This window comes from Quercus robur, chromosome 6 (assembly GCF_932294415.1).
Source record: "Quercus robur chromosome 6, dhQueRobu3.1, whole genome shotgun sequence".
NCBI classification, from domain to species: domain Eukaryota; kingdom Viridiplantae; phylum Streptophyta; class Magnoliopsida; order Fagales; family Fagaceae; genus Quercus; species Quercus robur.
The window spans coordinates 15,939,511-15,999,477 of NC_065539.1; the positions used below are offsets into that span (position 1 = coordinate 15,939,511).

The 59,967-nt window shown below is 34.4% G+C and overlaps 2 protein-coding genes across 2 annotated transcripts; one reads left to right on the top strand and one right to left on the bottom strand.

The window, feature by feature from the left end:
• Window positions 1–7,939: 7,939 nt before the first annotated feature.
• Window positions 7,940–13,979, top strand: LOC126732981 (malate dehydrogenase, glyoxysomal-like). The gene is made up of 9 exons (XM_050436078.1): window positions 7,940–8,288; window positions 8,386–8,601; window positions 9,192–9,506; window positions 10,138–10,227; window positions 10,335–10,418; window positions 13,123–13,158; window positions 13,285–13,374; window positions 13,488–13,582; window positions 13,661–13,979. The coding sequence occupies exons 1-9, from the start codon at window positions 8,211–8,213 to the stop codon at window positions 13,731–13,733; spliced, it is 1,077 nt and encodes a 358-aa protein (XP_050292035.1). The 5' UTR covers window positions 7,940–8,210; the 3' UTR covers window positions 13,734–13,979.
• A 12,654-nt stretch (window positions 13,980–26,633) lies between these two features.
• On the bottom strand, window positions 26,634–30,447 carry LOC126732982 (leucine-rich repeat receptor-like serine/threonine-protein kinase BAM1). Its single transcript, XM_050436079.1, has 2 exons — window positions 27,729–30,447; window positions 26,634–27,325 (listed from the first exon to the last, which is right to left on the bottom strand). The coding sequence occupies exons 1-2, from the start codon at window positions 30,319–30,321 to the stop codon at window positions 26,865–26,867; spliced, it is 3,054 nt and encodes a 1,017-aa protein (XP_050292036.1). The 5' UTR covers window positions 30,322–30,447; the 3' UTR covers window positions 26,634–26,864.
• Between the last annotated feature and the right edge of the window lie 29,520 nt (window positions 30,448–59,967).

Below are 59,967 nucleotides of genomic sequence, written 5' to 3' on the forward strand. Positions count from 1 at the left end.
TAAATGTTCAATTCATATTAATTGATTTGTAAATTAGTCTACATCATATGACAAGTTTTCATTAACCTATTTACAACAAATGGATATGAACTAATTAAAACTTAATAATGTAGAAAGGTCTTAAAAATTGGAGAAATGATATGTCCACAATATTTTCACAATATTTTTACAACAAATTCTAAGTAGCAGGTTATTACTGATTGTTATTGTTGGGGCAAACAAGTAATTTTAGTGTTAGGTTCAAATTTAAACCAATAACAACTAACCACCTATGATTTGTTGTGAAAATATTATGAACGTAGCACATCTCTAAAAATTAAACTGAATCAAAAGCCTTTTCCATGCTTTGAGTTAATCATTTCTCACAAAATATATATGAAAATTTAAAACACTCTAAGAGTAAACACACACACACATAACATATAGTTTCTTTTAATTGTGTTTTGGTTTCATAATTTGGCTCTTCCAAGGAAATTTTTAATTATATGCCCCTGATTATTGACTTGATTTTAGAGTGGTTTAGGAATTAGGATGAATTGAGGCAATAATCTTGTCAAATAAAAAAGGAAATAATAATTTGGTGTTACATTAATCAACCTTTAGATTAAAAGAGGAAATAATTTAATTTAATTATAAATCACAAAACTCATCTGGGCCTCAAGAAAAATGAGACAGCCACGGAGCCACCCATATTCATCCTAGGTTGTGTCAATCATGTCAAATAAAAAAGGAAATAATAATTTTGTATATCATTAATCAACCTTTAGACTAAAAGAGAAAATGAAATAATTTAATTATCCTTCTCAAAAAATATATATATATATATATATATATAAATCATTAAAACCTGGGCCGCCTTAAAAAAAAAAAAAATTTGAGACAGCCACCAATAAGCTTCATAGGTTATGTCATCATCCTGTCCAAAATGATTTTAAATCATGCATGGAGAAGCATTACTTAATAGGGCAAATACCCAAATGTACTTAACTATTAATAATTTAATAACACATGTAGATAATTTGTTGTTTGGCCGGAGGGAATCCCGGGTACACTTAATTTCTCATGTTTTGTTGGAAACGACTATAAAATATTAACTATGAGTTGTGTGGGGCACAAGAATTTAAATAAGGTACCTGTGCCACTTGTCATATCCATGGCTGAGGAGTCCATTCTCGTGCTGAGGAGGCCACACGCTCGGACAGTAAGGCCACGTTAGCGGCACATTGCCAGAGGAGGTCCTACTGTTAAGAAAAAGTTTCGGAGAGGGAGTTAGCCCTGACATAATTGAAGGGATAGTGGCTGCCCCCACATTTAATGCATCCTACCAAACTTTCTAACTGCATTTATATACAGAAGACCCCTGAACAGTGCTGCCTTGGCCGCCGAATCTTACAAGGGGTTTACGAAGGTGTTTAATGGGACAAGCACTCAAGTGGTGGACTGGACAATCAACAAATGGAGGGTTAAGATCGCCTAAAGGGAGCTATATAATGTGAGAGACCCTCCAAGAAAGGAGGGCAGAAAATTTGTAGAGAACATTGTAGCATTAAGAACTGCAACTGTAATTAAATCTAAGAGAAATATATTCAATAATTACTCTCCCTAGACATTGCCGAGGAAGAATTTATGTGCACCACATTTGTCTATTCATTGTTTTTCCTTACTCTCTTACCATTTTTAGCCTATTGGGGGCGTTGTCCACTTCATTAAAACCTAACTTTTTAGTCTATTCTCTACAAATTTATTGTATTGGGCTCTTGGGTCTTAGTCCATTCATCTTTTGGACCTAACAACCAAAACCCACTCCTACAAGTTGCTAATATAATAATTAATTAATTAAAGTTTTAAACTAAGATACTAGCTCCTCGTTAGTCATTAGCACGTGTGAACTGCAGAGGCATATAATATGGATAAAGAAATCCAAAATAATACGAGAAATGTTGTATCCACAACATTTTCTCAACAAATCCTAAGTGGTAGGTTATTATTGAACATCATTGATGGGTAAAAAAGTAATTTCAGCAATGAGTTTAAATTATAACTAGTAATAATTTACCACATAAGATTTATTATGAAAGTGTTGTGAAAAAGTTGTGAGCGTAGAGTTTCAAATATTATGGGTCTTGTTAACAGTGGCCTTAGAGCATTTGTTAATGAGTCCTTCTAGAAAAGTTTTAATACCACTTTCTTAGGAGAGTTAAGCTAGCGTCCAATGCATTTAAGTGGAATGGACACGAATCCAATTTTGAATACGTGTCCAAATTCCAAAGTATCCCGTGTACCACTACATAGTTTGCACTGAACACAAATCATGTCCATTTATAATATATCTCTCTCTCTCTCTCTCTCTCTCTCTCTCTCTCTCTCTCTCTCTCAATGAAATTGTGGTCTGGTATAGGGGGTATGTGTAAATACAGCCTCAAAATGAGACAGCCCCCCTATTTTGACAACGAAGGAAGGGTGTTGTGCCTTTCACGTCAATGATTCTCTACTACATTCAAAAAAACCCATCAAAGCCTCTGCATATTTCTTTTTTATCCCAATAGCGACTTCTCCTCTTCTAGAATCCAAAATACTCGATTGCTCATATAAGTGTAGAATGAGAGGGCCGACAAAATAATATACATGCTATACGTCCGCTTCTTGTTACCCACCCAGCAACTTTAAGATTTCCATGAATTGAAATGACATAAAGAAACTTTGTTATTTTTTATATACATATTATTCTAACGTATGTAAGTTAAATTACTTTATTTGGATATTTTTTTAAGAGAGGAGAGGGAGGGATTTGGAGGGGTTTTAACTACTTCTAACCTATTATTTTTAATTCTCCCAAATTGAAAAGATTTGGAAAGAGAGTAGATTATAAAAATACTTGACCAAATGAATTATCAAATTTATCCTTATCTTATTAACAAAATTACAAACTATAAATAAGTTAATTATTCACCTTTTACTTAATTTGAAAAATATTCAAACAAGGTGGAGAATAACCATTTCCCTCTACTCTCATCTCCCTCCAAACTTCCAAACATAGCATAAAGTATATATATAAGGAACAAAATTTAGCTATGAAATTGGTTGTAGCGTCAAACTACAACTTTACTTAATATCTTTTTATTGGAAATGAATTTTTACAAATCCACTATTGGATTACATCTTCTTCTTATATCCCTTATGTTTGTTAAATTTCAAGAAAATTAAAAATCAATAGCTATGTCATCAATAAATTTTTTAAATTGCAAGTTTTTGTAATTTAAAATTATGCATAAAATATAAGTTTATAAATTATATAGTAAATAATATTCAATTGACACAAAATTTGACATGTGTATTAAAAGTATAAAGAACATACAATTCAACGGTTAGATTTTCAAAATATGTAGTAATATTTATTTTATTGAGTGAGTTTGTAGTAAGGCTACAACCAATTTTGTAGCTAAACTTTGTCTATATATAAATTAGAAATTCTCTATCTTGTCATTGATTGCATCCAAAAACTAACATGTACATTCCCTCCACAACAAGGTGAACCACACAGGGATGGAACCACATAGAAGCTTAGGGCTTGTTTGATAGCAACATATATATATAGATATATATATATATATATATATTATACAATAAAGAAATTCTACTCTAACTTAACTAATCTAAGTGTATATATGTGTGAATCTTCCTCTTGTAAACTTGAATAGCATCCCTTGCCCCCTATACCTCACAAGAACTTGTGGAGTGACCATCGCACCTAGGGTGTGTGATGGTTGATAGCAACATTTAAATCATAGCTTTCACTGTTAAATTGCTGAAAATGGTGGAGGAAAAAAACCATGTTTGGTATCAGCATGGTTTCCAAAGTTACTTGAAATTTTCAAAAGATATATGGTTGCCCACTTGCTCCCTTCAAACTTCTCAAGTATTAAAACTTAATTTATAAATTTTCTCCTAAATTTACTTAAAATTTTTAAAAGATGTAAGGTTGGCTCTCCAAACTCTTCTCATTTCTTGCATGTCTAAATTGGTTCAATTTTTATATTTATTACTATTTTAGCCCCCATTCTCAAAAGAATTCCCCCCCCCCCCCACCCCAGAACAGTAGTACCCCCACTAACACGATGAGGCCAAGCTCTTGTTCAATCTAATCGAATTTGTGTGTGAAGACATAGTTGATTCAAATAATGATGATTATGGTGGCCGCTTTAATGGAATTGATGGAGAAATCCGATACAGACGATGTTGATGATCATGTTCAAGCAATGATTTATATTTGGCTAAAGTATTTTTTTCATCCCTAAACTTTGCACAAAGTTTGGTTTTTTTCCTAAAACATTAAAAAAAAAAAAAAATTGTTTTTATGTCTAAAATTTTCCCACAAAATCAATATTATGAATGCCAAAATACAGCCCAATTCCTGCCTGAATTTGCTGCCCTGCTGCTGGGACACTCACTTTTCCTGCCCCATTTTCTTATCAAACTGCAAACAAATAAGTTCAAGAATATTTTTTTTCCATATTCATCAAACTTGGACATGAGTTTTCATGTATTGCCAATTTACCAAAGTGGAGATCTTTTTAGAGAAAGGGAATTGATAGTAGATTTGTAAGCTAGCTTCACTTTAGTCTTTGGCATGTTCTCTAAGATGCTAGACCCAAAAAAATAAAAACTGACAACCAGTCCCTTAAAAACTCGCACCTGTTGTACCAAAAATTGACTAAATTCCGGTTCTCTTTTACCGAAATGGTTCTACATCCTTATTCCTCATTCCTCATTCCCTTAAGGTTTAAATAACATCACACATGTCATATAATGATAACAAACTCTTGACCAGTTGGATTGAACGGTGAAAATGAGAGTCTTTTGGCAAAGTGAAGAGTGAAGACCTGTTGAGTGCATGTATAACTCACCAACAAATCAAAAACACTTTTAAAAAAAAAAAAAAAAACACTTAATTGTTCACTCATATTTCTCTTTAAATTTATTTTGGATAAGGGATTCGTTGTTAGAGCATCCAGAGCAGTAATGCTATTTTTTTAGCTATTTGGTACAACATAAATCCACTTTATTTATTTAACCTACTCATTTTACAAAACATCTAGCATCAAAGGATCTATTTTAGCTTTTAATACAATAAAATAATATAAATATCATAATAAAATAATATATCTACTACATTATTTTATTAATTTCTTTCTTTCTCTTTGTCTCTGTGCCATGTCTCTCTCCACTCTCCACTCTCAATTCTCACTTCTCTCCCTTCTTTTCATAGCAAGTCTCATCACCACTTTCTCCTTCCCACCCATCACCATCTCGAAACCTCCCTCACTAGCATCGAAGACGAACTCATCGAAGCTCTTGAGGATCTTGTCGTGGCTAAGGGCCTCTTGGGCCATTGAGAACACCGGCATTCTCCGATCGGGGTTGCGGGTTTGTGGGTTATGTTGTGGGATTGTGATCTTTCTCTCTACTCTAATCGATCTGTCATGGGTTTGTGATTTGTGATGTGGGTTTGTGTTTTGTGGTGGTTGCGGATTGTTGTTGCTTATAGCGGAGGTGATGTGGTGTGGATTACTCACCAAATCATTGGGTTAATTCGGTGGTGTGGGGCAGGGGAGTTGGGTTGGTGAGGAGTGGAGGAGTGGAGTGGGTTAATGCGATGAGCGTGGTTGACGATGGAGCGTGGGTCAATGGCGTGTAGATCGGCGTGGAGGAAGAGAGAAGCAGAGAGAGAGAGTGAGGAGAGAGACACGGAGAAAAATAGTAAAATAATCAAAAGCAGTGTGAATGCACTAATAATTTTTTTTTTTTTAAACCTTTCAACTACCGTGCACAGCCAAAAATAGATATTTTTTGGCTCCACTATTGTAGGGCATATTTTGGTGTTTGGTGGTGCTAAAAATAGCAAATATAACTATTTAGCACCACTGTTGTGGATGCTCTTAGGCTAATTTTTTAATCTAGTATCTTAAAATAACTTGCCAATATGAAGCTAGCTTATAATATTTCCTCTTTTATTTTATTTTTTTGAGGAAGTAATATTGTTTCCTCTTAAAATATAATTTTGAAATCAATTCAGATGTCCACTTTGGTAAGTTGGGAATATGTGAGAATCTTGGCCAGAGGGTTTGATCAATATGTAAAAAAAATTTCTTGGAACTTATGTGTCTGCAGCTTGATAAGACAACTAGCTAGCAAAAGTGAATCTCCGGGCAGTAAAGAAACCAACCAGTAGGGCAACAAATTTGAACACGAATTAGGCATTATTTTTGCATATATAGGGATGCTACTGCACAAAAGAAAATTCATAACATCTTTCACAACTGTTAAAATTGGTAAATTTTTATAGATTCTTATATGGATTCACTATTAACATTATTTTTTAACTTATTGTTAACAATTTACCACATTAATATGTGTGAATTTTGTTATGTCCATAGACTCTCATTTTCGCATTCATAATACCGGAATTTGTGGGCCTATTTTGGCATTCTTAATGTGTACTAAATTTGTGGGGCTTGGTATTTAGAGTGCCAAAATTTGTAGGGCCCATTTTGTCGCAAAAGTCCCCAATTTCAACTAGACAAATGCCAAAAAGTCCAACTATGAACTATGGCAACTTGTGGTTACCGACATTATTCATTCTCCTCAAATACCTAAATAACTTGGAGCCATAAAAAGAAAAAGAAAAAGATAAAAAAGAGATAGATCCCACCAATGAAATCCTCTAATTCCCTTTAATTTTTATTTAAACAGAAGATATGTGTTATTTAAATTCAAATAAATGTCATGTGTTGCACCTTCTGAAAAAATTAGAGGTGCCTCTCCTTAAAAAATTTATAGAAAAATTTTGACTCCAAATATATTTGCTTTTGTTTTTCTTGAATCCACTATATGGCAATTTTTTTTCCTTTTTTTTTTTTTTTGTTTAGAAGAGAATATGACAATTAAAGAGACCATTTGTTTAAATAAACAAGTGAATATTCTTACAAATCATTATGTAATGAATTAAAAAATATAACTCAAAACCGATTTGGAGCTAACTTTGTCCAAAATTTATATTTAAACAATATTTAGTCAAAGGACCAAATCTATCGTTTGGGCCAAACTTTCTTAAAGTCCTGCTCAATGGTATTGGGTTTGAAAAGTAGTATGGAACATTTGCACAAATTTGTTAAAAGGTGAGAGACTCTTTCCCCTTGCATTGGGCTTCTTATTTATGAATCTCCTCCTTGTATTCTCCCCGGTTGGGCCCATTTCATTCAAATTTACAAAAATGGGCCCTTACATCCCCAATCAGGATACCAAGAAGCCCATTAAAATGACCAATGGGCTTATTAAGACTCCATCGGGCTTTTCCACTTGGATCACTTCCTCTAACTTTTTTTTTGATAAGTCTTCCTCTAACTTACTATCTCATCCAGGTGTAATTATCTTCTTCTTCTTTATATATATATATATATATATATATATATTGTTTTTTTTAGATAGAATTGTTATCTTTATCTTTAAAACACACCCAAAAAAAAAAAAAAAAAAAAAAAAACCCTTCTAACATTGAGTGAACAGTCCTTTTTACCATATGAAATTTCAGTTACATCACACGAGTTCTGTCAAGTTAATTATTTAATGTTCGTAAATAAGGTAATAAACTTGCTTATTTGTTAGTAAAATTTGCTTTAAGTAATTATCACTTTTCTATTAAGATTAAAGAGAGCCATTATTTTTTTTAGAACAAGCGTAGATTTTATTTCTAAATAAAGTTCTTGGTCTTTCTAAAAAAAGAAACTTCTAGCCCGGACTGGACAGACCAAAAATAGAATTGTCTCCTTTTTTTAGTATATATAATTTAATATATATTTTTTTCATGGGAATTTATTTTTTTTTTTAAAGAGTAAAAATTTGATAATCGACCCTTCTAGCACGCCGCTTTTATTTATTTTTTGGTTTACAAATATTTGGATCTCCCGAGGGCATGATCACAGGAGGAAATTGGAGTTGTTACTTACAGTTACAGGATAAGATTAGATTCCACACTTCCCAATTTCTCAGCAAAATCTTTACGTCATCTCCATTCTTATTATTATTATTATTTAAAAAAAAATACTTATTTCAATAGTAAATTTATACATTAAAGGTCTCCGACACTCATTGACACCTTATTTCATCAGAAAAACAAGTTTGTTCGTCTATTTTGCTTCAATTAACTCAGAAAGATGGAGTCCATTTCTTCAGATGTGAAACAACGCCTTGCAAGAATCTCAGCTCATCTCAACCCTTCTCCTAATCTCCAGGTTTCCCTTTGATTTGAATCTCTTCCTAATTAACTATTGTTCAACTTTGCAAATTCTCTATGCTATATATTGATTGAATATGTTATCATAATATTAGGTGGAGGAGAATTGGGTTTTGAGAGGCGAGAATTGCCGGGCGAAAGGCGGGTCACCCGGATTCAAAGTGGCAATTTTGGGTGCTTCAGGTGGCATTGGGCAACCACTAGCCATGTTGATGAAGATGAATCCACTGGTTTCAGTTCTTCATCTCTATGATGTTGCCAATACTCCTGGTGTTACTGCTGATATCAGTCACATGGACACCTCTGCCGTTGTAAGTAGTTACTTCTTCCTTCTTCTTTTCTTTCTTTTTTTATTTATTGTATTTTAACTTATGGGTGAATTTGAATTTGGACCACCTTCAACTGTTTTGTCCTATATTTTGGTACACATTTGGTTTGTCATGTAATTGTTGTCGGGGTTACATCAAACTTTTTATTTGATAATTCGATATTTGAGGAGGGGGATTTGAATCCTGAACGTCTTCGTTGAAAACAACAAGATGTGCTAGTTGAGTTATAAGGCTTTTGGCAGAAGAAAATACCAAAGGGGGAAAAAATTTACAATGCACAAAAGGTTTTTAGGTGATTATCCAAAAAGAAAGGTCTTACCAATGCACAAAACTCCCACTTTTGTGGAGTTTTGGAGAGGTGATTGGTAAGCAACCTTACACCCAATTATTTTTTGGAGAGGTTGATTCCCGAACACGAATCCATGACCTTTTGTGTTTAGGTGATTATCCAAATAGAGGCCGGCAATTTTGATCAGGATAGTCAGTTTGCTTTTTATTTGAATCTTTGAACTTTGTTGGGTAATATTTTCAATGTGGTGAGGCGGGATTGACAAGTATCTTTAAATGTATAGGTGCGTGGGTTTTTGGGGCCGCAGCAGCTGGAGAACGCCCTTGTGGGGATGGACCTCGTAATCATTCCTGCTGGTGTTCCCCGTAAACCGGGAATGACAAGGGATGATCTGTTCAACATCAATGCCGGAATTGTTAAGACACTTTGTGAAGGAATTACCAAGTTCTGTCCAAATGCTATTGTCAACTTGATCAGTAATCCTGTTAACTCCACAGTTCCAATTGCAGCAGAAGTTTTCAAGAGAGCAGGCACCTTTGATCCAAAGCGACTTTTGGGTGTAACAATGCTTGATGTTGTTAGAGCTAATACTTTTGTGGTATGCACAGTCAATTTCAGTTTTTTTCTTGTGTTTCTTTATTTTTGGAAACTTGGAGTGTTATTGGTTATAATCCAATTTGACATTAGCAAGCATAAATATACTAGTTTATGGCTGATCACTCTGATTGTTATCCCAACTGTCCTTTTATTTTTCATTTTCATTGACCATTCATATATTATTTCTAAAGCACCTGTTAGTATAGGATTTAAGGCTTTTGTGAGTACCCCAAGAGGTGGAAGTCACTTCCTTTACTTTTGACCAGTGCTAAGAGAAAAAAGTGTGTGTGTGTGTGAGAGAGAGAGATGGTATTATGCCATTACATGGAAATGTTTTCCATGATAACAAATGTAATCCGATGGGATTATAACTGAAAAGAAGACTTCCAGTGATATTTGTGACTTGGAGGCAGGGCTTTTTTGGTCAGTTGCCTTTCATATTGTAATTTTTTTTTGTCTGTTTTCTTTTCTTCTTCTTTTTTTGTGGTGTGGTGTGGGGGGGGGGGGGGGGGGGTTGTGGGGGTTGTGGGGCAAAGGTGAGGGCTGTTGCAGGGGAGGTTAATGCAATAATCTATTTTTGTTTCTGAACCTAACTTAAAATTTTCCTTTATTTTCTTTTGGGTCTACTGCAGGCAGAAGTTTTAGGTCATGATCCCAGAGAAGTTGACGTTCCAGTGGTTGGCGGTCACGCAGGGGTTACAATTTTACCTCTTCTATCCCAGGTTGAAAAAAAGTTGTAGTCAAATGCTTGTGTTTAGATACCTGAAATAGTATGCTCTAGTGCAGCATGCAGATATTTCTTTCTTTCTTGACAATTGATTGTATACAGGTTAAACCTCCCTGCTCTTTCACTCCAAAAGAAATTGATCAACTGACAGATCGCATTCAAAATGGTGGAACAGAAGTTGTTGAGGTACAGAAATACATGTTTGGTTTGCTCTTAGGAATATATATTTTGTGCTGTATTTTTCTTTATTATGTGTACAATGGACTTCCATTAAAACATTTCACTTTTGTGAAATGATACTACGGCATGCCTTAGGGATGATTTTTTCTTATTGGTAAGTTATACACGCACATGGTGGGTCTTTAACCCATGAGCTTACGCTTCATCAAATTATTGTAGGATTGCCATTGGAGCCAGAGTTCATTGGCATAAATTTTTTAGTCTTTAGGAGATTAAATGACAAGGACCATATGATTCTCAGAACTGACATAGATCAACTTGTGTGCTTGTTTTGCCAATTACATGGTTGGCTATTACATGTAAGCCTTCTTGGTCTTATGAACATCAATTGAATTGGATCTCAGTCTCACAGACCTAGTTTTTTACTTGGATCAATTGATTTACACAGACCTTATAGGTGTTCTACAACACATCATAAGTTTGGAGAGTGGTAGACTGTTTTACATTCATGTGTAAATAACTACCTAAATAGGAAGTAGAGGGAAAAGAAAAGGCTTAACAATTATAAGATTAGGGGAAGAAGAAATAAATGAAGAAAAACTTACCTGCAACTACAACAGATACTTTCCTGAACCAGAAAGGCTTCCTGAATTTCTTGAGGCACACTAGCTTACTTCTACTTAAATTATGAGCGAAATGGGCTGACAAAGAAATCTTTGCTCTAGAATGTTTATGAAGCAATTGACTAGAATGCAAATTACACCCTCAAAGTTTCGATTCATTTTTTTTAGCTCCTTATATTTAAATTTTTATAATTTTAGTCCCTAATGTTTGGGATCATTTATTAATGTCGTTCTTTTTTTCTTTTTCTTTTTTCCTTCCTATTAATGACATGGCACTTAAATGCCAAAATAACGTAGTTTTAGCTTATTAAAACTATGCTGTTGGCCATAGGCAATCCACTTATGGGTGAAAAGTTTAGTGTTTTGACTTTTCCCCCCATTTTTACAGTTTCCTATACACACCACCATGGCTAGTTGCCTCTTGACCTATCACCCACCCAAAAACCTCCTCCATTGAGCTCTGCCCTACCACACTCACCCACCATAAATACCGCAATTGTTCATACCGATCAACCAAATTAAAACGGTGACCTAGACCCACAAAATGCTTCCTTCCATTCCCTCAACCTGAAATCCAAAATGTCAAGCCGCTTCTGTTCACAGCCATGGCCAAAACCCAACATCCTAAGTCACTTACAGATTCACAGTCCAAAAACCAATTGGATTGCCTCCTGCAATCAGTGGCCTAAACCACACCTAGATAAATCCTCAATCAAAGACCAATTACAACATATTATTTCACCTATGTCCTCAAAAAAGCATTATGCAGATTATCTGTCATTAAAAGAAAACCTTAACCCTAATTAAGTCTTTCTAATTTCAATTTTTACACCCACTGCAGCTATAAGAAAACCAACCCTAACTCCCTCAGTCCCAACCCAAACTCATCTTTTCCCCAACACCTAAACAAAACAAAAATGAAAGAGAGCCCAAATAGAGCCGAAGTTGAGTGAAAAAGTGGAGGGTGTCTTCTCTTGCTTCTGATAGCCATGAATAATAGCAGGACAAGTAGCAAATTGGGTTCTAGAAGAGCCCTTTACTAGTTAAAAAGTGGGACTTATATACGGAGACATTATGGACTAGCTCTTGTTTGGCGTATTGTATCACCATCACAGCTAGCTCTTGTTTGGAGTGTATATAGAATTTTAAATTTAGCTGATTATGAAGCCTGCAGAACTCACCTGCACAAGACTGCAAAACCTTAGACAACATGCTTGAAGAACCATACAATCATACATAAAGCCTGGAGCCATTATAATTTTCAATATTGGAAAACTGGTTTAAGCCAAGGAGAAAGTTCTGTGTGGATATATGGCTTGATGAAGGTAGATTCAGTGATCTATTATTGAGAATAAAGTTAGCAGCACTATCTAATCCAGAAGGGTATTATATTAGAGTCATATAGAATCATAGATAGAAGAATATGGCCTCATAGTATGTTTCTGGTGGCACAGCTTTCTACGAGTGCATCATCTGATCCAGTGCACTAGGGTTTTTTTTTTGGTAGGCATGGCTTTTTTCATTAGCGCATCACCTGATTCAGTGCGAGGATAAAGTAGCTTTAGGAGTCTATATTGCTAGATATGTAGCAAACTAATTTCCTGAAAATAGAGACAGTAGTTGGGACATATCTATATATTTCTTAGCTGCTACCTTGAAATTCACTGACCAGTTAGCAGATTTTATTTATTTATTATTCTTTTATTTATTTATTGAATGGGTGGGGGGATTTGAATCTTGAACGTTTCTATTGGAAATATCAAGAGGCACCAGTTGAGCTACAAGACTCTTGACAACTAGCTAGCTAATTCAATATAGTGTCATCTAATAGATGAGGCTGGTATTCACTGTATTATGACCCAAATGCTATGTTCTGGTTTAAAAATACTTGGGAATAATGGAGACAGTTTTGTTTCCTATTATAAAGTATTTTTGCATTTAGAACTTACTAAAGTAGCTTGATTGCTCTTCTTGCTCGAGTTTTGATTGATTATCTTTCCAGGACTCTTATCTAGTTTTGTTCTGTTGTCATTATGTTTTTCACAGTGAATTCTTATTTGACTCAGCACTGCTGACATTATTTGCAGGCAAAAGCTGGAGCTGGTTCTGCAACACTATCAATGGTTTAGTTGTTTTCTACCTTTTCTTAATAGTTGCTTTATCTATATCTATCATTTCCACATAATTTCCATGCCTTTAACGGTTGTACTCACTTTGAATATAACAAAATGTAATAAAAAAAAATGCAGGCATATGCTGCTGTTAAATTTGCAGACGCATGTCTAAGGGGCTTGAGAGGAGATTCCGGCATTGTTGAATGTGCATTTGTGGCTTCTCAGGTATATTCTTTGAGTCCCTTTTACTTTAGCATCTTTGAGTATCTTCTTCTTACTTTTAATTTTTACAGTTTCAAATTGTGTTTGTTTAAGAAATAATGCATTTCCTGTTCTAGGTGACCGAACTTCCTTTCTTTGCATCCAAGGTACGGCTTGGCCGTACAGGAGCCGAGGAAATATTTTCTCTGGGCCCTCTGAATGAGTATGAGAGGTCTGTACAAACAGAGCATAATTTAATTCCCTGTTCTATTTATATGATGAGTTCTAAACTAGGCAATATTATAAACAGGGCTGGCTTGGAGAAGGCAAAGAAAGAATTGGCGGCAAGCATTGAGAAGGGAGTCTCATTTGTCAGAAAATGAGAACAGCTGCAAATAACCTGGTTGTCCTGGATAATATTCCAATCCTTATGGATCATCATCTGTTTATTCAAGAACACAGTTCCTGAAAATAAGTTGTTGGATTTTTCTTATAAGTTATAGTTGTGCTAGATAGAAGTGCCTTGGAGCTGCCACAAAGAGGTTTCAATCACGCGGGTTGCTTGTTTGGGCTTAATTGAAATTCATGTAATAAATTAATAAATTAATAAATGGTTGTGTTTTTTAAAAGAGTCTGGTTAATGTGTGCTTTTAGAGCACATATTAAACTTTCTATTTTTGGAAACATTTTTTTGAAAATTGAAAAAACTGTCATTATTTTTTCAATTCTCAAAAAAAAAAAAATTCAAAAATGAAAATTAATGTGTATCTTAAGAGCACACATTAATAAAATCCTTTTTAAAATGTGAACTAATTTTTATTTTCAATTTAATTATACAGTAATTTATCTCTATCCAAGATGGAGTACAACCTGCTTTTTACTTGGCAGGATGTTTATTTTCTGAACATAAGAACATTGGAATTTGGAATCTACCAAGAGGAGAAACGAATATTGGAGCCTATTCCAAGATGAGTATTTTCTTATCTTGGGAATTGGATTTTCATCAGTTCTTTCAGTATACTACTATTTCCTTAAGAAACCGCCAATGCCTAGATTTCAGCAGTTCTTACTGTTAATGTGTCTATTTTAAATTTTTAATAGGGAAAAGGTAACTGATGCATCAGAGCGGGTACTCCCCATTATAATTTGATATATTTATATTTTTGAGATTTAATAAATGGTTGTTAATATGATTTATTTAAGTATTTTGAGAGTTAGTTTTGGTACAATTTGAATATTAGGCTTAATTATGTCTAATCATTTTATTGAATATTGAGTTTAAATAATATAACTTTTTTACTTATCAATAAACACTTAACACATCAGTAATTTGTAAAACATTTTATAACTTTAGCATTTTCCTTATTTTAAAGGCCATAAAAAAATTTAAAAAATCTAAAACAAAATACACAAGTTCAAAAAAATTAGCCCTACAACATAAATTACCAATAACAAAGTTAAAAAAATTTAAGCTCAATTAATCAATTTTACCTAAAATAAACAATCTGGCCCTTTAAAAAATTTTAAACAAAATAATTTTGTCCTTACTAGCAATAGATGCATGCTACCCAAAAAACAAACTCATCGGCTAAACAACAACAAAGCTGGAAGTTGAAGACACCACATGCAGCCAACAACAGAGCTATCCCTCTAACTCCAAATCCTGGCTCCCTCACTTAGGTTGAGTTGAAAAATTCATCAATTCCAACCCATACACCCTCTGATTACTTCTTTTTATCAATTGACATTCTAAGTCCTAGCTCCGTCACTTAGGTTTGGGTTAAAAAATTTATCAATTCCAACCCACTTCTTTTTATCAGTTCACATCCCAATATTTATTTTTGACATTGGGGGGAATTAAGAACTTGATTTTATTAATAAATGGATTAAATACACTTACAGTTAAGCTTGTGTCTTGACAACTTTCTACTCTGATGAGGCTGGGTTTGGTGATCCATAATCCTTTGATGTGGAAAAGCATGTGAGCACTACGGACCATTGCTAGATTGACTTTGGGCCATAACAGATCAAAAGTGTGGATTTCTACATTAAGGCCAATAACCTTTTCAAAGTCCTCAAAAGGCAAAGCTATTTGTTATTATTATTATTTTTTGAAAAGAGTATTTGCTATTTCTAGTCATCTTTCAATTTTAATACGTTTTCACCAACTGAATAATATGCCTACATGTGCTTTCATATATATATATATATATATATATATGGGTAACTCTATGTGCTTCTATATATATATATATATATACACGGATTGAGTTCAAGTTATACCTAGTGTAACTTTATATGCTTCTATATATGTATATGTGTATGTGTATATATATATATATATATTAAGTTCAAGTTACACCTGATGTAACTCTAAATAATGTTACAACACTCAATAACTTATTATAGAATTCATATTTTGAAATCTCACCATTGAAATACATGTTCTATATGTTCTTAACATTCATACCAATTTTCATGTCAATTGGATGTTATTTACCATTTGATCCATAAACTCATCTTTTATGCATTATTTTAAATTATAAAAACTTGAATTTAAACAATTGATTGATGACATGACTATTAATTTTTTATCACCTTGAAATTTTATAGGCATAAAGAATATATGAAGATAATGTAATCTAACAGTAGATTTATTAAAATTTGCATCTAATTAAAAAATATTGAATAATATAACATTGTTTAAAATTATATAAAATATAACTTAAACCTAGTTCTTTTTATATATATATATATATATATATGAGCGCATGCACCTTAAGAATCTTATAACTTAATTGATACTTCTCGGTAATTTCAACTAACACATCAATTTAAATTTCTCTTTCTTTTATTGTGATTGAATTTAAATCACTTTCTTTGATTGTGATTGAATGATATACACATACACGTGTTTATGCACCATACAAGAAGTGTGAGTGGAAGAAGGTGGCGGTAGTATCGTTAGTGTTGGTTGGTGAATAAATAAAGAAGAAATGATGGATAAAAATGTACTTGAATTATAAACTTTATTGACTCGTTATTGATACGGCAACTCATATCGGCATGAAATGAATACGTGCAGAAGCTGAACAATGATTATGAAGAATTGGCCGTGAAACATTACATAATTAAAGCAAGAGTTCCCCTTCTCATTTCCTGCCTTCTTGGCCCCCACCCTTTCTGCTCATCAATCGATGCACCCCACAAACTTCTTTATATGTCTGCATTTATAACAAAACCATTCATCCTTTCCTGTTCATCAAGCTGTCATCTCGCTCTCTCACTCTCAATTGACGTGTTTCACTTGAATGGTGAACAGTGTAAGATGTTTACTTTCCATTTTTATAATCAAGATAATAAGATGTGGTAACTCAAGGGTAATGTAGTTGTTTTGAGGTTTCATAGGATCTATAAAGTTGTTTTTTTTTTTTGAATGGATCTATAAAGTTGTTTAGATTTAAATCTTCTATTAACTATTTTTTAATAATCCCTACGGGATTTTTTTCAGTACGTGTGGAACGGTACTACTTACTTTGGAGATTAAATAAGTAATTAAGTATCGGTTTAGATTGCACTTATAAGTTAGTTTATTGTTTATTTTTATTATTATTTGTGAGTCTCATGTGAGTTATTTATTTATTTTAGTTTATTTTTGCTTAATTTTTTTTATTATTTGCAGATTCTATGTGAGTTAGTTAGTTATTTTATGTAACTTATATATTTATTTATGGTATTTTTAGCAAAAATATTTTAGGAGAAAATACAAAATAATTTTTTCTACAACTTACTCATGTGATAAGTCGTGAGTGATGAGTCAACAACTCCATCACTCACAATTTACAACGTAAGTAAGTTGTGATAAAAGATGTGTATCTAATATTACTCTATTTAAAAAAAAAATAGATAAATTATTCTAAACCAACCTTAATGCACACGTTCAAAAATATTATAATAATTAAATTTGGACAAAGATTAATTTTTGTAGTAATACTCTAAAATTTTAAGAGGGTAGGATTGAATATAAAATTAAGTAGTGGAAGAAAAAAACACTTTGCTCATTCTGTGCTAAAATTACTATAGAAACTTAGACCTAGCGCCTAAAGTTTAACATGGGCAAAAGTTTTTGATTTACTTTACAGCTTTCATTTGCTCCTGTGTCTCCTTTCACTTTTTTAATATGGTATTTAATATTCAAAAGTTACGAACATGTATGAAAGTTGAAAGGTAGAGTCACGTCCAACCTTTTTGCTTTTCCAACATCACCTCAAATGTCTCCCTGCCTTTGCATATTTTGCATTAAATGTGTTTTAATAAAACAAAAGTGGGGGTGATCTTCATTTCCATTTTTGTTTTTTTCTTGGGTGCATGTATATTCCGTGCAATAAAATTCGGGTTTGACGTGTGGAACAGTGTAAGTGTATATGCAGTGCTGGTGACTGGTGACTGGTATATGTCTGTTCTTTCTAAGGGAGATCATATTCATTGCTAGCTAGACAGCATGAATGAATATATATATATATATATATATATTTTTTTTTTTAATTTGTAATTAAAATGAATCCTTATATTAATAAATAAAGTAATAAAAGCATGTAGCTACAACTCTTTTTTGCCACAATTATAACATGAATTATTATAAAAATTGTGACTAAAGTTGTGGTTGTAGAAAAACTAATAACTTTATCTACACCATTATATAAAAGCGTCTCGTGAATGTTTATTGGTATAAATCACATCATCAATTAATTTGACATAGACATTTTAATATTCCACTCCTTGGGTATCCATAGTTCACTTGATGTAACCACGGGTATTAGAAGCAGATTTGAAACTCATTGTTGTCTTTACATTTAAGTTTGATGCCTTATCTTCCACAGTGTAGAGTGGAAACTTTGGCCTATTCTGTCTCATTCTTTTTTATCCTTTAACACTTTATCTTTGGTAAGCCTTTAAGAATATAATATCAGGACACTTTCAGGAAAAAAAGGCATTGCATTACTCGTGGTCTCTACGTTGCCGTTGGTCCTTGGTTGTAGTTGAAAAAAAAAAAGCAATAAAATGACAAAACGAGATTATATTCCTGCATCCACCTTCCACCTATTGGAAAAAAAAACAATATTGGGAGTTGTTGGACCATCATCCAATCACACTTTGACCAATCAGTGTCGGAAGATGTTTGAAAACTTTTTTTTATAGTTGTAAATGTTAAGGGTGAGTTTGGTTCAATTTTCTGAAATTATATTATTTGAAAAAACGGCTTTTTGTTATTGCTAATCACTTGATTTAATGTGGAAATGCAAAAAATCACGTTATACAGCCAAAAAAGCATGATTTGTAATTAAATTTTACCAAATGCATTTGCAAACGTAAATTCTTTTTGCCCAAAATATGATAACCAAACATGCACTTACAATTGAATAACGATGTGAAAAATTAAATAAAAAATAAAAAACAAAAATGAGAAGATGAAAAAAATCCTCGCCTAAATGCTCAATTTAGGTTCCAATATTATGTTAGTTACCAATAACCTCAAGGATCGAATTATGAAAAAAGTGGACTAACAATATATGGCAAACACAACCTTAACATGCTGAAGCAGTTGGCAATTCATAAAGGATTGAACCAACTTAAACGAAATTCAATGAATATAGTTTTCAGTGGGGATATGGCCTTTTGGATGTGGTTTTCTATAGCAAAAAAGAGGAAAGAATTGTTTGGTAAGTGCTTTTTGCTCTCCACCATGTGTAGATAGTTTTTGATCAATGAGGTGGGTTAGGCTTTAGATTGTTCACTAAATTCCTATATCAAAATAAAGTGTTGTAAGAATTGTATTTTAATTAAATTTGGTTTATATTAAATCGAGTCAAGAAGATGACTCATGGTTCAGAAGATTGGACCAAGAGAAAATATTCTCACTTGAGCCAATGTCTGACAAAAAGTTCACGAAATTCTCGCTCAACCTTCACTAAAACAAATTTTAAATGAAAGTTCATGAGACCTTTGCTCAACACTTATTTAACCGAGCTTGCATGAATAATTTAACAACTATAAGGTGTCTGTTCACCCAAAAAAAAAAAAAAAAAAAAAAAAAAACCCAACAACAACAACAACTTTAAGGTGTCTAAAATATTCAAAAGTCCTCTTTCTAGAGTGCTTTTATTTGTGAGACTTTTTCAAACTTTCTTTTGAGAGTTCCTTACTTTGAGCCTTAACCGTGGGATTTAAATGTGAGTGTAATAGTGTTGTTAATCCGAAGTGCATAAACTTAAACCTTTGTCACTGAAATTACTTATTTCAAAATCGATTGGTGCATCTTAAAGATATATGGATGTATCTTAGAAAGCCCATAGAGATGTTACTCTAAATATTCTAAAGGATTTTAATCTGAATTACATCGTAGATAATTGGTTAATGGATTGGCTCCAAATTATTGACATTTCAGTGTTCTCATATGTGACCATACAGAGTTTAAATTCCCGCTACCCTATTCTAAGGGACAACAAAAAGTCTCAAAGTTAATATCTCACGTCCTGTGTACAACTGTACCATTGAGCAAAATACTTATTCGTGACATGGACATAACATACTCTATCTTAAACCGCTGATCTAATTGCGTCCCAGCTCAAGCTCAACTTAAAAGGGGGTGAACTTTCGACTCATTAACTCCCTTTAGAGGTAAACTTGACTTTATTTTATAAAGGGAAAAAAATAAAAGCCAACCGATATGATATTCAAGATGGTAACATTACATTACCTCTCTTTCTTTCTTTTTTTTTTCCTTTTTCTTTCTTTCTTTCACTCTCTTTTTTGGCTTAAAAGATAGTAATATATCTTTAATACTACTTTTTACTTTTTCTTCTCTTTTTTCTTTTCTATGAGACAAGATATTATATATAAGTATCATGCAATATCATTATACAAGGTACTTTATTGAATCTAGAAATTTAGATGGCTTTTTTTGTCGAAAGCATTGAATGAAGTCAAAGAAAACAAGAGATGGCAACATTAAATTAGGGCTGTCATGTGGGGTGCGACATCAAGAATTATCCTACCTACATTGTGGACTTAACCCTTTCCCCTATAATTTTGTATTTATTGCTCAGACCAAATTCTCCGTCTAAATCTGTTCTTGAATTCTCTCCATATGATTTTCGTTTCATATACTATTAACATACCGAAAAAGTTAACATATACTGTTTTTTTTTTTAGAACTTTTTATATTTCTCATAAAAATAACATCAAAATTTTTCTAAAATGATCAATTAACAAATATCCTAAAGGTGCCCATTAACTAGACCCTAACATATAGCAACTATTAGTTTAGAACAACACAATTAGATCAATTTTGAACAGCCATTGGTTAAGTGAACAACACTAATATTGTGCAATAAAATGTCAATGCAGTAGAAAGATAACAACACAATATGGTGAACACAAGAAAACCAATAGAGAATCGTTCCAAAGTAAAAACCATGGGTAGGGTTTGACCTTACCAACCCCAAGGTAAAATAAATCCATTAACTAAATCAAATTTTGTACAAGATAGAATTATCTAACTCTAAATGCTACTACCATGGTTTTAAAACCAAACCAGACCGGCCGATCTGATCAGAAACCGAGTATCAATCCAGTCCGGTCAAAAACGCCCAAAATCGGTCAAAAATCGGATTAAATGGTTTTGCCTCCAATCTGGTTTTTAAAACCATGGCTACTACCTAGTAAATACTTACTGATGTTATCTAATGTAACTTCTAATCCAAGGACTCATTTAACTTCTTATTGATGTAGCTTTTGAGAGCAAGGAGCAGAAATCCTTGAGATCTACAATAAGAAAACTCTCCAATAGCTTTTTTCACATGCTCTAGGGGTTTCTTATATACCTTAGGCTGTATATGGGCTCAATTTATGTTTCAGGTATGCTGCATTTCGATCAATCCAAATAAGCTCAAAAGACAAAAATATTAGGGCCCGTTTGGTAGAGCATTTTAGCAACATGTTTTCAGTTTTTAAACAACATTACACGTATTTCCACACATTTTTTCACCCATACGTATTTCAAAAAAATACAAATAACATTACTCAAACAACATTACTAGTTGTTCGATTGATCAAATAGCAATTAAAAAGTTGTCAAAATTTTGGAACCTTGAATCTGAAATACAGAATTAGGTAGCTATCTTGACTTCAGAAATATACTTCTAAAAACTAATACAATGCATATGTTGTTCACAGTTTGCAAACCTAATGTAGGTTTTATTCATAAAATTTTATTTCCTTGTCTTGACTGTGGAAGCATTTTAAAAATCAAAACTAGTAGTATCTCCATATATTAAAGGAAATTATTAGTTATTATTGTATTTGTCCACTATCATAACAAGGAAAGGAAAGGAGGTGCAGGGCTATATAGTACTAGCTAGTGTGCTAGAGAATTTTTCTAATTCCTTGGTTTTTATGTGCTTTCATTTTATCTCTCTGTCTCTTCGTGTGAGTTTGGATTGAGATGGAAAATTAAAATTATTTTACTATTCAACTTATTTTTGCTACTATTTATGGGTCCCACTGCACTTTTTGATATTATTCATGAGTCTCACTATATTATTTCAACTAACTTTTATCTTTATCTACAATATTTTCAACAATATGTTTTTAGTTTCAGTAAAATAAACGGTATTCAAACACATCATTTGTTGCTGAAAAAGATAACATAAGACAACTAAGTACAGTGAAAGGAGTTGACTCGAATATGAAAAAACTATTTGATAGATATATTCATATATGAGGAAAATGAGACTATTTGATAGATATGATATAGTTCTAGCAAAAGGAGAGGCCGAGGTTGCTAGACAAAAAGCTAGTCCCCTATTGGAATCCCATGTTTGGTAGATTTTTTAAAAAGTTGTTTGTCATATTGGGATCATTTTGTTTCTTTTCAAAGCAGAGTAGGATTCTATTAAAACTAAAAGTTAGAGTTCTTACACATTTTAACAATTTACACATTTTAACAATGTGGATAAATCAAAATCTAACAAAATTTGTAATCAAAATCTTGCAAACATTCACATTTTACATTTGTCCATTCTAAAATATTTTGTCCTCTAAGTTTGGTGTAATAGAGCTTCCTAATTGAAATTTGTCCCAGTTCATCAATCATGAAGCAATGATACGCGGAGCTACTGTACTAGTTTTTCTTTAGAACTACTAGTTTGATAATCCACTTGGAACAATTACTATTGCAGCATGCGTTATCTTATCTATTGTATGCTTTTGCATATTGTCAATCCATTTTCCTTTCAATTGAATAAAATTCAAATTTCTAGTTTGGACTTATTATTCTTAGTGAGTGAGAGTAGGTTGGATTAGGTTTAATCATTAATATTCAATATCACGCTGCTTACCCCACTAGTTCTTAAGGGCTACAGCTAATGGGCAAATCCTAATTTAGAGCCGTTTTGTCCTCTTGCACAGTAACCTTTAGCCTTTCATCTATTGAGTTCTATCTCTAGCTAAGCCAGTTGTAACAATGAAACTATTTGATCAACGGTCTAACCCGATCCATAACCTACAAAGAGGAAAAGGTACTGAGGTGATACGTCAAAGTCAGGTTGAATGATAGACTCTCTAATACTTAAGTCAGCATACAAACTATTAGAAGAAATGTTAAACACTGTCTTCTTTTCTTGTACTTGTACCGGTGATCGTCCCCCATTAATATTTATGTTGCTCAAGGATGTAATCCCTTCAATACATCAAAGAGATTATCATGTTTAATATACCCTCCTTAATTCAAGGGTTATCTCATGAATATTGAGATACATACTGATGAGTCGGAAATTTACGATCGTTATTAAACTAAGATCGTCATTAACCAAGAGAAGACGTCACGCATTTATTAGGCTCATTGATGATAAAGCGTAACGAACGAAGCAAAGGTCACAGAATGAGTTATGAACTTCAGACAAAGATTTTGTAACGCACTAGTCATTGAACATAAATACAGCAATTCATTACCCATTAATTATTCACACAACTATAAAAGAGAAGGCAACAGAAGTTAAAGGTACACACAAATACTTTCGAAAATCACTCTCCAACCAATTCTCTCTAAAATCTTTCTCCCTTACTGACTTAAGCATCGGAGGTAATTTGGCTAACTTCACACTGGCATGTTACTCTTCCACCTAGTTCATTTTTGTAGGTTTTCCTCCAACAGAAATGACCCTAATTACAGCTTAGTCCATCCACTACGACAAGGAGCTCAACTGCTAATTTTTTGCATCATCACATACTATAGATTTTAGTGTTGTTATGCAAGTATGAATGCATTTCAAGATGTAAAAGAGAATGGAATATTAGAGAAGTTCTCTAGTAATGCTCCCATCAAAAGAAAAATGATTTTATTTTCACTATATGTAATGGAACACTCATTGAGTCATGACATATAAGCCCCATAACCCCTCCCCCCTCCACTAACCTATGATTGTTAAGTAAAAACACAAAATACCTCCCCATTTGAAAAATAAAAATACTCGAGAGGCAAAATGGTGGAATTATGAGTAGAAAGAGTTTATAGATAAAACTTTTGTATTATAATTTTTGCAATAACTCTCATGTATGCAACTATGAATTATAAGAAAAAGAAGATGATAGATTCATGTGTAAACCCTAACTACAAATTTACAATCACTTATGTCATGAAGTTTTGGTATAGTTGTGGTATGGTATGTAATAATAAAAGAACAAGAACTGATAAATAGAATTTTTTATTTTAAAAACTCATCCTAGCTAGCCCATTTAAACCGACGAATACAACATTGAAGATTCTCCCATACAAAGACATCATTTAATGTTGAAAGAAGAATCAAACTCGTAAACCATCAGTCAGAGACTAAGCCAAAATATGCTAACTCCCACAAGCCAAAGCCCCAATCTAGAAGTCCTTTACAAAGATGGGACATGCCACGTTGATGAAAGGATGTCCCAACTCTCATGCAAACAGATCTTTCACTCTTCTTGCATTTGTCATTTCAGTATCAAACACTGACGTACGCTTTCGCCTAGATACCTTTCGCGCCCAATTTTATATTCGAGTGAGTGGACTGGTGACTGTAAATTGGACAAAAATTGGATAGTTGTTTAGCAAGTGTTCACCACCTTTTTTTTTTTTTTGCCATTATATTTAAAATGGTTAAATATATTATATATTAGCACGTGCTCTTGTTTGCTAGGAGCCTAGGACTCTGTTTTTTTTTTTCAGCCCTATTTCAAATAATTTTTACAATTTTTGAAGAGAAATTAGTTTTTAGCTTTTTCTTGCATTTATACAAGTAAATTACTAAAATATGTTATTCTCAAAAGCACAAAATCCTAAAAAAATTGGTTTGAAATTGGGTTTAAACTTGAATGTGTCATTCTTATTTTTCAAAATTTTAATTTCAAGTTTTTTATTTTTGAGAAAAATGTTGTACCTTTATTAAGGAATGTCAATCATATCAACTAAAATTATAACACTGAGATGTGGAGAAACATCCTCCATTCACACTGAGAACCCACTAACATGTCCAGTAATGTTACCTCTTAATATAAAAGAAATGAACAACAATAAAGTTTTCAACTAAACATATTGCCTCATCAATCAAATGACTATGAAACGCCAATGAGACATCCTCACTCCTCAAGGCATTGAAGATTATCTCTGACTCTCCCTATAAAATAAGAGATGACAGTCCAATATCTTGAGCAAAGGTTAAGGCCTTGACAGCTGCCATAGCTTCCACAGTTGCAACTGAACTTGCGAGGAGGATCTTCTCGGCCATGAATGCCATTACTTGACCCTTTTCATCCCGGATTACAACGCCTGTTCCAGCTACGTTTTTCTATTTAAACACGGCCCCATCAAAATTGATTTTGAGGTAAGATCTCGAAGGAGGCTAATTGATTTTGAGAAAGCTAGTTGGTAGTACAGTATTAGTAGCTCAACAGTAAACGCATAGTATATAACAAACACTACCAACCAGGCAACCGGGACGTGGGCATTGTCTGGGTCCTCTCAAAAATATGCATAGAGAGCAAGTTGGCTCCAAAATATAATTTCTTCTTATATGTCCTTTTCTACTAGTTAATATTCACCAACCCAGTATCATATTTGCACCAGAAATATTTTTTACATGACACAAACACCCTTTGTAAATGTATAGTCACATAATATAATACATATTCTGTAGAGAGGTATTTTTGGAAATTTCAGAAGACTGGAAGAATCTTCATTCTAATAAGATTCAAAAGTTGAACAAACCAAAAAGGACACTCACCAGCTCTGTAACAAACAACGTGTTGCATTACATGTCAATCACGTGCGAGGCATATGACGAGTCACTTTTGTGGGGAGCTAAAAAGGGCCACAATACCTCCAAAAATCCGCAAGAAAATTTGAGTTCCAAGCAGAGATAATCAGACAATTGTCGGATTGGCGGGTAGAAGGTAAAATTCGAAATTTATTTTCATGTCCCCTAAACCTAAGAATTATCAAAAACTTCCAACACTATTCAAAATTTTGCAAAATTCTAGAGTGCTCTAACTAGTTTGAATAATACCACAAAAAGCTCGATTTTGTGCTCCACCTGATATGATTGTGTCGAGTCCAATGCACCCAAGCGGAAGAACATTAATTATATTATAGAAATTTGTAAAACACTTGAAGAGCAAGATGCAAAAGTATAAATAGATAGCTAAAATAGTTATAAGTAGAATTTGAGTGAAGTTTGCAAAAACTGAAAATGCATGATGCAGAGGTTTACATTTGGAAATTCAAATGAAGATGGACTGCATTTTACTCTTCATATGAAGAAAAATACAAGTCCATTAGCTCATGCTACGATCAATTTTTAATTCAGAAAAAGGGCTATACATATCCAGAAAGCCAGAGAGTTCGCACTTTTCACTCAGTTTCACTCTCTACCAGGGAAAACCCACAGTCTCGGTAATTGAAAGGCACTGTTTTCGTAAATGCCTATCCAATGTTGGGGTCCATCATCATTAACATTCACAGACCACAAACACATTTTTCCATATACCCCGTTCATGTCTCTTTCAATTTCCCTTCTCACACGTCAAATACAAATACACTGACTCGCCTTGCATTTTTCCAAATGCAAAAATCTGGCTCTTGACGTTAACAGTGCAACACAAATGGAGGACCAGGACAGTACGTAACAGCTGCACCATAAACAGACATCAGAGGAAGCACAGTAACAAAAGTAGCTACTAGTACTGGCGCATGAAAATGACAAAACGCAGCAAATATCCGATTATCACCCCCCCAATCTTACACTGTACACAAAAACTTTGAAACATGTACTAGTACCTCCTTAAAGTTAGAGCAAACCTTAGCCAACCCTCCCCCAAAATAAACAAAATTAAAAATAAACGCTGAAATTATAAAAAAGAGCTAACACAATCCGTGGAATTTTTTAGAACAAACACTTCCACTCCCAACAAAACTAAAAACACTTTCTTCAAATGCTTAGAAGATCAGGTGGTGGTGATTGAGGTTGTGCGTCTTTCGAGTCTTTGGTTGTCGTTGTTGTTGTTGGAGAGTCTACAATGGCTGATGTTGGGGATGACTCTGATGTGACTGTTGAGTCTCCTTGTTTTGAGTTTGGTGGTTTTGGAACCTCTGTTAGAATTTGAACCACTTCTCGCATTGTTGGGCGCTCCACGGCCTGTTCTTCGACACACAACATTGCAACGTAGAATACGTGCATCACTTCATGGAGGGGAACTGAGGGGAGTCTTGGATCGAGGATTTTGAGAACTCCTTCCTTTTTCGAGTCTGTGATTTTTCGGACCCATTGAACTATGTCCACACCATCCCCAAATTCCCCAACTGGTTTTCTACCAGTAATTAGCTCTAACAGAACCACACCAAAGCTGTACACATCGCTCTTTTCATCGACCTTAAGAGTGTAGGCATACTCTGCAAAAACAAACGCTTTTAATTAGAACCTATATAAGGTACTATAACATTTAAATTGCACAATTTTTTCAATTTGAGGTCAACATTTTACCGACGGACCATTTGACAAATAAACATAATTGTGATTGTGTTCATAAATAAAAGTCTTATACAAGGAAGAGAGTTAATGGTTTACAGGGTTATAGTCAAAATTCAAACATGAAAGAGACAAAACCACAATCTAAATAATGCAAGAATTCATTTAAAACCACAGTACGAGACAAAAAATCAATGTTGGGTTTCAAGATCTTTGACATAATTAAGACTTTGAAAACAAAAGTTAGTACTTGCATGTCTATAGGAACACAATCCACAACAACAAAAATTCACAATTAATATATCACAGCTGTGAATCATATCATACCTGGTGCTATGTATCCGTAGGAGCCAGCAATCGCAGACATACACTCTGAAGTGCCCGAATCTTGCAAAAACTTGGCAAGGCCAAAATCAGCAACATGAGCTTCAAAATTGGAATCAAGCAGAATGTTGTTTGATTTCACATCGCGATGGACGATCAATGGGGAACAATCGTGATGCAAATAGCAAAGGCCCTTAGCAGACTCTATCGCAATCTTGTACCTGGTATCCCAGTGCAAATGACCTCCCTTCTTGCCATGAAGTACCTCACCTAAGCTCCCATTAGGCATGTACTCATAAACCAAAAGATTAGTCTCATGGTTTGAACAGAACCCCAATAATCTCACAATGTGTCGGTGCCTAATCCTCCCCAAAGTCTGTATCTCCGCGTTGAATCCATGGTCATGGGAAGATCCCCTGCTCATTGCCGGAAGCCTTTTCACGGCAACCTGTTCAGCATTTGGCATGGAACCCTTATACACAATACCAGCACCACCTTTGCCTATAATGTTATCCTCCTTCAACGAATCCAATACATCATCAACCGTGAAATCCAACCGTTGGAACGCCGTTAATTTCCAGGCACGAGACTCACTGGCCTTCTTCAAAGACCTGGCTTTGATGATTGCTGCCACTGCAAACGCAATGGAGCAAATGAGCAATCCAATGACAAGCAAAAGCTTCAGAGAAGCAGATAGTGGGCCTTTCTCATGAGCTTGGTGAGTTCCATTGGCAACCCCATCTTTGCAAGCCCCTAAATAAGGACCACACAGATCTGGGTTCCCCAAAAACGACGTGTAGTTAAAATAGCTGAATTGGCCAGTGCCAGGAACCAAACCAGAGAGATTGTTATATGAAAAATCAACAGAGGTCAAGCTTTGCATAGTTGCTATTGAAGCAGGAATGCTACCAATAAGATGATTTTTCGAAAGGTTGAGGTAATTCAGGATCCTCATACCAGTAATCTCGTTGGGAATCTGACCCGAAAGATCATTTCGGCTGAGATCAACAAAGGTTAGAAGTTTACATTGGCTGATTTCAGGTGCAATGGGACCTGAGAACTTGTTGTGGCTGAAGTCTATCTTGGAAAGTTGCTGTAACCTTCCAATCTGAGGTGGGATTGGACCCGAAAACTTGTTTCCATCAAGGAGTAGCTTCTGTACACTAGAGAAGTTACCAACACTCGAAGGCAACGACCCCGAAAGCATATTGTTGGAGAGACTAATCTGTCCGAGATTAACAGACATCGAATTGGTCTCAGGAAACTCCCCCACTAGATAGTTGTCTTGCAGTTCTACTTGTGTCAGCGCTGGCAAGTCAAGGAGGCCTTTTGGTATTGAGCCATTGAAAAAGTTCTCACCCATTCGGATCCGACTCAGTGACTGGCATTTTCCTAGTGATTCTGGAATCGGACCAAACAAGAAGTTTCCCAGAGCAATCAGAGTCTCAAGCTTATTTCCTGAACACAAATTAGGAGGCAGAGACCCAGTAAGTTTGTTGGAAGAAAGATCTAGAGTTTTAAGCCTTCCATTCTTTCCCAAACCCTGAGGAATGCTGCCAGTAAAGTTGTTCTCCCACAACTGTAATACCTCGAGCGCCGGCAAGTCTCCGACAAAGTCCGGAATAGCACCGTGAAGCTTGTTGCGAAACAAGTTCAACAGCGTCATGTTCTTCAGCTGAGCAAACGAGGATGGAATTTCACCGGTGAGCATGTTGTTCGACAAGTCCATGGATTTCAAGCTCGCCAAATTCCCAAGCTCCACCGTCAAAGACCCCGAAAGCGCATTCACTTGCAAAAACAGAGTGTCGAGCTTCTGTAGCTTCCCAATCTCCGGTGGAATCTCTCCGGTTAACCCGCAGTTTGCGGCGTCGATACGAACAAGCTCCGACAAGTTTCCGATCTCGGCGGGAATGCCACCCTCGTAGGCATTGAAGTATCCAAGGTAAAGCTCACGCAGGGTCGACAAGTTTCCGATCTCGGCAGGTATAGTGCCGTTTAGTTCGTTGCCGGAAACGGCCAAATACTCAATAAACTGCCATTGTCCGTACTGGGCCGGGATCTGACCGGCGAAATAGTTACCGCCGAGATGCAAATGGCGGAGGTTAGGCATTTCAGCGACAGTCAGAGGCAACTCACCGGTCATGTTGTTGTTGTAGAGATCGAGGACCTGGAGGTTCTTGAGAGAAGCGAGTTGGGTCGGGAAAGTGCCGTTGAAAATGTTGTTGGAGAGGTTGAGGTAGCGGAGAGTCGAGAGAGAAGAGAGCTGCGGAGGAATGGGGCCGGAGAGTTGGTTAGAGGCGACGGTGAGGTTGGAAAGGAAGCGGAGGTGGGCGAGGTCAGGGGAGAGAGTGCCGGAGAGATTGAGACCCGAGAGGTCGAGAGATGTCACGTGACGGTGAGTGGTGTCGCTGCACGTGACGCCCGTCCACGTGCAGTGGTTCGTGGTGGCGTTCCATGATGAGAGGGCCGATTGTGGGTCTTCTATGAGGGACTTTGCGGAGAGAAGTGCTTTGTATTCTGGGATGTGGGCTGAGCGAGTTGTGTGGATTTGAAGGTGGAGGTGGAGGAGGAGGAGGAGCAAGAGGAAGAGCTGCATTTTTTTTTTTTTTTTTTTTGGATTGGTATTGGGATGGGGGGGGTAGATGGAGAGTGGCTGTGGTGGGAGTGAAGAGAGGTTCAGTGAGACTGATGAGAAGGGGTTGAAACTTTGTACTTTGAAGCTAGTGTGATTTTATTCTTCAATCTTTATTTAAAATACTGAAAAAGTAACTCATATTATTAGTATTATTGATTATATATTATTCTTTATTTACTACTCCTATATGGCAGTAGCAAGTAGGAATAGATAGGTCATATTCAGCCAAAAAACAAAAAGTAGATATGTCATAGCCATAGGGCAGGTTTTTCAATTTTTTTTTATTTTTATGGGGGATACTTAACAATATGATTTTTTTTTTTTTTTTTAAATTAAAGTAGATTGGTCCTAGCTTTAAATTTTAATCATGAAGAGATGCATTGGGGGTGGGGAGGTACTTACAAATTACGACTTACGAGTAGAGAGAGAGAGAGAGAGTTATACTTGAAATCTTGAAGGTTATTCATTTAATCATTTTTTTTTTTTTTTGGATGTATGTTTATTGTTCTTTAACTAGGGCAGGAAGGATTCAGCCAAAAAAAAAATAGGGCAGGAAGGTTCCAATAAAAAAAATTTAAAAATAAATAGATAAATAAATAAAGGGCATGCATGCAGATGCAGATGCAGGAAGGGAATAAAAAAAAAAAAAAGGTAAGAAAGGAAAAAAGGAAATTTCCGAATATGCATCTCTTGTTAGCCCAAGGACCCAACCCTTCCTTTATCACTCCCAAAAGATACACATTCTAAGCACAAAAAGTATGGCTTCTTTTGTCTTTGCCACAAAGAAAGTATGGCTTTCTTTGTTTGAGTTTGATAGCTATTATCCCGTACACCGAAAGATAAAAGATAGCTCTAAAAAGTGTGTTGAAATGGGACAATCAAATATTCAGCTACAAAAAAAAGGTGGGACAACCAAATTTTAGTTAAACAAAATCAGGACAAAACATTGATTGTATTTTTCACTGTATTTTTCAATAAATACTTGCTTTTGGACCAAAAGTTTTGGTACAATGTACCTGGTTTACAATTTAAATTATTAGGGTAAAATTTTTCCTTGCCTTAACAACTTGTCATGCTCTAGGCCACTAGCAAGATCAGGACTAGGAGGGCCTTATTGGGATCGAGAAGTCGGCTCATCAGGCTACCCTCCAATGTAATCAAGGTTCTGATTTTGCTGATTGACTTAGTTCTCCAATTATATATATATATATATATATATATAGAGAGAGATACTAACGAGTGCCCTTAAGGTACTGGTTAATAATTCATTTTAAAAAAAATTTATCAGAAATGAAAAAAAAAAAGTAATTAATATTTTGACAACTTTTTTCATTTCCTATAAGGACACTCGTTAGTATGACCCATATATATATATATATATATATATATATATTACTATTATTGGTGTTCAAATTTGATTCGGTTTTTTGGCTATTTATTAAAAATTTTAACTAGTAATAAGAATATACGAATTTCTCTCTTCTTTTTTTGTGTGAGGATTTGATCTGTGTGTGGAAATGTATATGTGTGATTTTTAACTTAATTTTAACTATTACTATTTTAATTATTATTATTCATGTTTGTGTTGAGTGATAGTTTTTGTTATAATTGAAGTTTTGAAATATGATTTTGCTATATATAACATTTCTAGGCTAGAGAGGTTAAATATGTATTTGTAAGCTTTTTTTATTTTTGTTTTTGATATATTGGTGTTATTTGATAGTACATAAATTAGAGAAGGTTTGCGTACACAATTTTTGTGTCACAACCCTAACATGTGCAACGGTGAGGGATGAAGAAAAGTAGTGGGTTTATGTGAGTATGAGTGATTATGGAAATGATGGTTTACCAATCATATTTACATATGTTATCAAGTTATGGCAAATTCAGTGGTCCTAGGCGAAATACTATGAAATAACAGTAATTGATTTTATTATTATTATTTTGATTGGTTCGGTGGTGGTTGGTAACATGAAAAATGCATGGACAGTGTGAGGGGTATAGTACTGGAAGAGAAGAGAGATGGAGGAATTTGAAGATTAAATATGTCAAAAAAATGCAAAATATGCTAATTTATATAATAACCTAACAATTTTAGTTTAGTATAAAATTTAGGAAGCCAAATATAGTACTTGGAAGTTTGTGAACAAAATTGTGACTTGTGATAGAGGGTTAACCATCATTAATTATAGTAATTGAATGTTTTTTTCCAAATTTTTATTAAATTAGCAATTGTTGAGTAAGTTAAAATGGCAAAGAGATTTTAGTTACCTCAATTACTAAAATCTCTTACCTTCCTATAAAAAACGTAGGATGAAAATTTTCAAATCCTGTCTATATTAAAATGAAAATTAATTAATTTGGTGTCTTGACTTCTTTTTTTTTTTTTTTTTTTTTTGGTTGAAAAGTGTTGTCTTAACTTGATTGTAAAGAGTAGTTATTTTGAAATAGATATTATAGACTCAAATCACGTATCTATTTAAAAATACAATAAGAATAACAAGTTATTGCTAACAAATACTTATTATGGCCATTTTGTTGTAATCAATCTACTAATATTATTATTATTTTTTTAAGAGAATTTCAACCTATGGTGTCCGCTCTTAATAATAACTTTTTATCAGCAGACCAAGATACCAATTGATTTTTTGTGTAGGCGGGAATTGAATCTCGGATCTCTTATTCAATCATTACAGACTTTACTAGATGAGCTAGGTTGAAATTTTCTCAAAAAAAAAAAAAATCTACTAATATTAGAGGTTCTTAATTTTAATATTATTTTTCTAAAAGAAGTCTATTGAGCTTTCAAAAATTGGCTGAGAATATGTTTCATCTGCTCATATGAACGTCTTAGATTATATTCTTCAGGATGGTTTGCCCCATTATTTAGTGCGATTATTGTTCTAGGACTTTGAGGCTTAAAATAAAAAAGAAATTGAAAAATAATATTGCTATCTTCTTTCCCTACGGGTTCTTTCATATTATCATAAATAGAGCCAAATTTTTTTTTTCAACAAGATTTTCATCTTGAGGGAAATGAACTTACTGTAAGGTTTTTTTTTTTTTTTTTTTGCTCGCAGAATTAAACTTTAAAGTTAAATAAATTTATCATGTAGAATTAGGGTTAAAGTATAAAAGCCTCGGGTTTATGTGTTTGACTCTCATTGTTACGTTGGATTGTTCGAATATAGAAATGTAGAATTTACATGATCGCAAGATTAGGATACGTGCAACCGAGATAACTAAAATACACCGCAAAATTAGGATATTTGAGTTTGATACGCAAAAATTGGTGGAGATTACGATAGGAATTATCATCATAATTGGCCTAATTTTCAAAAGTTTACAAAGAAATGTTCACCACCTTGGTGGGTCATGGCCCCTAAAAGAACAATATCGCTTTCATTGTATATATAGAGAAGAATTTTATTTATGAAATTGTTTTATAATCAGGCGTATAATGCATTTTGAAGTTTGATTCATCGAACATTTTCTTGAAAAGACATCAGTAAATATTAATCGTCTCAAATTAGTTGAGAGCTTAATGGAATTGTTAAATACAAACAAATTTTATGGCAAATCCTTGGACCCCCTTTAGTCTATTCTTAATTCCCTTCGAAAATAAACTTACTTTCACATCTTCTGTTGTTTCTTCTGTGTTTTGCTTTTGGTCAAACAAACGTGTCATGGGCTCAATTGCATGGTCAAACGGGCAAACAGACTACTTTCTTGTCTATTTTACCGTTTGCGGGTCACGATAGAGATATGTTGCGGCTGCTTTGAGAATTTAGAAGCATTTCTGTGCTGTGTGTTCATGATTTTGAAACTGTTGTTTTCATTACTCATATTAATCACTTATTCATAAAGAAATATAAAAGATAAAGATATATGCCAATCAAATATGGACAAACCTTTGAAAAATGATTATTACTCCTCCGTCATTCTCTAGAAATTTCCATGGAGATTAATAAGTAACAAACAAACCTTTAACATTTGAAGTTTCTAATGTCATATTTTGTTTTTTACATCAAAAAGTGAAAAATAATCATACCATGAACTCAAAATTGAAATAAACTTTAAAAAGGTAAGATTTAAAAGGGTTAAATTCAACAACTCCTTCAGATATGTCTAATCCATACCGACATTTTTTTTCCAAAGCGGTATCTATTATCAATTGGTAAAATTTAAATAGAATAAATTTTTTAAATGTCAAAAAAGCATCTTGTTAAATGGTTAAAAGATAAATTGAAATAAACTGTAAAAAGAGGGTGAGATTTAAATGTGTTAAACTAAAAAAATTCTTTAAATATATGGCAAAACTTGAATTCAGTGTTTCAATGCATTGGACTTAACATGATGCAAACTTGTATTAAATTTTGGAAATATGTCCATATCGTGATGGGTATGGTGTATAGAACACTGGACCTAAGCCAAGTACTTTAATATATTTAATCCATAACAACATTTCATCCATAGTTGTAACTATTGTTATAAAATTATAGTTATTGAAATTTTCAAAACTAGTCCAAGTCTCGACAATTATTAATTTTGAAGGGAAAGAATATTATATAAATGGATTATTTTTTAGTGCACTGGACCCAAGTTGAGTCCTTAATTATGTTTAATTTCATACCAATATTTTTATCAATAGTTGTAACTATTAATAATTTTAATCTTAATTTTATAAAACTATAAGAAATTTTCAAAACTAGTCGAAGTCTCAACAATTATTAATTTTGAAGAAAAATAATATTATATATGTAATGACCAGAATTGGATCCTTAGCCCAAATGATGGATGGACTCAGGCCCAAAAAACCAAAAACAATGAATTTATAGAGAGTGAGTTGGAAAACTTGACTAAAATGAGTTGGATGACAAATAAAGTTAATTCAAATGACAAGAACAGAAAGATAGATTGATATCAACTAAAGAAAATTGACCTCGGCATGGTCCGAGGAGATCAGTTCTTTTATATTTCTTTTAAATTTGATTACAAGTTTGTTTCCTGATTGTTACAGTGTTTCTCTCTAGCTTTTTCCCTCCTTTTGTCTCATTGCTTCCTTCTCCTTTTATACTCTATTCTCCTTTCATCTTTACCATCCATGTGCAGACCAGATAGTTGGTGTTTGATACTTGTTCCATCAGCACCTTCCTAAAGTCTTTACATAGTAGCTGTAAAGCTGAAAACCACTGTTTAGATATCACCTCCACATTAATACGGCTAGAAAGTTAGCTACAGAGCATTTAATGCGGTAGTAGCAGCTTTCTCCTTAGATATTTTAGGACTCCCCTCTGTCCTTTACTTCTGCAACACTTACCGATATCAGCAAAATTTCCTAGAACATTCCCTTGGACAGCAGACCATCTCTACGGACCTCGGCTTTGGTCAGCTGAGCAAGCATTCATCCTCGGGCCAACCTCCTAGGCCATTATGATCAAAACTAACTTCTTCAATTACTAACACGGGCTCCCTTGACAATATTTACTCCTCCTCGGACAACCCCCGTCCTCGGCTTGGGCCTTAGGCCCAATATATACATAGAAAATGAGCTCTTGGGCCCAATACCCCTATAATATAAATGAATTTTTTTAGTAACTGGACCCAAATCAAGTCCTTAAATATATTTAACTCCATACCAATGTTTGATCCACAGTTATAACTTGTAAGGACTCAGTTTGTAATGATCCCAAACTGGTATTGGGTTCGTACATTAAAGGCTCAAACAATAAAATTTGTAGAGCGTGGGTCTTCAAGAACTAAATTAACTCTCAAAGAAAAACGATTCAACCACACGTTTATAGATGGATTAGCACTAATATAACAATTAGGCTTTCTTTGAAACAAGTTCAGCTCTTTTATTCTTAAGGCTTTCTTCTGAGTATTCTTTATTTTCTAATATTCCCCTCCCTTTCCTCAATGCTTTCCTTCATGTTATATACTGTCCTCTTGATATCATTTTCATCACACACGTGTAAGTTGGGTTCAGGGGATCTTTTTCTGTCCCATCTAACACCTTTTGGAACCTCCAACTAGTAGCTGTAAGGCTGCTTCATCACTGTTCAGGCATCACCTCTACATTAATGCGGCCAGAGAGTTGGTTGAGAGGCAATTAATGCGAAGGCAGCTGTTATTATAGATATTTGTTTGCCTTTTCTTTCTTACCCTTGGTCCCATATCCCATTTTTAGTGGTAACGTAGCTTCGAAGTACGTTTGTAATAAGGTGGTGTTCTGGTCGTCCTCGGACTCATATTGCCGAGAAGGATTTTGTCCTCGGACGAATACTAAACTCACCTTATGTGATATCTACTCTTCCTTTTGTTTGGTTACCCTTACAACCTGATATAGGCTTCTTCGGACAGCTTTACGTCATTAGATGGGCCACAGGCCCAATTAACTAGACTTTAATAATTTATTGATTAACCGGCCCCCATATAACTATTAAAAACTTTAATTTTTGGGTAAATTCCAGAAACCTCCCCCGAGGTTTGAGGAAATACCAAACACATCCAAAAGTTGTTAAAAATGACCAATTTGCTCCTTAAAAACAAATGGCATGTAACGCCGTTTAAGCACTATATATCAAACCAAATTTTCTCTCTCTCTTCTTCATGAATCATGCAGAAAATCTCTCTCCTTCACGCCCAGAAAATCTCTCTTTTTCTTCACGCCTAAAAATATCTCTCTCAAGCTCAAGTCTAAAATTTCAGACTCTGGACCAACAACTCCTCCACCGGAATGGTTTCAAAGCCGGTTTAACCACAAATCTCACGCCATACTCCACCGTTAAAAGCTTTGTGGTTGGGTTGCGAATCACATTGAATTGTAGATGGCGATTGCTGGGTCACGATGAGTGGAGACGGTGGTTGCAAGGTCAGTTTGGTGGAGCTGCCGTTGTGGGTATGGGTATTTTTTTAATTTTTTTATTTGGATTTTGTTTGGGTTTGAGGTGTGATGTTTGATGGTTGGAATGGTTTGGGTATGAGGAAGATGGGGGTAGTGATGGGTGGTGCCGTGGTGGACAGTGGTTGCTGGGTCTTGTTGTTATTTTTTATTTTATTTATTTATTTTATTTTATTTTATTTTTAAATAATTTGGAGTTTGTTTGGGTTTGAGGTGTGAATCATGTGATGGGTGATGCCGTGGTGGCCGGCGGTTGCTGGGTCACGATGCTTACCAATGGGTCTGGGTTTTGTTTTGAATTTTGTTTTATTTTTTTGGATCTGTTTGAGGTGTGATGTAAACAGATCTATTTGAGGTGAGATGTTGGATGGTGGATTGGTTGAGCTGATCTATGTTTGATTGCCTTGTATGATACTGGATCTAATTGGGTTGATCTTGGTTTGATGGAGAGTGGATTTTTGTTTTTGGAATGTAATGTAAATTTTTATTTTTCCAAATGAGAATATATGGTTTTGATTTGAAAAATGGGTACAATTTTAGTGATTTTTTTTCTGTAATCTTTCTCAAAATACATATTTTGTGTATATATTTTGGACTGGTTTGAGCTTCATAGAGAAGCGTTTATGTTATGGCTTGAAGAAGAAAGTGAACAAACAGAGAACATGAAAAAAAATCGTCTGGAGAGAGTAACGGCAGTACACACCGTCAGTTTTTTAAGAGTAAATCGGTCATTTTGAACAACTTTTGGACGTGTTTGGTATTTCCTCAAACCTCAGAGGAGGTTTCTGGAATTTACCCTTAATTTTTTTTATCATATAAAACTATAACTACTGAAATTTTCAAAACTACTCCAACTCCCAATGATTATTAATTTTGAAGAGAAAATAATATTATATAAATTAATTTTTGGAGCATTGGATCCAAACCGAGTCCTTAAATATATCTAAATCTATACCAATATTCTATCCATGGTTGTAACTATTTACATTTTAATTTAATTTTTCTTTTTTATAAAACTATAACTATTGAAAATTTCAAAACTCCTTCAAGTCCCGACAATTATTAATTTTGAAGAGAAGAAATATTATATAAATGGTTTCTTTTCATGCTTTAGACCCAAACCAAATCCTTAAACATCTCTAATTCCATAATAATATTTTATCAATTTTTGTAACTATTAGCATTTTCTTTTATTTATTTTTAATAAAACTATAACTATTGAAATTTTTGAAATTAGTCCAAGTCCTGTCATTATTAGTTTTGAAGAAAAATAATACTATATAAATGGATCTATTTTTAGTGTATTGGACCCAAGCTAAGTCCTTAAATATATTTAACTTCATACTAATATTTTGTCAATAATTGTAACTATTAACATTTTTATTATTATATAAAACTATAAATACTGAAAATTTCAAAACTAGTCCAAGCCCTGCCAATTATTAATTTTGAAGAGAAAGAATATTATATAAATGGATTTCTTTTTAACACACTAAACCTAAGCCAAGTTCTTAATTATATTTAACAGCATGCTAATATTTTAGCCATAGTTGTAACTATTAACAATTTATTTATTTTTGTAAGATTCTTACAATTGAAAATTTTAAAACTAGTCCAATTTATATATATATATATATATAGAGAGAGAGAGAGAGAGAGAGAGAGAGAGATTCTTTAAAAAATAAAAATTAAATAAAAAAAAGAGCCTCTAAGCAGTACACTTGGTTAATAATAAATATATTTGATGTTATTAAAATAAATTTTAGAAAAGAATTCTTACAATTTTTTCATGAGAAGTAATAAATTGTAAGAGGGGATATATATATATATATTATAGGAAAACTAATAATAATTTTTTTTCTTATAATTTAATAATTTTAGAAATGAAGATTTAAACCATGGATGATTATGTTATATATACCCATAAGTAAACTACAATGCTCTTGATATCCCAATAGTAATACCTTATAATTAGATAATTTTGAGAATAAAGATTTAAATCATAAATATTTCCGTTATAAACATAAGGAGAAAGTTACAAAACTCTTGGCAGCGGAAAATTCTTAGGTACTTTCGGAGTACATAAAATTTTGTTAATTTTTCTTACATTTATGGTGAGGTCCACCATAAATGTAAAATGAGAGAGCACCATTTCTTAATGTTCTAAAAGTACCTAAGAATTTCTCATTGACGGCAATACCTACCATCCTTTAATTACTGTTAAAACTTTATTGTCTAATCTAATCCCTTAATTACTGTTAAAACTTTATTGATTAATGAAATGATGCTGAATCGGTGACATATATCTCTCCGTAAAAAAAGGGGACCCTCTGTCAACTGTGACAGTGAGATGCACGAAATGGATGATACAAAAAGAGAGGTCCCATTGCACCACACCAATATATTCAGTCAGTGTGACCAAAAAGAAAAAAAGAAGAACACAAAACAACAAAACAAGCATCATCACCCAAAATTCTTTACCTACTCTGCATTTTTTGCTTTGACACTTCGGGACAACTCAGTTTTTTCACCCCCTTTATTCGGTGCAATATAGAATCTTAGATAAACTAAGAAAAAGACTAAAAAGAAAAAAAAAATGATAATGCCTAATTATTAAACAGTAATAATTTTGTTGGGATGGATAAAGTTGGTCAAACAATTTTGACTGACATAGATAGACACAAGACATTGTTTTTTTTTTTTTTTTTTTTTTTTTTGGGTAGAATCCCATCTATCTGTCTTTTTTTTTTTTTTTTTTTTTTACAACACACATTATTATTACAGAGAGGCCCATTTTGAAAAATTACGTTTTTACCCTCATCGTATGTCTGTATTACATTGTACTACGACCTCACAGACTCACCAGTGACCCATGAAGGGAAGCTCATGATAAAATGGTCCCAAAAATAGACAGTAACATTTGCTTTTCCGGAAGAGGAAATTACGAATCTGTCCTTCCACGCCTAAAGAGAAAAAAAACGACACGATTTCGTAGGGGGTGTTGTCTTTGAAATCCGGCAAAGGACTAGAATGCCCCTCTTGCGTCATGGGCTTGTCTTGGCTTTTAATGCAAGTGTCTTTATCGAGGTTTCGAAAAACATCTCATGTTGTTCCAATTCCAAAGGATGTTATAGTAATTTTGAAGCAAGAATCCAGCTAGCAAGTCTTTATCTATCTTATTAGTTCACTCACTTTTTTAATTGTTCCATGTTGATAGGGTACTCAAAGCCAATGATTTAGGATTTAGCCATCCCTATTTCTTATCAACCCTCAAACCTGATCTTATAATCAAAGATACTGAAGACTTATGATTTACGAAGCTTATTAATTGCTTCATTTATCTGTAATAAATTACAAAAAATAGTGGTTACATCTCTTCTTCTTCTTCTTCTTCTTTTTTTTTAATTTTTTTTTTTTTTTTTTTTTTGTGTGTGGTGCTGATTCAAGAATCAAAATACTGGGCTCATGATGGTACATATGGTCAAATTCAACATATGGGATGGTTTTGGTCATTATTCATTAAGATGAGGATCTATATAAGGCTGTGATTTGGACATGTAAACAAATTTATAGTACAAGATGACAAAGATTTATAATGTGAGGCCTAATTTGACCGTCGGTTTGCATTCTGCAATCCTATCATTTGAGTATCCTACCAAACGGATCAAATCGATAATGTTTGGGTCAAGGTTCACCCTAAACAGGTTGCAAAACTGGTTGGATTAATCCGGCTACAAGTCGAGTCAATGGGATTCAGATTGACTCATATTTTTTCACATACAAAATAACAATAATTATTATTAAATATTATGATATTGTTCTGGTCTTCTTTTTAATATAAATAAGAGAATAAGTAAAAAAATAAAAGTTATATAATTCATAAATGGATTTTAGCACACAATAGTAAACCAATTTTGAAAAAGTTTTATCGAAATTGAAAAGTTTCAAGGGCATACATTAACCAGACCCTTCATAAATTATTAAGTTTGCACAATCCAAAGTTCTCAAATTTTATCATCACCACACAATAACCGAAAAATACTAAGGGGGTATTTGGTAGAGGTTTGAATAATGTTGTTTGGGTGTTTTTGATAAACGTGTGGGTGAAAAAGTGTGTGAAAAAGTATATAAGTGTGTTTAAAATGCTCAAAAGGTTGCTTGAAATGGCCTGCGAAATGGGCTCTAAATGTTGTGAACCATATCAAGTTATCAACCTTTTTAAGTATATATACTTGTTGCATATAAAATAATAATAAATTAAAATTATCTAAGTAGATAACTAAACAAATAAAGCATAACATATTAAGTAAAAAAAAAAGTAAATATTTAATAAGAATTACACCTCAATCTACTCAATGTTGAGTAGATCCATTTATGGAAATATTCACACTCAAGAATTGCATCTCAAGATGACAAGTAATTTCTTCCGTATTTTCATCTACACTACAAAATATTAATATTACTTTAGTGTAGGGATAAAGGTCCAAGATCATATATTGGGCCTTGAGTTTTGTCTGAGGATATTGATAGGTTCGAGGAGGAATAAACAGCTATTAGGAGTTCTCAGTTAAAGTCTCATAAGTAGGGAACGAGTGGAGGGTGATCCGAAGAGGAACTCCTCCTCGGATATGATAAATGCAGCCCAAATATGTATTTGAGCAATTAGAGTGACCCTCTAAGAAACTCCCATGATAGGAACATGTCTTACAAACATACTAGAAAGAAGGAAACCCAAAAATATCTAAGGAAAAGTTGCTACCACCATATTAAATGCACTGCAGCTATTTTTCTAGCTGCATTTATGTGGAGAAGACCTCTAAATAATACTGCTTTGGCCACCATAACTCACAGAAAGCCAAAGAGGGTGTCTGATGGGACGAGTACTCAAGTAGGGGCTTAGATGATCAACAAGTGTAAGACCAAGATGACCTAAAGGGAGCTATATAATGTGAGAGACCCTCCATGAGAGGGGGATCGGAAAAATAGAGATAAAGCACTGTTGCAATCTAAATTATCTTTGTATCCATTTATGATTAACTTATACAAGGGTGACCTCCTCGGATTGAAAGTCTATTAAAATCAAAATCTCTTATTTGTGTTTGATTGTCATTCAATTCAATATCATACATTGTTTAATTTATTAGGGCCTAGTTCTTCGATCCACTCTCTACAAACTTATTGTATTGGGCTCATTGGGCCAATATCCCATACGTTTTGGGCTTGGACTGTAAATCGAGACCCTACATTTAGTATACAACGAAAACGAGTAAGTAATGAATAAAAAAAAAAATTATATCTATAATTATTCTATAAATGTATTACATATTACATTCGAATTTATATAAGCAATTGCAAGTGCAAATAAAAAATTCTACATTTTCGGATAAAATACAAGATTGATACTTGGTAAAAACTTTACCTTTTGTGCCAAGAGTTGATTCAAACGCAACAACATTTATAAGCTTAAAAGATCGCACGCCATCAATGAGAGCTTAGAAAACCGATTGTTATTTTCATTCCACCAAGATAGATAAATCAAACCTTTTCGTATTACCTTCAAATAAAATAAAAAATGAGCAAAAAGCTTTTACTTTTATTATTTTTTTAAAGTTCCATTCTTTAGAAAAATGAGTTGGATCATGTTACAGGGTGACCTGATCGAAAATTTCAATAGGTTGAATACAAGTTGATCTGTTATTCCTATGGATTAAAAAAAAAAAAAAAAACTCTTGTATTCGGGTCCAATTTTACCGGGCCTACCTATCTTTGCCATAATAAGTGTGAATGGATTGCATAATCAAAATAGAGGATACATCAAGATTATGCAATATATCAGCTAGGGTTGCCAAATGCAAATCGAAGGATAAATTCGACTTTTCATTATGTATCTTTTGCTAGAAATGATAGACACGGTAAAACGGGTCAGAATTTCTTAACCCGACCCTAAAAATACCTGACCCAAACTCGAATTTTTTGACCCGTGATGAAACCCAATATTTTTTTTGCAGGTCAACCCAACTTGACTCGCGACTTGAACCATTAAAAAAAAAAAATTGGGTAAAAAAAGAAAGTTAAGACAAAATTGGTTTAATTGTGTTTTGTAAGCTTTAAGGAAACAATTGAGACCTTTACATAACTGCATGCAAATGAATTGAAAAATGAATAGTTGAGGCATTTTGTAATAAGTAAAGATTTTTAGGTATCAAATAACAAAGTACATGCCAAGATAATTTGGTTACAGTATAATTAAAAATATATATTTAAAATTATAAATATATATGAGAAACATTCATACGTGTGAAAAAACTTAAGCTAAAATATCATTGAAATTAGCATAAATTATGAATGCCTATTTTTTAACAATTCATGTCTAAGATAAACGACTTTTAAAAATAAATTATGATATTTCCTAGAATGTGTGTTGCTTAACAATGACATGATATTTATAAAAGAGACCATGTATAAATAAATAAATAATCAAATTTTAATGTATATTCTCAAATTGAAAGAGAGTGCAAACCACAATTGATTAAAGATTATAAAGTTAGTTTTCAAGATTATAAATTTCTTATATGCTTTTATTCTTCATCAAATTAGTTATCCAATAAGGCATTTGTATTTATTTATTTATTTTTTAATGTTTTGGGATGTTGATATTGTGTAGAAATGAAACTTTGTGTATTTGTTTAACTTATTCTTTGTGCTATTTTATTTTGGTTAGTAATTGTGGGATTTGTATAATTTTAAAATTATTGAACAAGTATTAATTTGTTTAGTTAAGCTCATTATTGATATGAGTGGGGAATTCAAAGTAATGTATTTTACATAAAGTAATTTGCTGCGTGACTTTCCAAATAGCAAATACATATTGTTTTCTTAAATAAAAAAAATAAATAAAATCATGTGAAAAATATGGATCAATTTGACCCAACTTGCAACCCGATTGACCCAACCCAACTTGACCTGCCTGTTTGCTATGCCTAAGAAACAAGAAAGTTCATAAACACAATTTTTATACTACTTTTGTCACAACTTTGATACGTACAATTTTGAATGGTGGAGAAAGAATTGTAGATGGATATGAAAATAATGGTTCACCAATTACAATCACACATATTATCAAGTTGTGACAAAGTCACGTAAGAATTGGCTCAAAATGTATTTATATGTCCAAATCACTAACTTACATAGATCCTCGTCAAACGACCAAGAACATCCCATAAGTTGAATTAGACCATATTTTACCATCACGGGCCCCCATTTTTTTTTGTTTGTGGTAGTTAGTTGCTTGTTAGGCCAATATCATTACCAATTGTTTTGTATTGAAAGTATACAATAGAGCATGAAATGAAAAAAAAAACTTAGAAGGTTTGCTTTGGGGAGGGTTGAGGGTTACTTTCTTTTGCTGTGTTTTTATTGGGAGTGCGGTTGGGAGGGAGTGAAGGAGTGGGTAGAGGGTGGAGACAGATTCGCTGGTTGTATCTACTTTAGTTTTTCAAACCATTTTCACTTAGAACTAGAAAAAAAACTTTGGGCTAAGTCATGAAATTCCAGAGCCCAAAGCTCCTACACCCCAGAAAACACGTCGTATGAATTACTATTTTAAGTCTTGGGTGTTGTTCCCTTTTGTCTCCTCTCCCTTGGACTCTCTTTTAAAATTCAGTGTTTCTAGTTTCTACTCTATACTCTCTATAGTTCACTGCAAAGCTTTCTTTCTTATGATTTTTAAGTGATCCGGAGTGAGAGAGAAAACTCTCAATGAGACCATGGCCAGGGGCGGCGTTAGCTTTGGTCCAAGGGGTTCATTCTAATAACTATATATATATATATAAAATTTTAAATTTTAAATTTTATTTTATTTTATTTTTTTGGTTTTTGACCCCTAAATTAAAAAAAATTGAATACTCTGACATTAATTTTTTTTTTTTTAAGTCTAATTGAAATAAGCCTGAATATGATTATCTTAATAATCTATTATTGCAAATAAAATTGCAATTAATTTATACATTTGATCAAATCTATGAGTATAGTAGTTGAATTTAAATGTGTTTTTAATTTGTTATTTGTTAAGTGGGGATTGGTGGCATGGGTCTCTTAGAAGTTAACAAATTTTAACACTAAAGCTTTGTTTGGATTGCACTGAAAACATGGGACGTTTGCGTTTTGCATTTTTTCCCTGGGTCCCATGCACTATTCACAGGACCCGCAAGTATAGAATTCAGTAAATTTTTCTTTAAAATTGGGTCCCATGGCATTATTTATACATTTAAAAATTATTTTGCTATAGTGTTTTCAGTAATAAGTTTTCAATTTTTAGCAATAAGCGGTATCCAAACAGACCTTAAAAAACAATTAAACAAGGGGTGATTTAAAAAAAAAAATTAGACAAGGAACGTGGGAGAGGGGAGTGATTGAGTGAAGACTAAAACAAATGTTAAAACAACAAAAAAATGTCTTAATACAATTACAAAAACCAATAGTTATCAAAGTTGAATTGAATTATTAAATAAAAAAATTGTACATAGTAAAGACATACACGAATTGATAAAAATAATCTAAGTAATAATAATTAAAGTTCACTAAAAAACAATAATTAATATCTTTATTATATTTGTTTTTTATTTCTTAATTTGAGATTGAAATCCTACTTTAGCTTAATCTAAGTGTATGTGTGTAAAGCTTTATTTTAAAGACTTGAACCCTGACCCTTACCTCTCCACCCCGCAAGAACTTATACTTGTAAAGTGACTATCATGCTAAGGGTGTATGGTGGTATTGTATTTAGAAATAATAAATTATTTCCAAGATTTAATCTTAGCAACTATAATTAGTATGTTCATTATATTAAGACACAATATACCAAATGAATTTATAGTTTATCTTTTATTTTCTCCCTAGTACTATGAACAAATTTGTAATAAGAAATCACGTAGACTACAAGATTCATCTACTACTCAAGATTCATCTTTTTATTAGTTATTCTAAAAAAAAATTCCTGGAGCCGCCACTAATCATGGCAATAATCTCAACGACAGTAAAACTCAATATTGCATTATAACTTTTTTTACTCAATTATTTGTCGACTACTAAAGGTTAAAATTAAATGAAAAGATTACATAATTTAATTCATCTAAAGGAATCTAATATGAGAAGGGCGTTACATATACCCATTACACCATGTGTCCCCTCTATACTAATAGCCAACCAAGGGCTAAATTCCGTCCTTTATATAATACTTGCGCGTCGAATGAGAGAATTTGGTAATTGGGATAGAAAATATGATGATTTTATTTCACTTCAAATCATAAGGAGGTTTAGCCACAATTTTACAAAACATAGAGACAATTTGTAGTTCCTCATAACCACATTGGGAGTCATTTTCAATTTACCTAAAAAGAATTATAATTGAAAAGGGGGAAAATTAAAATATGGTATATAACAAGTTGCACAAATGCACATTTGCTGTTGGTCTATGTCTCTTGTATCATTCATAAATCGTAAGGGGATATGCAATAACTCAAAAGAAAACTTAGTCACGATGTAGTCATCTTCTTCTAGATGTGATATGGATTGGAGGGGGTTACTGGGACCTGCATAAGTGTCTAGAATAATAATGTGGTTGTAGTGAAAGGATAATTACATGAAAGGATGATTACAAGCACTAAGGCATCACAGCCTGCAAAAGCCCATTTCCTTTGTCTGATCTTTACATTGTCTCATAGAACCAAAAATTGAACATTATTCCAATTCTATATGAGCACAAGGCATTCCTAAATTAAAGAAATGTCTATACCCATCCCCACAGGCACATATCCATCAATGGCCACTTATTCATTGTCATGGCATGGAAAGAAAGGAACAGTTATCATTTCAATAACGTGCAAGAGTAAGCATTTTTTTTTTTTCTAACATGATAATGTGATTGAAAGTGATGGGAACTAACAATAATTCATTTATTTTTTCCTTTCTTAGTACAGTTTATTTGGTAATTTTCTACTAGAGTTTTGTTTGAACTGGGCTCTTCGAGAATTGGTGTGTGATGGGCCAGGAGTTGGGTATGGCCATCAAATTGCGTCTAATCACATCACGTTTAAATGTTTAATACGTTTTTTCTTTGCGAAATTTTAATGGAGTTCTATTTTTGGATTTATAATAAAATCCAAAATTTAATTAATCAATGATGCAAAAAAAATTTAATTAATCAAAAAACATTTTCATTCCAGAATCCAAAATTTGATAAGAGTCAAAACTAAAATAGCTAAAATAATTTATAGACTTTCTTTCCTTTTTTATGATTGTTCTAAAGTCAATTCTTTATAGACTAAAATTAAAAATTTTTTGGTGTTAAAATTTTGATAATTATACCATTGACCTTTGGGGTAAGTAGTTCTTTTGATATTTTCATTGGATACGTTCAATATTCAAATCCCTCTTTCTCTCATTGAATTTAAAAAAAAAATATATATATATATATATATATAAATATATATATATATTAATAGTACAAAAAGAAGAAAAAAGAGTGTAATCCATTACATTGCGTCACTGGTTAATCAGCAAAACATGTTCACAATATATGTAACATGTTTGAAATCAAGTTGTCATTGACCAAAAAAAAAGAAAAGAAATCAAGTTGTCACTTCTTCATCGGAAAAAGTTGAATATGACAAGTACCAACAACAATGTATTCCGGTTCAGCAGTGCGGACAATGAATTGGAGTTTTGCTTCTTGCTTATCTATGCCACACGATTGATGCCTACATAAAAGCATTTTCATGAGGTGCTTTTTCTTTCATCAGATTCCCTAAAGATTTTTGTTGCCTACAATTCTAAGATCACATGGAGAATTGTTTTGTAAGACATCACCACATTCATCTCATGAGTACAATTATATGCAACTTTATCCATGACAAACTAAGGTCAAGGATCACACAAGAAATAAATTCAAATAAATTAAACCTGTGATACAAATTGAAAAACATTGTTTAGACCCCTAGGCAGGCTTACTACCAATTTTATGCTATTAAAATTTACGTGGTAGTTAATCAACCAATTTTAAATGTAATGTGAATAAACCAAATGCATAGCAATCACGTAACAACTCACACACACGAAGACAAGGAATTGTTCAGGAAGTGAAAATTTGATTTAGAGAAACACTTGGGGCTAAGCCCAACTCATCAAATCCACAACGAAGAATGTTGCGATTCACACTCACTTACAAAATTTCCTGTACATTTAAAGAGACACTATACCCAAGCTTATCGCTCTTGCTTGTAACTGCTAAATTTAACCTTGTGTCTTCACAGTTCTTTGATGCTGTAATCGACATATATGCTAACCACCAAACCAATCTCTTGGTTATTTTAAGGCTTCTTGAAGATTTGACTTGTTTCTATGGTTTCAAATTAGTACTCCAACACACATTTGATGATCTTTGTGTTTGGGTGGCAAAATTCCTCTTAAAGTATATGTAAATTGGAGAGGTTGAAAGACTTTGTGGCTTTGGTAAGGTTTTTTCAAGAAATTTTTTGGCCATCCTTCCCCTCTCAATATTAGGATTAATTTGCTCTGATTGAAAATAAAGAGACTAAATTGATACTCATAAATTAATCCTAAAACAAACCTAAAACAATGACCTAGAAGTCTAGAACTAATTCCCAGGCACATGAAAACTACCATATTTTTCGTGCAAGCAAACGTAGGCGCAATAAGAAAATGAAGGTGGTCCATGACCATGAGCACATAGGAAGGCTTGGGAGGAACGGTAGGTAATGTTCTTTATGGGACCATTGCCTTATCCTTCACATTTTTAGCTTAATGAGCGTGGGGAAGCAAATGGATTTGTCTTATCTTTTAGTGAAGGATAGCAGACAAGGAATTAAAACTTTAATGAGTTGGACTCATTTCAAGGATCAAAGGAACTATTATTAATATTAGTGTCTAGCTATGTCGCAGTCATCATTTCAGGTTTTTTGAGAGGCAATGTCTTTATGCTTGTCTTCATATATGGGAGCTTCCATGACCAAACTAACTGGACCCTTTCTGCTATTTCTATGCGTTAGGCCAGTGATTAATTGTTGGGCCGGGGTAATCGACAAAAGAACAAGAGGGTCTGTTCATCATTTTTGTTGTTACCTAATAGCTTAAGTCCTTTTCAACTTTGTCTGGCCTTAATGTTTTTATGAAGTGGGCAGTGAGTCATTTTATTGTTGTACATTTCCAACTTGTGAGACTGTATATTAGGATTTGCTGCGTAGTGATATGCATCTAGTCTTCTAAATTTCAGTCGCTTTGGCTCATTGGCTCTTTGTCGATGCCTTGGTGGTAGCAATCACTAGACTTGGCAAAGCTGGATCCCAATCCAATCCATTAACCCGACCCAATTTGTAGAAATAAAAAGACGATTAAGAAAAACAAGTCAACCTGTACCCAACTTTTTTTATTTTTATAAACTGCAATTTCATTAAACTAAAGAAGAACAACCAGGGAAATCTCCCTTACAGACAGCCTCAAGGCAAGTCTAGCAGTCACATGGGCTGCAGAATTACAAGTCCTCCGGACCCAACTAAACTTAAAAAACGGGAAATTAGCAGCTAAACTACGGATATTACTAATGGCAGTGTTCATCCCGTACCAACCTGTTTTATAAAAAGGAGATCTTTTTTTTTTTTTTCCTTTGTAAAAAAATTGCTTGTTCTTTTATTTGAAAGTAATATACAAAGTTGGACATTCTCTCTTAATAAAAAGAGAATTAAAAATCGGTTTTTTGAGCCCTCTTTAATGGCTATCTTTTTAGCATTCTTATAATTACAATTGCTTTTGAATAAACTTTTAGCAATGGAAGTAAAATTCCTATTTAGTATTAATCTTGTCTTTTACCTTAGAATGTGGAAGGTTTGTTGTGCACTCAAAAGTTGGTTATATGAATTTAAAGGTAATTTAATTCACTAACATAATAGTCATAATTATAAAATTTTAATTATCTATTGACTATATATATTTTATTCAAGATTGAAAATGCTGATGAAATTGGCAAACTTGAGGTGCAATTCCTCAAATATGAATATTTTCATTGCAAAATTTATTACTAACATTGAGTAGATTGGGATATAATTTATATTAAATATTTATTTATTTTTCTTTACCTAATATGTTAAGTTTAATTCTTAAAATTTTTATTTTTATTTTTAGTTATCTTTCTAGGTGTACATAACACCACTAAGGCATGGGAGAATACGTAAGTGGTTGAATCCGGACTCTACACATGGAGTAGTTGTGAGGCAAGGGAGAGTAGGTGATGGCTAAGAGATTTTGTCTTGGTCAGTGTTGAAGGAGTGATTGCCTTAGGAAGGAAGTAAGATTTACATCTGACATGGTATTTAAGCACTCATAAAAAGGGAGATAGTGACATTTTAAGGTCAGAAATTATGAGGACACCCCTTATTAGCTGAGTACACCATGAGTCACCATGGGAACACGTGTACCAATCACAATACTTCTAATGTCCCTCTCAATGTCCAAGACTTGTCCCCCAAGTAGTGGCAAAGCTACCTACTCACGGGTCTCAGTACCACGTTGGCTCAATTCTTATCCCTTAGTCAGCAGATAGCATCACAACTGTAAAAAGATCTCTAGAGAGAGAATATGATGACTTGACACCTCTCCTTGTATCCAGTCGTGTTCCTTAGAGTATAAAAGGAACATGCAGCTGAACTTCTAGGGCAAGAACCCAAGATACCAACCAGATATTTTGAGATGAAAGTAGAGAGTTGGTAGGAGAAAAAGGCAATCTCATTGTAAACTGATCTCTTTCCCCATACATAATACAAGCTAAGCCGAGCAAGAATGTTTTGTTCTTGCTCAAATCGTGGTTTTTTTTGTCCCTTCTCTAAGTTTTTCCACCTACATCCAATGTTGTTTTCTTGATCAGCTTTTTCTTATTTTTTAAATGTGTGTCTTTTTCATGTCCTATCATGGCTTTCTTTATTTCTTGTTTGCGTGTCATGTCAAAGCTTGCATCTTTTCGAGCTTTCTCATGTAAATGTACTTTTAGATAACTTATTTCAATCACATAAATAAGATCAAATCTAACTTGCACGTACATTTTTGGCGACTCCACTAGGGATCTCTGGTTATTTTCCTCTTTAAGGGTGTTTTGTTAAGTTGTATACCTTCGATTGTAGTCATTTCCTCCATGCCTCCAAGGAAGAAGATGGTTACTGGGACGTTGACTGGTATGGATGAGAACCATCGATCAGAACCAAGTGCAAACCATATATCCATGCATTTCGAAGGCGTAGAATCCTTTGGAAAGACTGGTCATTGTGAGACCAGGGGGATCATGGCTGCCATCGAAGATCTTCAACGTTCTCATGTTGCCATGTGGGTAGAGTTTCAGTCCTTATGTCAGGAGACAGCTGTACCTCAAGGGACTCCTTACCTAACTAGGGAAGATATACATGTTATCCTGTTTGAAACTAAGAAGATGGAAAGTGCGGTTTATATTGATACCAGGCCTCCTTATCCTAAGGAGATAGCTGGGAAACCTTATCCTGCTAACTACACACCTCTTATATTCCCTAAGAATGATGGTATAATAGGGAACGCTAGAGAGCATATTAGGCGGTATGCAAATGCGTTGACAGCTCACTCTCATGACCATAAGCTAAGGCTCAGAGAGTTCTCCAAGTCTTTAGAAGGCCGAGCTTTTACTTGGTACACCAGTCTTGCACCAAGGTCAGTTCTAAACTGGAACGATTTGGCAATGCAATTCATGAAAAAGTTCTTTGCTTTGGAGGAAAAGCTCACGTTGTCAAATTTGCAACACGAGAAGCTAAAGGTGTCTGAGGGACTGCTGGAGTATATTTGCAGGTTTAGAGATCTCTCTTTGCTGTGTTATGATCCTGTAGAGGAAGAAAGGTTGGTGGATGTTTATATTACGAGTATGTTGTATGAATATCGGCCTTACTTAGAGAATCTTTAGATCTCTAGCTTTACAAAACTTGTAGAAGCTGTAAGAAGAACAAGTATGTCCGTAGGGAAGCCTTCAAAAGGTTCAACTTCACAAGCTGTGAGTGCTCCTAGACAACCGTGGAGGAGAGAAAACAAGAAGCTGGAGGTTACCGTGACAGAAGAGCCTAAGAAGGTTGCCAAAGGAAAGAAAAGGGATAGAGGTGGTATTCCCCCTCTTTTACTGTGTCCACTGAAGAGTTGTATAGCATCCTAGAAGCTTGGGTGAAAGATGGTGTAGTGATGTTGCCTGAATGTAAGCATGAACCTACAAAAAAGGAGAAGTGAAATCCACTTTATTATAGGTATCACAGGAGATGTGACCACCATACTATGGATTGCTATGTTTCGAGAAATATCTTCCATGATAGGGTAGCCAAGGGAGATTTGGTTATCAAAACTGGGAAAAGAGCTGATCCAAGGATGCGTAGACTAGAGGTGGCAATGACTTTCTTCATAGGCCGTGAGGACCCTATGGAAGAAGAAGCAGAGAACATGGCTAGCAGTAGCTCAGCACCGCCATCATTAGTAGATGAAGAAATGATAGTGAGAATCCAGCAGGAAGATAAAATACATTCCTTTCTTGAAGGAATATGTCTTAGACCAATGGCTAGGAGAGAAGCAGCCCAAATCTTGACCAGGGTGATGGGAAGGAATCATGAAGTGGCTGCTGTTGAAGGAAGCTTAATGCAAGTGGCATATCAAGAAGCAAAGGATTCAGTCACCTTTTCTAATAAAGATCTAGTTAATAGAGCTGTTGGCGGCAATAAACCTTTATATGTCAATGCCAAAGGGCATTTAAGAGGATTCAGATGATATTGGCAGATCCTCACACCATGGTAGCCCCTATACCTGGGAAACCCTTGCTGTTGTACATAGCCAATACGGAACAATCCTTGGGAGCATTGTTAGCTTAGGAGTAGGAAGGGGTAGAGAAACTAGTATATTATATTAGCAGGCTTATGAAGGAACCAGAGTTAAGATACTCAACTGCAAAGAAAGCATGTTTGTCTTTAGCTTTTGCTGTAACGAAGTTCAATCACTACTTTCTAAGGCATCGTGTGCAACTGGTGACTAAGAGTAATCCCATTAAAAATCTTCTAACACGTCCTCAACTATCAAAAAGAATGGCGCAATGGGCCATCCTAACATCATGCCTTGATATTGAATGCATACGGCCAACTACCATCAAGGCTAGACAGTAGATGATCTGCTAGCTAACTTTGCTGCGACAAGTGATTTTTCACCTCTCTTACAGGAGGTTATGGTGGCAGAAGAGCAGGAATGGTCAATGTATTTCGATGGGTCATCTACGTTTCAAAGGGGAGGGATAGGAGTAGTCTTAAAGTCACCAGGGGAAGAGCACACGTTTGCCTATAAATTGCATTTTCCTTACTCTAACAATGAAGCAGAATATGAAGCTTTACTGGTAGGGCTAAAGGCTGTTAGAAGGTTAGGCATAAAAATGTTGAAGGTATTTAGTGACTCTGAGTTAGTAATAAAACAGGTTGAAGGAACTTATAGAGTAAGGAATCCTAGTTTGGCTGCTTATAGAGTTGTTGTGCAGAAGGTTATGGAACACTTTACTTTTATAGAGTACAAGGTGATCAACAGAGGTGAGAACAAACTTGCTGATTCGCTAGCTACTTTGGCCACCAAGTCTGTACTGAAGAAAGAAAAGATAACACTTCGAATTGAGAAGCAGCTTGGCTTAGTTCAGGATGAACTATGTTTTACTCAAGATTGGCATGAACCCCTGTTAAAAGCAATGGCCTAAGGGAAGTGTATTGGGTCAGAGTTACCAGCAAACATGAAAGACTTCCTTAGGATCAATGGAGATTTGTTTCTCAGGGGAGCAGAAGGTTTGCTGATGAAGTGTGTCTCAAGACAAGAGAGACCGACCGTGTTTGTGGTGTAAATCTCGATGTCGGCCTTTATAGAAGATTGTAAAGATTGGGAATCTTCTGGCAAAAAATGGCCAATGATGCTAAGGAAGAACAATGGAATTGCAAGACTTGTTCTATTATGCCTTCAGATTAAGCATAGGTGCTTAATGGCGGGTTGCAGGAAGAAGATTGGTAGGAACCATATTTGAGATACCTCTTGCAAGGTATGTTGCCTGCTGATGGCATACAAAGAGAAAAGTTAAGAAGATATGTGACCAGATTTAAAGTGGTAGATGGGAAATTATTCAAGAGAAGTTTCCAAGGGAGATGTATGTTGTGCATTCCAGCTAAGGAAGTTAATGGCGTTCTTTCAGACTTGCATGAGGGGGAGCCAGCAGGACACCCTGGTAGGAGGAAGTTATGGCAAATGGCTATGCACCAAGGATATTATTGGCCCACAATGCAAAAGAATGCTCAAGGCTTTGCGAAGAAATGTCAAGAATGCCAAAGGCAGGGAGATGAAATACACACCAGCCATCAAAGTCTTCATCCAACTGTGGCTTCATATCCATTCCACAGCTGGGGGCTGGATTTTACAGGACCTATAAACCCCCCTGAAGGATGTACATGGATACTGGTAGCCACTAAACTATGTACCAAGTGGGTAGAAGCTGTGGTTATGAAGAATATAATGGGTAGCTCAGTGGCTAATTTATTGAGGGAGAATATAATATGTCGTTTTGGGGTACCCAACAAAATTATTTCTGACAATGACACACCATTCCTGAATAAGGATGTGCGCTATGTAATAGAATGATACTCCATTTCTCACACGACATCGACATCTTATTATCCCAGGGGAAATGGCCAAGTTGAGGCCTCTAACAAAAGATTACTGAAGATATTAGGAAAAATGACTAAGGAGAATGGAAAAGGGGTGGAAGAAGGAGCTCCCTACAGCTCTGTGGGCTCATAGAACAACCAAATCACAAGCTACAGTAGCTTCACCATTTTCTCTAGTCTATGGCACAGAGGTTGTTATTAAGGCCAGTGGTGAAGTTGGCAGAGATTGCAGGAATATCTAGGGAAGACACTTTGGAAATTATGGAGGAAATGCGTGATAATGCTGCCTCTCATAACTGCCTTTATCAGGCTAACATGAAGGCTAGGCATGAAGGCCAAGTTAAAGAAACAAAGTTTCAAGTGGGAGAACTTGTTTGGAAAGCTGCCCTGCATGTACGAGGAGTTGCTGGCATAAATTTTCTCCAAAGTGGAAATGACCATACATAGTAGAGGAAGTACATGCAATAGAACATTATTGACTAAAGGATCGAGCAAGTATGAAGGCGTATAGCCCTATTAGCAAAACTCACCTTAAGAAATATCATGCTTGACCTTGTAAAAAACATTTTTTTTTTGTTTTTTTGTGGCCATCATGTCAAAAATGCTTTTGTATTTTGCAAAACACATACTATTATAAACAAAGACTTATATGTAGCTATTTCATATGATGTTGTTTACAATACGTATGCAAAGTCTAAATAGTCTGATGAAGTAAGGCATGGTAAGTTATAAGTACAACACCATTGCCTTTCAAGACCACAAAAAATATTACAAATTGAAAATTGGAGAATGTTTGTGAGAAAACTAAAATTTTCAAGAGAGAAGTTTGGATCGCTCAAAGCTCCTAGCTCACTTTCTAACTTCTCAATCTCTTTCGTTAAAGAGTTATGTTCTGCAGTGACACCTTCTAGTTGAGTTTGAAGGGAAAAAATTGCTTCTTGCTGGAATGTTAATTCCACCTGAAATCTGTTGATTGATTCCTGGAGTTGAGTGAGTGAAGTGGCATGCACCTATAGGGCTGATTCTGCTTTTTTTGCTTCGTCGATACACGAGTTCTCCTTGGCTCTTAATTCACAAAGTGAGGATAAGGAAGTATGAATAGAGAATCCTGCCTTCTTTAAGTCCCTTAATGCAATGACATGGCTATTTAGCCAGTCGGCATTGACACTTAGGCTCTCAGCCTCACTCAGTGTGGAAATGAAATTGTCAAGGGGGAGAGCTAGACAAGCCTCTTTATCCTTTGATTGTAGTTGAGATATGATAGACCCAATTTACTATAAGAGAAAGCCCTTAAGTGACAAGGTTCATTTGCTGGTATCCCTCATGGTTTCAGGATATTTTGAGAGCAATAGAGAACAAATTGCCCTCAAATTGGGAGAAACTAATGAGAGCAATGGATCGAGCTCTGTTAATGTGCTTTTCACCCTCTTGTTCCTTGGAAATAGCTTATGTTAAATCTTCTTTCTCCTGGAGATTTTCGACATATACCCGATTTGAGTCCCCTTTTTCAGTGTTAGACTTTGTTTCTTCATTAGAAGTCATTTCTTGTATGGAAACCTCTGGGGTTGAAGAAGTGACTCTTGCTTGAGGAACAGAGCTTGTAACTTTTCAAAGGTCAGAAATAGAGTAAAGAAGAAAAGTTACTTGAGTCTAGGGATAAAAGAAGAGGTTACAAGAAACAGTTATTATAGAGAAAAGAATGTACCTTTGGCTTCTTGATAGAAGGGGTTTTTGCGTTCTTCTTTCTCTTAGTGCTTGAAGATTTGTCTTTTGAAAGGGGCTTCAAAGTCAAATCTCCCTGAAAGATAGGTGGGACATCCATTTGTTGGGCACCACTTTCCTCAAAATTTCTAACACGCTTTTTAATGTCAGACCACTATGACTTAAACCTGGGTGAGGATAGTCTATTTCTGGTGGGGGAAGTAAAGGGGATCTCAAGGCTTGACACCAAAATCTTGATGTGATTTTCCTTCTTAAAGGCTAGAGAGGCCACTACAGCAAGCAAAGCTAGAGTAGAAAATTGTCCTAGTATGCCTTGGTCAAAACTGAATTGGCGGGCAAACCTATGGGGATTGTAAGTTTGGGTTTCATACTTATCTTGAAAGCGTGCTTGAAGGTGAGAAGGAAAAGCGCAAGCAATAAAAGAAAGTTTTTCCTCAGACCAAGGAGTGTCTCTGTACCGAGAAATAAAGATGCTTTTTAAGGAAGTGAATAATGAAGGAAGTACACCTTCCAACACAGAGTAAGGTCTAGCTGTCTAATCAGTAGGGTCATCTAACACTTTGCAGAGGAAATTGTTTGAAGATACTGCTACTTTGTTCCAACGCCAAAAGCGTGACAGACCTTGGGGTGATGGCAAATTAGTTTTATGGGAGCTTAACACCCTAGGGATAGGAGCATAATTCCTAAAGTGTTCCTACAACCATATTTGTAAAAAAGCAATGGGTACAAAGGTTTAAACCTGAAATCTACCTTAGGAACATTGCAGGTCAAGAGTAAAATGATCTAGCGGGAATATAAAGTTCCTAGAAAATATGAAGTAAGGGGCAAAGATTGTCCTCTAGCTAGTTTAACGGCTAAAGAGAAATGTCTACTTATAATCTTTTCATATGGATATCCCTCAAATAGATGGAAAGAAAGTAAAAAGGCAATAAAAGCTTCAAGTTCATAGGGGCTAAAGTTACCTTCCCCAACAACAAAGTTAGTGCCTTCCTTCAGGGAGTCTCTATTGGCTTCCTCATTCACGCCATCAGCATATTCTCTCCAAAAATATCTGATCCACCCCCAGAAGTTGGCCCCAAAACCTTTGTCTCTGCCAACAATGGTATCTTCTGGTACTTCATCATTGGGGGCTTTCCCTCTCCTTGCTACATTCAGAATTGGCTTCTTCAAAGTTTTCTTCACTGCATCCTCAAGGAATTTCACAACTTTAGACTTATCAGGGGACAAAGAGATGTTGACTACCTCACCATCTCCGAATAGGGGAAGTCTCAATAGAGTTCCAACAATACAGAAGGGAAAGTAAACTCTCACTGTCCTTGCTAATCTCTAAATTGGAGAATACAAGAATGGTCTCCACAAACTTTACTCTTTGCAGAATTTCCAAGAAATGAGTCAACATTCTTAGACACCAGCTTCTCCAACCTCTGGAAACTGAAGTGTGGGATTTGAAAACTATATCTATGGTAGGGGAAAAATCTCCCTTGCAAGTGTCAAGCCTTGGAATGTGCTTCAATTCCAGATCCATAGTTAAGAGATCATTAGGTTCCCCACATGCTGTGTATGGAGGGTTTTCAGAGCAAATAGTTGAGTCCCAATTGAGACTTTTATCAAATAGGTAATCTTCGAAAAAGGGAGGGATGATCCACTGTTCTTTAATGGAAGGATTTTCCTCTCCCCCTAGAAGAAGTTGGTTACCTTTTGAGGCAGAAGGTTCTGCAAATTTAGCAGAGCTGGATTGTAGATCGCGTTTTACACCTATGGTTTAATCTATGAGAAGAGTTCTGGGTTTCGGGTTGAAGAAGAAGAAGAAGAAGATAAGGGAAAAAGGAGACTAATAAGGAAGGAAATATTTGTTTTTCCTTTTAAACTTTGAAGGTTTAATGTTTTTCCCTCCGAAAGAGATTGATTCAAAAAGGGAGACATCTTTTCAAAATCGACACGTGTCAGCATAGGGAAGAAACTGAATTTTTGATAAGGAATGACAGTTAATGGTGTTAAAATTAAGAAAACCGCCTTTATAATCCAAGGGCAAAGGCGCAACCCTTCACCAATAGGAGTTTGATATATAATATAATAAACATATAATACAACATTAAAGAAAGAAAAAATAAACATGTAATGAATAACTTTCTTTCTTTTATATATTTTTGTGTCTAAAGGTTTTTTTTACAAAACAGAAAAGAGGGATTTACATGATTTGGCCCTTATGGCCTATCACCTCTTTTCTAATTAACAAAAGAACACAAAAATTCATATCCAAAATAAGAAAGATAAAGTTTTCTTTACAACCTAAGCCAAAAGATGGCTAAACAAAACAAGCATAAACATAATTAAAAAAAAAAAAGGGAAACAACAGTAGGTTCAACAGCGACAACTCAAGGAGACCTTGGCGCATAAGCATCCATGTCATCCCAGAGTCTTCTTGGGGATAATCTGGAGCCAAGTACTCCATCTCCTCTTTATCATCATCATCATCACGCTCTTCTTTCTCCTCCTCGCCTTCATCATCCCCCGAGTCGGAGCCATCAGAAGAGCCCTTAGAAGAGTTGTCAGAAGAGTCTGCCTCTTGAGAGTCAGAGAGCCTTGAAGCACTGGACTCTGAGCTTGAGCAGCCAAGCCTTCGCCTTCTCTTACGGCGAATGGGCACTCAGGAATGTAGTAGTTGCTGCATCTTCAGCTTCCTCTTCGGCTAAGACAAAATATCTTGATGGTTAAGAGATTTTGTCTTGGTCAGTGTTGAAGGTGTGACTGTCTTAGGAATGAAGTAAGATTTACACCTGACACGGTACTCAAACACTCACAAAAAGGGAGATAGTGACCTTTAAGGTTAGAGACTATGAGGACACCCCTTATTGGCTAAGTACACCATAAGTCACCATGGGAACACGTGTATCAATCATAGTACTCCCAATATCTCTCTCAATGTCCAAAACTTGTCTCCCAAGCAATGGCAAAGCTACCTACTCACGGGTCCCAGCGCCACATTGGCGCATTTCTTATCCCTTAATTAGCAGATAGCATCACAGTTGTAAAAAGATCTCAAGAGAGAGAATATTATGACTTGACACTTGTCCTTGTATCTTGTCGTGTTCCTTAAAATATAAAAAGAACATGCAGCTGAACTTCTAGGGCAAGAACCCAAGATACCAACTAGATATTTTGAGATGAAAGTAGAGAGTTGGTAGGAGAAAAAGGCAATCTCATTGTAAACTGATCTCTTTCCCCATACATGATACAAGC

Coding starts and splice junctions, on each gene's coding strand:
- LOC126732981 (XM_050436078.1), top strand. CDS start 8,211: ATGGAGTCCATTTCTTCAGATGTGAAACAACGCCTTGCAAGAATCTCA. Junction 8,602..9,191: donor ACATGGACACCTCTGCCGTT/GTAAGTAGTTAC, acceptor TTAAATGTATAG/GTGCGTGGGTTTTTGGGGCC. Junction 10,419..13,122: donor GTGGAACAGAAGTTGTTGAG/GTACAGAAATAC, acceptor CATTATTTGCAG/GCAAAAGCTGGAGCTGGTTC.
- LOC126732982 (XM_050436079.1), bottom strand. CDS start 30,321: ATGCAGCTCTTCCTCTTGCTCCTCCTCCTCCTCCACCTCCACCTTCAA. Junction 27,326..27,728: donor CTACGGATACATAGCACCAG/GTATGATATGAT, acceptor TTGTTTTTGCAG/AGTATGCCTACACTCTTAAG.